Genomic DNA, 72,089 nt, shown 5'->3' with positions numbered 1-72,089 from the left:
AAGATTTGAAGAATCACCTTGTAACAATGATCAAATTTGGTCTATGTTATGTCATGATTTTAAGGAATCTTATTTCAACCAGATATTTTGGATTTTGCGCCTTCTTGGCATTCTTGACAGGCATTCACAAAATCAAAGTTTCAAACAATCTGGTCTCTAAAATTTCCAGAAAATCCTGGACTTTGGTTTTTCCAGTTTGGGCCCAACTGAAAATACCGAAGGACCTATGTCTCTCATCTTATAGAGACACCAACTAATCAGTCTCTTTGGATTATATTAGAAGGACTGTCAAGATGTGATGTGGTACCAGACTTTAAGTTTCTATAATGGAAAATGCTATTAATACAAATGTTTGAGAATTAAAAAGTCTAATGATCTTGTGTTACTAGACATGATAGTTATCTTAATGAGAAAGCCCCAGAGGCCTAAAGGGTTAAATGCTTGTAAAATCCTACAGGTGCTGTCAAAAATACTGTGAAGTAAGCAAGTGCCTCTTGTTGGTTGTTGAGTTTATAATTTTAAACATGGAGACATAAAGTCTTTTGTCATCCATAGTTATATATGATGTGCTGCTCATAAAACTAAAGCGTTGTAGGTTCTGTGTTTAGCTGTCCTCCTATAGGTTCCTATGGACGTTTTCCAGCCACTTTTATTGTATTCAGTACTTTGGGATGGCTCTGTAAACAGATGAAGCCAATAATGTATTAACAGTACCAACTGAGAAAAAGTATGGTTAACTGAAGTTACTAAAAACAAAAACCAATTCAAATCTATTGGCAACCTACAAAAAGAGTTAAAGATTTTAAAAGCTATTGCTATATTGGTCTATTATGCTATGTTATATGCGTGTACATATTGTATGTCCACATGGGGAAATTTTATTAAGAGTTTTATTTTAAATGGCTTATAGATAAGATTGTCCATAAATTTAAGCTGCTAAAATCAATCAAAGACACATTTTAATTTGTGTGACCTGAATCTGTGTATCATATGTTTTAAACGTGTTGGTAGAAAGAAACTAAAGACATTTTAGATGGTTGTGCTTAAGTTTACTGGCTAAACAAACAACACCATGTTAGATACTTAAGAGGTGTTTTCAAATACATGATTCTTAAAATTTATAGAAGGCATTGGACCCTCTGGTAAATGTTTTCTTAAGTTGTTATCTAATGGTTGAAACGGTATGCTAAGTATTCATGTAATATTGCTATTGTCAGCAAGCGATCTAGGACTTGCTCCCTCATTTCTCTATTCTAAGCCCAACTTGTTCTTTCATTTCTCTATTCTCTTCAAGGTAGGAAAATAATTCTATTATGAAGGAGTCTGTAGGATGCACAATTTAATCTTTAGACCTTATAAAAGAGATGGCTAACATTTTTCTGTAATAGCATAGCCAAAATAAGAACTTAAATAATAATCTCATAGCTAGATTCACATCGCCATCAGCGAAGTATACAGTAAGTAGAAAAAAACTCCCTTTCAGACCAAAGGGAAAGAAAGTTTTAAAGTGAGAATATAATTTTCCCCATGGGCATTGTCTACCTTAGAAAAACTACTACAGAACACGCCTGTGACTATAGACTTGTAGTTCAGGCCGCAGAAGATTAGAGATGGGACTTGGGCACTCCCTTGACTTGCATCCTCTGGTCTGCTTTAACACAAACCAGGAGGAAAAGAAAGCTAGGCATCAGAAGCAATGGGTGGCAGGCCTATTAATGGCTGATCTGTACAGTGATCTGCCCTCAAGGAGACCCAACCGGCCAGTCCACTGCAGTGGCTTTCAAGGTGGTAAGCCTGGGCTTCAGCAGAAGTCAGCTTGTGAAGAGCCCTGGTAGCTCTGCCAAGAGTTGGATCACCGGAATTGGACCTGCCCTGGAGTCGAAGGATGCCCAGGTCAGAGCCACAGATCTTATTGGCTCTAAGCTGAAAAGCCCTTCACTCAGCCCAACTTCCAAAGTGACCACTGCAGCTGAGGGGATGGTCAAGTAGGGTCAGCAACATTGCAGGCAGAACTGTAAATTTCTAGTTAGAGATACCCCCTGCCTTTACCTGGCCAGCTCTCCTCCCAGGCCAGCCAAGTAATGAAAGTCAACAGAGTGCCTTCCCCTAAGAGGTTCACACCTCCCATAGGATATATGCCATGTGAAGAGATAGATAGGTTTGGTCCTCTGAATTTACAAGGCCTAAAGCCCACCAGATTATTATCAAGCCCCTTCTATCAGGTTCTATTTGCCTCTCAATCAGAAAAATTACTTGTAGCTTAGACAGCACCTTTCTTAGCTCCTCTAATAATGACTCTGTCCTTTGTTCTAGGCCCTGTCTAGTGCACTTGGGCCTCATTCCTTTGTAATCATAACCTCTACTCTACCACCAATGGCTCTACTCCCAACCTGTGTGTACTGATGGTCCTCTTCCCCACTTAATGCTGTATAATTGTTCAAACCTGGTAAATGCCACTCTTAGGATCATTGGTTACTATCCTCACCCTGTCTTTTATGGCCTTGTCTAAATATGATCAGAGTCGGCAAACTTGGAAGGCTTCCATAGCCTAGGCAACTCATGAAGACAGTCTAGGATGGTTTCTGGCACCATAAACTAGAGTGTCAATTTGTTGGGTCAACAACAGGAGCCACTGTGCACTTGCTCCTCATGTGGGATCTCTGTCCTTAATGTACTGTACATTTTGATTTAATGCTATAACTAGTACTCAAACAGTATGTTTCACTTTGTGTTTCTATGTGGGTGCAAACTGTTGAAATCTTTATACTAAATTGATCTTCTGTATATAAAGAGAATTGAAAATGAATCTTGATGCAAATGGAAGGGGAGAGGGAGCGGGAGAGGGGAGGGTTTGGGCGGGAGGGAAGTTATGGGAGGGGGAAGCCATTGTAATCCATAAGCTGTACACTGGAAATTTATATTCATTAAATAAAAGTTAAAAAAAATTCAAAACCATAAAGTCCATTGATAATATCCATAAAACACAAACACAGAGGCTTTCACAATATCTGGGATTCAGTTAGCCAAAACACGACCGGATATTTCTGGTTTCATCCAGTCATATCCGGACAAAGTTTTGTGGAATTCGTATGCAATGGACCGAGAAAATCACAGTAAAAATGGTTTTGGAGAAAAGCAAAGTCTTTTCTTTAGGCAAGTATATAAAATGTCATGTATGCAAACTGAAATATCATGTTTGATTGCCGCAGTTCCTCTAGCTTTCTGCCTAGAAAATACGAATGTGTAGCGCTGGTTTCTCCATGGTGAATTAATTAGTGCTTCTATGGTGGAAAATTAAATGTTACCTGATAAAAATATTCAAAACAATAAAGTCCATCGATAATATCCAGAAATTACAAACACAGATGCTTTCTCAATATTTCACATTGAGTTAGCCAAAACAAAACCGGATATTTCTGGTTTCATCCAGTCATATCCGGACAAAGTGCTGTGGAATTCGTATGCAATGGACCGAGAAAATCAGAGTAAAAATGTTTCTGGAAGAAAGCAAAATCTTTTCGTTAGGCAAGTGCATAAAATGTCACCTATACAAACAGAAATATCATGTTTGTTTGTCGCAGTTCCTCTAGTTTTCTCCCCAGAAAATACGAATGTGTATAGCTGGTGTCACCATGTGGAACTAACTAGTGTTCCCCAGCATAAAATTAAATGTTCCCTGATAGAAAATATGAAAAACCATAAAGTCCGTGGATAATATCCCGAAAAAACAAACACTGAGGCTGTAGCCATATCTGGGATATAGTTCGCCAAAACAGAATTGGAAATTTCTGTTTTCATCCAGGCATACCCCGACAAAGTGGTGTGGAATTCGGATGCAATGGACTGAAAAAAATCACAGTAAAAACGGTTTTGGAGAAAAGCAAAGTCTTTTCTTTAGGCAAGTGCATAAAATGTCATGTATACAAACAGAAATATCATGTTTGTTTGCCGCACTTCCTCTAGCCTTCTCTCTAGAAAATATGAATATGTAGAACTGGTGTCTCCATGTGGAACCAATTAGTGTTTCCCAGCACAAAATTAAATGTTCCCTGAAAAAAAAAAAACATTGAAACCAATAAAGTCCATTGATAATATTCAGAAAACACAAACACAGAGGCTGTAGCAATATCTGGGATTGAGTTAGCCAAAGCACAACCGGATATTTCTGGTTTCATCCAGTCATATCCGGAAAAAGTGGGGTGGAGTTCATATGCAATGGACTGAAAAAGCACAGTGAAAATGGATTTCGAGAAAAGCAAAGTCTTTTCATTAGGCAAGTGCATAAAATGTCATGTATGCAAACAGAACTATCATGTTTGTTTGCCGCAGTTCCTCTAGCTTTCTCCCTAGAAACTACGAATCTGTAGAGCTGGTGTCTCCATGTGGAACCAATTACTGTTTTTACGGTACAAAATTAAATGTTCCCTGATAAAAACATTCAAAACAATAAAGTCCATTGATAATATCCAGAAAACAGAAACACTGAGGCTGTAGCCATATCTGGGATATAGTTAGCCAAAACACAACCGGATATTTCTGGTTACATCCAGTCATATCTGGACAAAGTGGGGTGGAATTCGTATGTAATAGACCGAGAAAATCACAGTAAATATGGTTTTGGAGAAAAGCAACGTCTTTTCCTTTGGCCAGTGCATAAAATGTCATCTCTAGAAACAGAAATACCATGTTTGTTTGCCGCAGTTCCTCTAGCTTTCTCCCTTGAAAATACGAATATGTAGAGCTTGTGCCTCCATGTGGAACCAATTAGTGTGTCCCAGCACAATATTAAATATACCCTGAAAAAAAACATTCAAAACCATAAATCAATTGCTAACATCCAGAAAACACAAACACTGAGGCTGTAGCCATATCTGGGATATAGTTAGTCAAAAGAGAACCGGAGATTTCTGTTTTCATCCAGGCATATCCGGACAAAGTGGTGTGGAATTCGGATGCAATGGACCGAGAAAATCACAGTAAAAATGGTTTTGGAGAAAAGCAAAGTCTTTTCCTTTGGCCCGGGCATAAAATGTCATGTATACAAACAGAAATATCAGGTTTGTTTTCCGCAGTTCCTCTAGCTTTCTCCCTAGAACCTACCAATGTGTAGAGCTGGTGTCTCCATGTGGAACCAATTAGTGTTTCTACGGTACAAAATTAAATGTTCCATGATAAAATTATTCAAAACAATAAAGTCCATTGATAATATCCAGAAAACACAAACACAGAGGCTTTCACAATATCTGGGATTCAGTTAGCCAAAACACAACCCAATATTTCTGGTTCTATCCAGTCATATCCGGACAAAGTTGGGTGGAATTCATATGCAATGGACCCAGAAAATCACAGTAAATATGGTTTTGGAGAAAAGCAACGTCTTTTCCTTCGGCCAGTGCATAAAATGTCATCTCTAGAAACAGAAATATCATGTATGTTTGCCAGAGTTTCTCTAGCTTTCTCCCCAGAAAATACGAATGTGTAGAGCTTGTGTCTCCATGTGGAACCAATTAGTTTGTCCCAGCAAAATATTAAATGTACCCTGATAAAAAACATTCAAAACCATAAAGTCTATTGCTAATATCCAGGAAAAACAATCACTGAGGTAGTAGCCATATCTGGGATTGATTTAGCCAAACACAACCGGATATTTCTGGTTTCCTCCAGTCATATCCAGAGAAAGTGTTGTGGAATTCGTATGCAATGGACCGAGAGAGTCACAGTAAAATTGGTTTTGGAGAAAATCAAAGTCTTTTCTTTAGGCAAGTGCATAACATGTCATGTATACAAACAGAAATATCATGTTTGTTTGCCACAGTTCTTCTAGGTTTGTCGCTAGAAAATATGAATGTGTAGACTGGTGTTTCCAAGTGCAACCAATTAGTGTTTCCAAGCACAAAATTAAATGTTCCCTGATAAAAAACATGCAAAACCATAAAATCCGTTGATAATATCCGGAAAACACAAACCCAGAGGCTTTCACAATATCTGGGATTGAGTTAGCCAAAACAAAACCAGATATTTCTGGTTTCATCCAGTCGTATGCGTACAAAGTGGGGTGGAATTCGTATGCAATGGACTGAGAAAATCACAGTAAAAATGGTTTTAGAGAAAAGCAAAGTCTTTTCCTTCGGCAAGTGCATAAAATGTCATCTATTCAAACAGAAATATCATGTTTGCTTACCGCAGTTCCTCTAGCTTTCTCATTAGAAACTATGAATGTGTAGAGCTGGTGTCTCCATGTGGAACCCATAGTGTTTGTACGGTACAAAATTAAATGTTCCGTGATACGAACATTCAAAACAATAAAGTCTGTTGATAATATCCAGAAAACACAAACACTGAGGCTGTAGCCATATCTGGGATATAGTTAGACAAAATATAACTAGATATTTCTGGTTTCATCCAGTCATATCCGGACAAAGTGGTGTGGAATTCGTTTGCAATGGACCAAAAAAATTTCAGTAAAATGGTTTTGGAGAAAAGCAAAGTCTTTTCATTAGGCAAGTGCATAAAATGTCATCTATTCAAACAGAAATATCATGTTTGTTTGCCACAGTTCCTCTAGATTTCTCCCCAGAAAATATGAATGTGTAGAGCTGGTGTCTCCATGTGGAACCAATTAGTGTTTCTACGGTACAAAATTAAATATTCCCTGATAAAAACACTCAAATCAATAAAGTCTCTTGATAATATCCAGAAAACACACACACAGAGTCTGTAGCCATATCTGGGATATAGTTTGCCAAAACAGAACCGGATATTTCTGTTTTCATCCAGGCATATCCGGACAAAGTGGTGTGAAATTCGGATGCAATGGACTGAGAAAATCACAGTAAAAATGGTTTTGGAGAAAAGCAAATTCTTTTTTTAGGCAAGTGCATAAAATGTCATCTATACAAACAGAAATATCATGTTTGTTTGCAGCAGTTCCTCTAGCTTTCTCCCCAGAAAATACGAATGTGTAGATCTGGTGTCTTCATGTGCTACCAACTAGTGTTCCCCAGCATAAAATTAAATGTTCCCTTATAAAAAATTTGTAAAACCATAAAGTCCGTTGATAATATCTGGATACACAAACAAGAAGTTGTAGCCCTATCTGGGATTGAGTTAGCCAAAACAGAACCTGATATTTCCATTTGCATCTAGTCATATCCGGACAAAGTGGTGTGGAATTCGTATGCAATGGACCGAGAAAATCGCAGTAAAATGGTTTTGGAGAAAAGCAAAGCCTTTTCGTTAGGCAAGTGTAGAAAAAGTCATCTATACAAACAGAAATATCATGTTTGTTTGCTGCAGTTCCTCTAGCTTTTCCGTAGAAAATAGGAATGTGTAGAGCTGGTGTCTCCATCTGGAAACAATTAGTGTTTCCAAGCTCAAAATATAATGTTCCCTGATAAAAAACATTCAAAGCAATAGTCCATCGATAATATCCGGAAAATACAAACACAGAAACTTTCACAATATTTCGGATTGAGTTAGCAAAAACACAACCGGATATTTCTGGTTTCATCCAGTAATATCTGGACAAACTACTGTGGAATTCGTATGTAATGGACCGAGAAAATCACAGTAAAAATGGTTTTGGAGAAAAGCAAAGTCTTTTCATTAGGCAAGTGCATAAAATGTCATCTATACAAACAGAAATATCATGTTTGTTTGCCACAGTTCCTCTAGCTTTCTCCCTAGAAAATACGAATGTGTAGAGCTGGTGTCTCCATGTGGAAGAATTAGTGACTCCAAGCGAAAAATAATAAAATGTTTCCTGATAAAAATACATTCAAAACAATAAAGCCCGTGGATAATATCCAGAAAACACAAATACAGAGGCTTTCACAATATTTCGGATTTAGTTAGCCAAACAACAACCGGATATTTCTGGTTACATCAGTCATATCCGGGCAAAGTGGTGTGGAATTCGTATGCAATGGACCGAGAAAATCACAGTAAAAAATGGTTATTGAGAAAAGCTAAGTCTTTTCGTTATGCAAGTGCATAAAATGTCATCTATACAAACAGAAATATCATGTTTGTTTGCCACAGTTCCTCTAGCTTTCTCCCCAGAAAATACGAATGTGTAGAGCTGGTGTCTCCATGTGGAATCAATTACTGTATCCAAGCTCAAAATAAAATGTTCCCCGATAAAAAACATTGAAAAATACAAAGTCCGTTGATAATATCCAGAAACACAAACACAGAGGCTTTCACAATATTTCGGATTGAGTTAGCCAAAACACAACCGGATATTTCTGTTTTCATCCAGTAATATCTGGACAAACTAGTGTGGAATTCGTATGCAATGGACCGAGAAAATCACATTAAAAATGGTTTTGGAGAAAAGCAAAGCCTTTTCGTTAGGAAAGTGCATAAAATGTCATCTATACAAACAGAAATATCATGTTTGTTTGCTGCAGTTCCTCTAGCTTTTCCGTAGAAAATAGGAATGTGTAGAGCTGGTGTCTCCATCTGGAAACAATTTGTGTTTCCAAGATCAAAATTAAATGTTCCCTGATAAAAAACATTCAAAACAATAAAGTCCGTGGATGATATCAGGAATACACAAATACAGAGGCTGTAGCAATATCTGGGATTGAGTTAGCCAAACCACAACCGGATATTCCCGGTTTCATCCAGTTATATCCGGACAACGTGGTGTGGAATTCGTATGCAATGGACCGAGAAAATCACAATAAAATGGTTTTGGAGAAAAGCAAAGTCTTTTCGTTAGGCAAGTTCATAAAATGTCATCTATACAAACAGAAATATCATGCTCTTTACCGCAGTTCCTCTAGCTTTCTCCCTAGAAAATACGAATGTGTAGAGCTGGCGTCTCCATGATGAACCATTTAGTGTTTCTATGGTACAAAATTAAATGTTCCTTGATGATAACATTCAAAACAATAAAGTCCATCGATAATATCAAAAAAACACAAACACAGAGGCTTTCACAGTATTCCGGATTGAGATAGCCAAAACACAACCGGATATTTCTGGCTTCATGCAGTCATATCCGGACAAACTGGTTTGGAATTCCTATGCAATGGACCAAGAAAATCACAGTAAAAATGGTTTTCGAGAAAAGCAAAGTCTTTTCGTTAGGCAAGTGCATTAAATGTCATCTATACATAGAGAAATATCATGTTTGTTTGCCGTAGTTCCTCTAGCTTACTCCCTAGAAAATACGAATATGTAGAGCTGGTGTCTCCATGTGGAAACAATTAGTGTTTCCAAGCACAAAATTTAATCTTCCCTGATAAAATCATTTAAAACAATAAACTCCGAGTATAATGTCAGGAATACACATACACAGAGGCGGTAGAAATATCTGGGATTGAATTAGCCAAAGCAGAAACTGATATTTCCTTTTGCATCCAGTTTTTTCCGGACAAACTCCTGTGGAATTCGTATGCAATGGACCGAGAAAATCAAAGTAAAAATGGTTTTGGAGAAAAGCAAAGTCTTTTCGTTAGGCAAGTGCATAAAATGTCATCTATACAAACAGAAATATCATGCTCTTTACCGCAGTTCCTCTAGCTTTCTCCCTAGAAAATACGAATGTGTAGAGCTGGCGTCTCCATGATGAACCATTTAGTGTTTCTATGGTACAAAATTAAATGTTCCTTGATGATAACATTCAAAACAATAAAGTCCATCGATAATATCAAAAAAACACAAATACAAAGGCTTTCACAACATTTCGGATTGAATTAGCAAAAACGCAACCGGATATTTCTGGCTTCATGCAGTCATATCCGGACAAACTGGTTTGGAATTCCTATGCAATGGACCAAGAAAATCACAGTAAAAATGGTTTTCGAGAAAAGCAAAGTCTTTTCGTTAGGCAAGTGCATAAAATGTCATCTAGACTAACAGAAATATCATGTTTGTTTGCCACAGTTCCTCTAGCTTTCTCCCTAGAAAATAAGAATGTGTAGTGCGGGTGTCTCCATGTGGAAGAATTAGTGATTCAAAGCAAAAAATAAAATATTCCCTGATAAAAAAACTTTCAGAACAATAAAGTCTGTGGATAATATCCAGAAAACACAAACACATAGGCTGTAGCAATGTTTCAGATTGAGTTAGCCCAAACACAACAGGATATTTCTGGTTTCATCCAGTCATATCCGGGCAAAGTGGTGTGGAATTCGTATTCAATGCACTGAGAAAATCACAGTAAAAACGGTTTTGGAGAAAAGCAAAGTCTTTTCGTTATGCAAGTGTGTAAAATGTCATATATAAAACCAGAAATATCATGTTTGTTTTCTGCAGTTCCTCTAGCTTTCTCCCTAGAAAATACGAATGTGTAGAGCTGGTGTCTCCTTGTGGAAACAATTAGTGTTTCGCAGCACAAAATTAAATGTTCCCTGATAAATAACATACAAAACAATAAAGCCTGTGGATAATATCAGGAATACAGAAACACAGAGACGGTAAAAATAACATGGATTGAGGTAGCCAAAACATAACTGGATATTTCCGGTTTCATCCAGTCTTATCCGGACAAACTCGTATTGAATTCGTATGCAATGGACCAAGAAAATAACTGTAAAAATGTTTGTGGAGAAATCAAAGTCTTTTCGTTAGGCAACTGCATAAAATATCATCTATACAAACAGAAATATCATGCTTGTTTGCCGCAGTTCCTCTAGCTTTCTCCCTTGAAAATACGAATATGTAGAGCTGGTGTCTCCATGTGGAACCAATTAGTGTTTCCAAGCACAAAATTAAGTGTTCCCTGAAAAAAAACATACAAAAAAATAAATTCCATGGATAATATTAGGAATACACAAACACAGAGGATGTAGCAATATCTGGGATTGACTTAGCCAAAACAAAACCGGATAATTCCAGTTTCATCCCGTTATATCCGGACAAACTTGTGTGGAATTCGTATGCAATGAACCAAGAAAATCACAGTAAAAATGGTTTTGGATAAAAACAAAGTCTTTTCATTAGGAAAGTGCATAAAATGTCATGTATACAAACAGAAATATCATGTTTGTTTGCCACAGTTCCTCTAGCTTTCTCCCAAAAAAATAGGAATGTGTAGTCTGGTGTCTCCATTTGGAAGCAATTAGTGTGTCCAAGCACAAAATTAAATCTTCCCTGTTAAAATCATTCAAAACAATAAACTCCATGTATAATATCAGGAATACACATAGCAATATCTGGGATTCAATTACCCAAAACACAACCGGATATTTCTGGTTTCATCCAGTCATATCCGGACAAAGTGGTGTGGAATTCCTATGCAATCGACCGAGAAAACCACATTAAAAATGGTTTTGGAGAAAAGCAAAATCTTTTCATGAGGAAAGAGCATAAATTCTCATCTATAAAAACAGAAATATCATGTTTGTTTGCTGCAATTCCTCTAGCTTTTCCGTAGAAAATAGGAATGTGTGGAGCTGGTGTCTACATCTGGAAACAATTAGTGTTTCCAAACTCAAAATAAAATGTTCCCTGATAAAAACATTCAAAGCAATATAGTGCATCGATAATATCCAGAAAACACAAACACAGAGGCTTTCACAATATTTCGGATTGAGTTAGCAAAAACACAACCGGATAATTCTGGTTTCATCCAGTAATATCTGGACAAACTACTGTGGAATTCGTATGTAATGGACCGAGAAAATCACAGTAAAAATGGTTTTGGAGAAAAGTAAAGAGTTTTCATCAGGCAAGTGCATAAAATGTCATCTATACAAACAGAAATATCATGTTTGTTTGCCGAAGTTACTCTAGCTTTCTCCCTGGAAAATACAAATATGTAGAGCTGGTGTCTCCATGTGGAACCAATTAGTGTATCCAAGCTCAAAATTAAATGTTCCCCGATAAAAAAAACCATTGAAAACAATAAAATCCGTTGATAATATCCCGAAAACACAAACACAGAGGCTGTAGCAATATCTGGGATTGAGTTAGCCATAAGAAAACCGGATATTTTTGCTTTCATCCAGTCATATCCTGTCAAACTAGTGTGGATTTCATATGCAGTGGATGGAGAAAATCACAGTAAAAATGGTTTTGGAGAAAAGCAAAGTCTTTTCGTTAGGCAAGTGCATACAATGTCATCGATACAAACGGAAATATGATGTTTCTTTGTTGTAATTCCTCTAGATTTCTCCCTAGAAAATACGAATGTGTAGAGCTGGTGTCTCCATGTGAAAACAGTTAGTGTTTCAATGGTACAAAATTAAATGTTCCCTGATAAAAAAAAATTAAAAGCAATAAAGTCCGTGGATAATATCAGAAATAAACAAACACAGTGGCTGTAGCAAACCGGGGATTGAGTTAGCAAAAACAAAAACAGATATTTCCGGTTTCATCCAGTCATATCCGGACAAAGTGGTTTAGAATTCGTATGCAATGGACCGAGAAAATCAGAGTAAAAATGGTTTTGGAGAAAAGCAAAGTCTTTTCGTTAGGCAAGTGCATAAAATGTCATCGATACAAACAGAAATATCATGTTTGTTAGCCTTAGTTTTTCTAGCTTTCTTCCTGGAAAATAGGAATGTGTAGAGCTGGTTTCTCCACGTGGACCCATTAGTGTCTCCAAGCTCAAAATAACATTTTCCCTGATATAAAACATTCAAAACAATAAAGTACATTGATAGTATCCAGAAAAGAAAAAAAAACACAGAGGCTGCAGCAATATCTGGGATTGAGTTACCCAAAACAAAACTGGATATTTCTGGTTTCATCCAATCAGATACGGTAAACTGGTGTGGAATTCGTATGCAATGAAGCGAGAAAATTACAGTAAAAATGGCTTTGGAGAAAAGCAAAGTCTTTTCGTTAGGCAAGTGCATAAAATATCATCTATATAAACAGAAATATCATGGTTGTTTGCTACAGTTCCTCTAGCTTTCTCCCTAGAAAATACGAATATGTAAAGCTGATGTCTCCATGTGGAAACAATTGCAGTATCCAAACTCAAAATAAAGTGTTCCCTGACAAAAAACATTCAAAACAATAAAGTCTGTGGGTAATATCAGGAATACACAAACACAGAGGCTGTAGCAATATGTTGGATTGAGTTAGGCATAAGAAAACCGGATATTTCTGGTTTCATCCAGGCATATCTGGTCAAGCTGGTGTGGAATTCGTATGTAAGGGACCGAGAAAATCACAGTACAAATGGTTTTGTAGAATAGCAAAGTCTTTTCGTTAGGCAAGTGCATAAAATGTCATTTATACAAACAGAAATATCGTGTTTTTTTGCCGCAGTTCTTCTATCTTTCAGCCTAGAAAATACGAATGTGTAGAGCTGGTGTCCCCATGATGAACTAATTAGTGTTTCAGCGGTAAAATATTAAATGTTCGCTCATAAAAACATTCAACACAATAAACTCTATCGATAATATCTAGAAAACACAAACATAGAGGCTTTCACAACATGTCGGATTGAGTTAGCCAAAACAACCGGATATTTCTGGTTTCATCCAGTCATATCCGGACAAACTGGTGTGGAATTCGTATGCAATGGACCCATAAAATCAAAATAAAAATGCTTTTGGAGAAAAGGAAAGACTTTTCGATAGACACGTGCAAAAAATGTCATCGATACAAACAGAAATATCATGTTTGTTTGCCGAAGTTACTCTAGCTTTCTCCCTGGAAAATACAAATATGTAGAGCTGGTGTCTCCATGTGGAACCAATTAGTGTATCCAAGCTCAAAATTAAATGTTCCCCGTTAAAAAAACATTGAAAACAATAAAATCCGTTGATAATATCGCGAAAACACAAACACAGAGGCTGTAGCAATAACTGGGATTGAGTTAGCCACAACAAAATCTGATATTTTTGCTTTCATCCAGTCATATCCGGTCAAACTAGTGTGGAATTCGTATGCAGTGGATGGAGAAAATCACAGTAAAAATGGTTTTGGAGAAAAGCAAAGTCTTTTCATTAGGCATGTGCATACAATGTCATCAATGCAAACAGAAATATCATGTTTGTTTGCCGTAATTCCTCTAGCTTTCTTCCTAGAGAATACGAATGTGTAGAGATGGTGTCTCTATGTGAAAACAGTTAGTGTTTCAACGGTACAAAATTAAATTTTCCCTGATTAAAAAATTAAAAGCAATAATGTCCGTGGATAATATCAGAAATAAACAAACACAGTGTCTGTAGCTAACCTGGGATTGAGTTAGCAAAAACAAAAACAGATATTTCCGGTTTCATCCAGTCATATCCGGACAAAATGGTGTGGAATTCGTAGGCAATGGACTGTGAAAATCACAGTACAAATGGTTTTGGGGAAAAGCACAGTCTCTTCGTTAGGCAAGTGCATAAAATGTCATCGATACAAACAGAAATATCATGTTTGTTTGCCGAAGTTACTCTAGCTTTCTCCCTGGAAAATAAAAATATGTAGAGCCGGTGTCTCCACGTGGAACCAATTAGTGTATCTAAGCTCAAAATTAAATGTTTCCTGATAAAAAATTTTCAAAACAATAAAGTCAGTTGATAATACCCAAAAACACAAACACAGAGGCTGTAGCAATATCTGGGATTGAGTTAGCCAAAACAAAACCGGACATTTCCGGTTTGATCCAGTCATATCCAGACAAAGTGGTGTGGAATTCCTATGCAATGGACCGAGAAAATCCCAGTAAAAATGGTTTTGGAGAAAAGCAAAGTCTTCTCGTTAGAAAAGTGCATAAAATGTCATCTATACAAACAGAAATGTCATGTTTGTTTGTCACAGGTCCTCTAGCTTTCTGCCTAGAAAATTCAAATATGTAGATAGTGTATCCATGTGGAACAAATTAGTGTTCCAAGAACAAAAGCAAATGTTACCTGATAAAAAACATTCAACAAGGCAAAGTCCGTTGTTAATATCATGAATACACAAACACAGAGGCTGTAGCCATATCTGTGATTGAGTTAGCCAAAAGAAAACCGGACATTTCCGGTTTGATCCAGTCATATCCAGACAAAGTGGTATGGAATTCCTATGCAATGAACCGAGAAAATCCCAGTAAAAGTGGTTTTGGAGAAAAGCAAAGTCTTCTCGTTAGGCAAGTGCATAAAATGTCATCTATACAAACAGAAATGTCATGTTTGTTTGTCACAGTTCCTCTAGCTTTCTGCCTAGAAAATTCAAATATGTAGAGCTAGTGTATCCATGTGGAACAAATTAGTGTTCCAAGAACAAAATCAAATGTTACCTGATAAAAAACATTCAACACGGCAAAGTCCGTGGTTAATATCATGAATACACAAACACAGAGGCTGTAGCCATATCTGGGATTGAGTTAGCCAAAACACAACCGGATATTTCTGGTTTCATCCAGTCATATCCGGACCAACTAGTGTGGAATTCGGATACAATGCACCGAGAAAATCAGAGCAAAAATGGTTTTGGAGAAAAGGAAAGTCTTTTCGTTAGGCAAGTCTATAAAATGTCATGTATACAAACAGAAATATCATGTTTGTTTCCTGCAGTTCCTCTAGCTTTCTCCCTAGAAAATACGAATGTGTAGAGCTGGTGTCCCATGTGGAACCAATTAGTGTTTCTACGGTACAAAATTAAATGTTCCCTGATAAAAACATTCAAAACAATAAAGTCCATCGATAATATCTTGAAAACAAAAACACAGAGGCTGTCGCAATATCTGGGATTCAGTTAGCCAAAACACAACCGGATATTTCTGGGTTCATCCAGTCATATCCGGACAACATGGTCTCGAAATCGTATGCAATACACCGACAAAACCAGAGTAAAAATGGTTTTGGAGAAAAGCAAAGTCTTTTCGTTAGGCACGTGCATAAAATGTCATGTATACAAAGAGAAATATCATGTATGTTTGCCGCAGTTCCTCTAGCTTTTGCCTAGAAAATACAAATATGTGGAGCTGGTGTCTGCATGTGGAACCAATTGTTGTTCCAAGAACAAAATTAAATGTTCCCTGATAAAAAATATTCAAAACAATAAAGTCCGTTGATAAGGTCCAGAAAACACAAACACAGAGGCTGTAGCAATATCTGGGATTGAGTTAGCCACAACAAAACGGGATATTTCTGGTTTCATCCAGTCATATCCCGACAAACTGGAGTGGAATTTGTATGCAATGGACCGAGAAAATAACAGTAAAATTGGTTTTGGAGAAAAGCAAAGTCTTCTCGTTAGGCAAGTGCATAAAATGTCATCTTTACAAACAGAAATGTCACGTTTGTTTGCCGCAGTTCCTCTAGCTTTCTCCCTAGAAAATACGAATGTGTAGAGCTGGTGTCCCCATGTGGAACCAATTAGTGTTTCCAAGCACAAAATTAAATGTTCCCTGATAAAAACATTCAAAACAATAAAGTCCATCGATAATATCCAGAAAACACAGCACAAAGCCTTTCACAATATTTCGGATTGAGTTTGCCAAAACACAACCGGATACTTATGGTTTCATCCAGTCATATCCTGACAAAGTCGTGTGGAATTCGTATGCAATGGTCCAAGAAAATCACAGTACAAATGGTTTTGGAGAAAAGCAAAGTATTTTCGTTAGGCAAGTGCATAAAATGTCATCTATACAAACAGAAATATCATGTTTGTTTGCCGCAGTTCCTCTAGTTTTCTCCCTAGAAAATACGAATATGTAGAGCTGGTGTCCCATGTGGAACCAATTAGTGATTGCAAGCACAAAGTTAAATGTTCCCTGAAAAAAAAACTTTCAAAACAATAACGTCTGTGGATAATATCAGGAATACACAAACCAGAGGCTGTAGCAATATTTCGGATTGAGTTAGCCAAAACGCAAACAGATATTTCTGGTTTCATCCAGTCATATCCGGAGAAACTGGTGTGGAATTCGTATGCAATGGACCGAAAAATCACAGTACAAATGATTTTGGAGAAAAGGAAAGTCTTTTCGTTAGTCAAGTGCATAAAATGTCATCTATACAAACAGAAATTGCATGTTTGTTTGCCGCAGTTCCTCTATCTTTCTCCCTAGAAAATATGAATATGTAGAGCTGGTGTCTCCATGTGGAACCAAATACTGTTTCCAAACTCAAAATAAAATGTTCCTCGATAAAAAGCATTCAAAACAATAATGTCCATTCATAGTATACAGAAAAATAAACACCGAGTCTGTAGCAATATCTGGGATTGAGATAGCCAAAAGAAAACCAGATATATCCGGTTTCATCCAGTCATATCCGGACAAACTGGTGTGGAATTCGTATGCAATGGACCGAGAAAATCACAGTAAAAATGGTTCTGGAGAAAAGCAAAGTCTTTATGTTAGGTAAGTGCATAAAATGTCATCTATACAAACAGAAATATCATGTTTGTTTGCCGCAGTTCCTCTAACTTTCTCCCTAGAAAATACAAATATGTTCAGCTGGTGTCTCCATGTGGAACCAATTACTGTATCCAAGCTCAAAATAAAGTGTTCCCCGATAAAAAACATTCTAAAGAATAAAGTCCGGATAGGAAATTAGGAGAGCGGCAAGATGGCGCAATAGGCAGGGAGCACACTATTAGTCCGGGGGAGAGACAGTTTAATATAAGTGGAGATACTGCAGGGTCAAGGAAGAGTAGGGGATGAAGCAGCAGAGGAAACAGTTCCGGAACTAGTGATTCACAGTGTACCTGCGTGGAGAGCATGGGAGCCCAAGTTCGGGACTCCAGCGGCAGACTCAACACAGCAGAGCTGCGACGTGAGGTGAGCAGAACCTCAATAGCCCGAGACACCAGCTGGCAAGTGGAAAGAGGAGGATAGAGGGAACGAGGCTTGAAACTCTGTGGGGAAAAATTCACCAGGCTAACTAGAAGAGAGAGAGGAAAAAAATTTTAAAAAGTGACTGATACTAAAACAAGTTTCTCTCTCTCCGCTCACCTCTCAAAGGTAAGCAAGACAGAGCAGGCGCCATTTTGGACATACGTCATAAGCAGGGCGACCTCAGGTCTGCACCGGCCCTGAGCCTAGCAGAAACACCTGACTCTGTGGGGTGGGGTGAAATAACAGGAGATTAGGATCTAACTTGGCAACCCAGTGGGAGACTGCAGGAGAATTGGAGCCCACACTGAGGGCAGCACAGATTTCCTGTGTGGTCCTTGGGAAAGAGCTTCCGATCTCTGGCTCCTGTGGGTTTATCATTTGCCTGCTAACTACCTCCAATTACGTTCAGCTGTGCAGAATTACTTCCCTTTTGAATCAAAAAAAAAGAAAGAGACATTTACCACATCTAACCTGGGAGTGTCATCTTTGACACACCCTCAAGCCTGAGGAGCCAAACACAGCTCTCAATCCACACTCATCTCAAGCCTCTAAGACTCCACTGAAAGCAGACAGTCCACTTAATATAGAGCCATAGTGTAACAAGAAAAAACACCACAGTGAAGAAACCAAATATCTCCAACATGCCAAACAACAAACACAAAAACCAAGCTAACAAGAACAAGGAAGACACTATGATGCCCCCAAATGAAAAAGACACCCCAATTCAAGATTATGAAGATCTTGAGATCGAAGAAATGCAAGAAGCGGATCTCAAAAAATTGATAAGAACATTAAGAAGTTCTCAAAAACAAATTCTTGAACTACAGAAATCCTTAATGGACAAGATAGAAAATCTCTCTCGTGAAAATGAAATATTAAGGAGGAATCAAAATGAAATGAAACAACTAGTGGAACAAGAAACTGTGATAGTGACGAGAAATCATAATGAAATGAAGAATTCAATAGATCAAATGACAAACACATTAGAGAGCCTTAAAAACAGAATGGGCGAAGCAGAAGAAAGAATATCAGACTTAGAAGACGGAGAACAGGAAAGGAAACAGGCAAACCAAAGAAAAGAAGAAGAAATCAGAAATCTAAATAATATGGTCAGGAATCTACAGGATACTATTAAAAAACCCAACATTCGGGTTCTAGGAGTTCCTGAAGGCATGGAGAGGGAGAAAGGATTAGAAGGCATTTTCAGTGAGATACTAGCAGAAAATTTCCCAGGTTTGGAGAAGGACAGAGGCATCTTAGTACAGGAAGCTTATAGAACCCCTAATAAACATGACCAAAAGAGATCCTCACCACGACATGTTGTAATCAAACTCACCACAGTGAAACATAAAGAAAAGATCCTAAAATGTGCAAGAGAGAAACGTCAGATTATTCTTAGAGGATCTCCAATTAGACTCACAGCAGACTTCTCATCAGAAACCCTACAAGCTAGAAGGGAATGGCGAGACATAGCCCAGGTATTAAGAGAGAAAAACTGCCAGCCCAGAATACTATATCCTGCAAAGCTAGCAAACAGAAACTGAAAGAATTTGTTGCCACTCATCCTGCCCTGCAAAAGATGCTTAAAGATGTGTTACACACAGAAACACAGAAACACGGTCACCAATATGAAAGAAGGTAAAGGAAGGTAACCTACAGCAAAAGATCACAGGAAGCTCAATTTCTCTTTGACATAGAATTAAACTCTGATGCTCTGTTAAAGCAATGTGTTAAAGTAATCTATTATGTGCTCTTGATGTCTGTTCACTTCTAACTGTTCAAAAACAGCTGAATTTTTATTAAGAGCTATGGGTTATTTAAATATGTGCTTATTTTCAAAGATTTGAATAGTCACCTTGTAACAATGATCAAATTTGGTCTATGTTATGTCATGATTTTAAGGAATCTTATTTCAACCAGATATTTTGGATTTTGCGCCTTCTTGGCATTCTTGACAGGCATTCAAAAAATCAAAGTTTCAAACAATCTGGTCTCTAAAATTTCCAGTAAATCCTGGATTTTGGTTTTTCAAGTTTGGGCCCAACTGAAAAAATCGAAGGACCTATGTCTCTCATCTTATAGAGACACCAACTAATCAGTCTATTTGGATTATATTAGAAGGACTGTCAGGATGTGATGTGGTACCAGACTTTAAGTTTCTATAATGGAAAATGCTATTAATATAAATGTTTGAGAATTAAAAAGTCTAATGATCTTGTGTTACTAGACATGATAGTTATCTTAATGAGAAAGCCCCAGAGGCCTAAAGGGTTAAATGCTTGTAAAATCCTACAGGTGCTGTCAAAAATACTGTGAAGTAAGCAAGTGCCTCTTGTTGGTTGTTGAGTTTATAATTTTAAACATGGAGATATAAAGTCTTTTGTCATCCATAGTTATATATGATGTGCTGCTCATAAAACTAAAGCGTTGTAGGTTCTGTGTTTAGCTGTCCTCCTATAGGTTCCTATGGACGTTTTCCAGCCACTTTTATTGTATTCAGTACTTTGGGATGGCTCTGTAAACAGATGAAGCCAATAATGTATTAACAGTACCAACTGAGAGAAAGTATGATTAACTGAGGTTACTAAAAACAATAAGCAATTCAAATCCATTGGCAATCTAGAAAAAGAGTTAAAGATTTTAAAAGTTATTATTAAAATTGCTATACTGGTCTATTATGCTATGTTATATGTGCATACATATTGTATGTCCACATGGGGAAATTTATTAGAGTTTTATTTTAAATGGCTTATAGATAAGATTGTCCATAAATTTAAGCTGCTAAAATCAATCAAGGATACATTTTAATTGGTGTGAGCTGAATCTCTGTATCATATGTTTTATACTTGTTGGTAGAAAGAAACTAAAAACATTTTAGATGGTTGTGCTTAAGTTTACTGGCTAAACAAACTACACCATGTTAGATATTTAAGAGGTGTTTTCAAATAAATGAATCTTAAAATTTATAGAATGCATTGGACCCTCTGGTAAATGTTTTCTTAAGTTGTTATCTAATGGTTGAAACGGTTTCCTAAGTATTCATGTAATATTACTATTGTCAGCAAGCGATCTAGGACTTGCTCCCTCATTTCTCTGTTCTAAGCCCAACTTTTTTTTTAAACTTTTATTTAATGAATATAAATTTCCAGTATACAGCTTATGGATTACAATGGCTTCCCCTTCCCATAATTTCCCTCCCACCCGCAACCCTCCCCTCTCCAGCTCCCTCTCCCTTTCCATTCACATCAAGATTCATTTTCAATTCTATTTATATACAGAAGATCAATTTAGTATAAATACTTCAACAGTTTGCACCCACATAGAAACACAAAGTGAAACATACTGTTTGAGTACTAGTTATAGCATTAAATCAAAATGTACAGTACATTAAGGACAGAGATCCCACATCAGGAGCAAGCGCACAGTGGCTCCTGTTGTTGACCCAACAAATTGACACTCTAGTTTATGGCGCCAGTAACCACCCTAGGCTGTCATCATGAGTTGCCAAGGCTATGGAAGCCTTCCAAGTTCCCCGATTCTGATCATATTTAGACAAGGTCATAAAAGACAGGTTGAGGATAGTAACCAATGATCCTAAGAGTGGCCTTAACCAGGTCTGAACAATTATACAGCATTAAGTGGGGAAGAGGACCATCAGTACACACAGGTTGGGAGTAGAGCCATTGGTGGTAGAGTAGAGGTTATGATTACAAAGGAATGAGGCCCAAGTGCACTAGACAGGGCCTAGAACAAAGGACAGAGTCATTATTAGAGGAGCTAAGAAAGGTGCTGTCTAAGCTACAAGTAATTTTTTCTGATTGATAGGCAAATAGATCCTGATAAAAGGGGCTTGATAATAATCTGTTGGGCTTTAGGCCTTGTAAGTTAAGAGGCCCAGACCTATCTATCTCTTCACATGGGGTATTTCCTAAGGGAGGTGTGAACCTCCTAGGGGAAGGCACTCTGTTGACTTTCATTACTTGGCTGGCCTGGGAGGAGAGCTGGCCAGGTAAAGGCAGGGGGCATCTCTAACAAGAAATTTACAGTTCTGCCTGCAATGTTGCTGACCCTACTTGACCATCCCCTCAGCTGCAGTGGTCACTTTGGAAGTTGGGCTGAGTGAAGGGCTTTTCAGCTTGGAGCCAATAAGATCTGTGGCTCTGACCTGGGCATCCTTCGATTCCAGGGCAGGTCCATTTCCGGTGATCCAACTCTTGGCAGAGCTGCCAGGGCTCTTCACAAGCTGACTTCTGCTGAAGCCCAGGCTTACCACCTTGAAAGCCACTGCAGTGGACTGGCCGGTTGGGTCTCCTTGAGGGCAGATCACTGTACAGATCAGCCATTAATAGGCCTGCCACCCATTGCTTCTGATGCCTAGCTTTCTTTTCCTCCTGGTTTGTGTTAAAGCAGACCAGACGATGCAAGTCAAGGGAGTGCCCGTGTCCCATCTCTAATCTTTGGTGGCCTGAACTACAAGTCTATAGTCACAGGCATGTTCTGTAGTAGTTTTTCTAAGGTAGACAATGCCCATGAGGAAAATTATATTCTCACTTTAAAACTTTCTTTCCCTTTGGTCTGAAAGGGAGTTTTTTTTTTTTTACTTACTGTATACTTCGCTGATGGTGATGTGAATCTAGCTATGAGATTATTAGTTAAGTTCTTATTTTGGCTATGCTATTACAGAAAAATGTTAGCCATCTCTTTTATAAGGTCTAAAGATTAAATTGTGGGTCCTACAGATTCCTTCATAATAGAATTAGTTCCCTACCTTGAAGAGAATAGAGAAGTGAAAGAACAAGTTGGGCTTAGAATAGAGAAATGAGGGAGCAAGTCCTAGATCACTTGCTGACAATAGCAATATTACATGAATACTTAGCAAATCGTTTCAACCATTAGATAACAACTTAATAAAACATGTACCGGAAGGTCCAATGCCTTCTATAAATTTTAAGAATCATGTATTTGAAAACACCTCTTAAATATCTAACATGGTGTAGTTTGTTTAACCAGTAAACTTAAGCACAACCATATAAAATGTTTTTAGTTTCTTTCTACCAACAAGTTTAAAACATATGATACACAGATTCAGGTCATACAAATTAAAATGTATCTTTGATTGATTTTAGCAGCTTAAATTTATGGACAATCTTATCTATAAGCCATTTAAAATAAAACTCTTAATAAAATTTCCCCATGTGGACATACAATATGTACGCACATATAACATAGCATAATAGACCAATATCAAAATCCAAAATATCTGGTTGAAATAAGATTCCTTAAAATCATGACATAACATAGACTAAATCTGATCATTGTTACAAGGTGATTATTCAAGTCTTTGAAAATAAGCACATAGTTAAATAACCCATAGCTCTTCATCTCCTCCCTCTCTTTTTCCACTCTTAGATTTAACAGGGATCACTTTTCAGTTAAAATTTAAACACCTAAGAATAATTGTGTGTTAATTACTGAGTTCAACCAATAGTACTAGAACCACAACAACAACAACAAATACTAAAAAGGATAAAGTATTACATTGTACATCTAAAGTCAGGACAGGAGCTGATCAGTTCATTGTTGCTTATAGTGTCCATTTCACTTAACAGGTTTCCCCTTTGGCACTCAGTTGTCACCGATCAGGGAAAACAAATGATATTTTTCTCTTTGGGACTGGCTTAATTCACTCAGCATGATGTTTTCCAGATTGCTCCATCTTGTTGCAAATGACTGGGTTTCGTTGTTTCTTACTGCTGTATAGTATTCTATGGAGTACATGTCCCATAATTTCTTTATCCAGTCTACTGTTGATGGGCATTTGGGTTGGTTCCAGGTCTTAGCTATTGTGAATTGAGCTGCAATAAACATTAATGTGCAGATGGCTTTTTTATTTGCCAAATTAATTTCCTTTGGGTAAATTCCAAGGAGTGGGATGGCTGGGTTGTATGGTAGGGTTATGTTCAGGTTTCTGAGGAATCTCCAGACAGACTTCCATAGTGGCTTAACCAGTTTGCATTCCCACCAACAGTGGGTTAGTGTCCCTTTTTCCCCACATCCTCTCCAGCATCTGTTGTTGGTAGATTTCTGAATGTGAGCCATTCTAACCGGGGTGAGATGGAACCTCATTGTGGTTTTGATTTGCATTTCTCTGATTGCTAGTGATCTTGAACATTTTTTCATGTGTCTGTTGGCCATTTGGATTTCCTCTTTCGAAAAATGTCTATTGAGGTCCTTGGCCCATTTCTTAAGTGCTTGTTTGTTTTGTTGTTGTGGATTTTCTTGATTTCTTTGTAGATTCTGGTTATCAATCCTTTATCTGTAGTATAGTTTGCGAATATTTTTTCCCATTCTGTTGGTTGCCTCTTCACTTTCCTGACTGTTTCTTTTGAAGTACAGAAACTTCTCAATTTGATGCAGTCCCAAATGTTAATTTTGGTTTTGACTGCCTGTGCTGTTGGAGTATTTTCCAGGAAGTCTTTGCCTGTGCCTATATCTTGCAGGGTTTCTCCAATGCTCTCTAATAATTTGATGGTTTCGGGTCATAGATTTAAGTCTTTAATCCATGTTGAGTGAATTTTTGTGTAAGGTGATAGGTATGGGTCTTGCTTCAAGCTTCTGCATGTGGAAATCCAATTTTCCCAGCACCATTTATTGAATAGACTGTCCTTATTCCAGGGATTAGATTTGGATCTTTGGTCAAATATAAGTTGGCTGTAGATGTTTGGATTGATTTCTGGTGTTTCTATTCTGTTCCATTGGTCTATCCATCTGTTTCTGTACCAGTACCATGCTGTTTTGATAACAACTGCCCTGTAGTATGTCCTAAAATCAGGTATTGTGATGCCTCCGGCTTTGTTTTTGTTGTACAGGATTGCTTTGGCTATTCGAGGTCTTCTGTGTCTCCATATGAATTTCAGCATTATTTTTTCCAAATCTGAGAAGAAGGTCTTCGGGATCTTGATGGGTATTGCATTGAATGTATAAATTGCTTTTGGGAGAATAGACATTTTGATGATATTGATTCTTCCAATCCATGAGCATGGAAGATTTCTCCATTTTTTGGTATCCTCTTCTATTTCTTTCTGTAAGGTTTTGTAGTTTTCATCGTAGAGATCTTCAACGTCTTTGGTTAAGTTTATTCCAAGGTATTTGAATGTTTTTGTAGCTATTGTGAATGGCATTGATTTTAGAAGTTCTTCCTCAGCCGTGGCATTGCTTGTGTATACAAAGGCTGTTGATTTTTGTGGATTGATTTTATATCCTGCTACTTTGCCAAACTCTTCGATGAGCCAACTTGTTCTTTCATTTCTCTATTCTCTTCAAGGTAGGAAACTAATTCTATTATAAAGGAATCTGTAGGATGCACAATTTAATCTTTAGACCTTATAAAAGAGATGGCTAACATTTTTCTGTAATAGCATAGCCAAAATCAGAACTTAAATAATAATCTCATAGTAGATTCACTTTACCATCAGCGAAGTATACAGTAAGTAGAAAAAACCTCCCTTTCAGACCAAAGGAAAAGAAAGTTTTAAAGTGAGAATATAATTTTCCTCATGGGCATTGTCTACCTTAGAAAAACTACTACAGAACATGCCTGTGACTATAGACTTGTAGTTCAGGCCACCGAAGATTAGAGATGGGACTTGGGCACTCCCATGACTTGTATCCTCTGGTCTGCTTTAACACAAACCAGGAGGAAAAGAAAGCTAGGCATCAGAAGCAATGGGTGGCAGGCCTATTAATGGCTGATCTGTACAGTGATCTGCCCTCAAGGAGACCCAACCGGCCAGTCCACTGCAGTGGCTTTCAAGGTGGTAAGCCTGGGCTTCAGCAGAAGTCAGCTTGTGAAGAGCCCTGGCAGCTCTGCCAAGAGTTGGATCACCGGAAATGGACCTGCCCTGGAGTCGAAGGATGCCCAGGTCAGAGCCACAGATCTTATTGGCTCTAAGCTGAAAAGCCCTTCACTCAGCCCAACTTCCAAAGTGACCACTGCAGCTGAGGGGATGGTCAAGTAGGGTCAGCAACATTGCAGGCAGAACTGTAAATTTCTAGTTAGAGATGCCCCCTGCCTTTACCTGGCCAGCTCTCCTCCCAGGCCAGCCAAGTAATGAAAGTCAACAGAGTGCCTTCCCCTAGGAGGTTCACACCTCCCTTAGGATGTACCCCATGTGAAGAGATAGATAGGTCTGGGCCTCTGAATTTACAAGGCCCAAAGCCCACCAGATTATTATCAAGCCCCTTCTATCAGGTTCTATTTGCCTCTCAATCAGAAAAATTACTTGTAGCTTAGACAGCACCTTTCTTAGCTCCTCTAATAATGACTCTGTCCTTTGTTCTAGGCCCTGTCTAGTGCACTTGGGCCTCATTCCTTTGTAATCATAACCTCTACTCTACCACCAATGGCTCTACTCCCAACCTGTGTGTACTGATGGTCCTCTTCCCCACTTAATGCTGTATAATTGTTCAGACCTGGTTAAGGCCACTCTTAGGATCATTGGTTACTATCCTCACTCTGTCTTTTATGACCTTGTCTAAATATGATCACAGTCGGTAAACTTGGAAGGCTTCCATAGCCTTGGCAACTCATGATGACAGCCTAGGATGGTTACTGGCACCATAAACTAGAGTGTCAATTTGTTAGGTCAACAACAGGAGCCACTGTGCACTTGCTCCTCATGTGGGATCTCTGTCCTTAATGTGCTGTCCATTGTGATTTAATGCTATAACTAGTACTCAAACAGTATGTTTCACTTTGTGTTTCTATGTGGGTGCAAGGTGTTGAAATCTTTATTTCATATATACTAAATTGATCTTCTGTATATAAAGAGAATTGAAAATGAATCTTGATGCAAATGAAAGGGGAGAGGGAGTGGGAGAGGGGAGGGTTGCGGGTGGGAGGGAAGTTATGGGAGGGGGAAGCCATTGTAATCCATAAACTGTACACTGGAAATTTATATTCATTAAATAAAAGCAAAAAAAAAGAAAAAAAATAATGTCCGTTGATAGTATCCAGAAAACATAAACACAGAGGCTTTCACAATATTTTGGATTGAGTTAGCCAAAACACAACCATATATTAATGGTTTCCTCCAGTCATATCCGGACAAAGTGGTGTGGAATTCGTATGCAATGAACCAAAAATCACAGTAAATATGGTTTTGGAGAAAAGCAAGTTCTTTTCGTTAGGGAAGTGCATAAAATGTCATCTATACAAACAGAAATATCATGTTTGTTTGTTGCAGTTCCTCTAGCTTTCCATCTAGAAAATACGAATGTGTAGAGTCGTGTCTCCATGTGGAACCAATTAGTGATTCCAAGCATAAAATTAAATGTTCCCTGATAAAAAACATTCAAACCAATAAAGTCTGTGGATAATATAAGGAATACACAAACACAGAGGCTGTAGCAATATCTGGGATTGAGTTAGGCAAAACAAAACCGGACATTTCCGGGTTCATCCAGTCATATCCGGACAAACTGGTGTGGAATTCATATGAAGTGTCCGGAGAAAATCACAGAAAAATGGTTTTGGAAAAAACAAAGTCTTTAGGTTAGGCAAGTGCATAAAATGTCATCTATACAAACAGAAATATCATGTTTGTTTGCCGCAGTTCCTCTAGCTTTCTCCCTAGAAAATACAAATGTGTAGAGCTGGTGTCTCCGTGTGGAACCAATTAGTGTTTCTATGGTACAAAATTAAATGTTCCCTGATAAAACACATTCAAAAGAATAAAGTCCGTGGATAATATCAGGAATACAGAAACACAGAGCTGTAGCAATATCTGGGATTGAGTTAGCCAATATAAAACCGGATATTACCGGGTTCATCCAGTCATGTCTGGTAAACTGGTGTGGAATTCATAAGCCATGGACCAAGATATTCACAGTAAAAATGGTTTTGGAGAAAAGCAAAGACTTTTCGTTAGGCAAGTTTATAAAAAGTCATCAATACAAACAGAAATATCATGTTTGTTTGCCACAGTTCCTCAAGGTTTCTCTCTAGAAAATACAAATGTGTAGAGCTGGTGTTCCCATGCTGAACCAATTAGTGTTTCTATGGTACAAAATTAAATGTTCCATTATAAAAACATTCAAAACAATAAAGTCCATCGATAATATCCAGAAAACACAAACACAGAGGCTTTTACAATATTTTGGATTGAGTTAGCCAAAACAGAACCGGATATTTCTGGTTTCATCCAGTCATATCCTGACAAACTGGTGTGGAATTCGTATGCAATGGACCAAGAAAATCACAGTAAAAACGGTTTTGGAGAAAAGCAAAGTCTTTTCATTAGGCAAGTGCATAAAATGTCATCTATACAAACTGAAATATCATGTTTGTCGCAGTTTCTCTAGCATTCTCCCTAGAAAATACGAATATGTAGAGCTGGTGTTTCCATGTGCAACCAATTACTGTATCCAAGCTGAAAATAAAATGTTCCCTGATGAAAACATTCAAAACAATAAAGTCTGTTGATAATCTCCAGAAAACACAAACACACAGGCTCTAGCAATATTTTGGATTGTGTTAGCCAAAACCCAACCAGATATTTCTGGGTTCATCCAGTCATATCCGGACAAACTGGTGTGGAATTTGTATGCAATGCACTGAGAAAATCACAGTACAATTGGTTTTGGAGAAAAGCAAAGTCTTTTCATTAGGGAAGTGCATAAAATGTCATCTATACAAACTGAAATATCATGTTTGTCGCAGTTTCTCTAGCATTCTCCCTAGAAAATAAGAATGTGTAAAGCTGGTGTCTCCATGTGGAAACAATTAGTGTTTCCAAGCACAAAATTAAATGTTCTCTTAAGAAAATATTCACAAAAATAAAGTCCGTGGATAATATCAGGAATAGACAAACATAGATGCTGTAGCAATATTTCGGATTGAGTAAGCCAAAACACAACCGGATAATTCTGGTTACATCCAGTGATATCCGGACAAACTGGTGTGGAATTCATATGCAATGGACCAAGAAAATCACAGTATAAATGGTTTTGTAGAAAAGCAAAGTCTTTTCATTAGGCAAGTTGATAAAATATCATCGATACTAACAGAAATATCATGTTTGTTTCCCGCAGTTCCTCTAGCGTTCTCCCAGGAAAATAGGAATAGGTAGACCTGGTGTCTCCATGTGGAACTAATTACTGTATCCAAGCTCAAACTACAATGTTCGCCGATGAAAAACATTCAAAACAATAAAGTCCGTTGATAATATCCAGAAAACACAAACACAGAGGCTGTAGCAATATCTGGGATTCAGTTATCCAAAACTCAACCGAATATTTCCGGTTTCATCTAGTCATATCCTGATAAACTGGTGTGGAATTCGTATGCAGTGGACCGAGAAAATCACAGTAAAAATGGTTTTGGAGAAAAGCAAAGCCTTTACTTTAGGTAAGTACATAAAATGTCATCTACACAAACAGAAATATCATGTTTGTTTGCCGCAGTTCCTCTAGCTTTTTCCCTAGAAAATACGAATATGTTAAGCTGGTGTCTCCATGTGGAACCAATTACTGTATCCAAGCTCAAAATTAAATGTTAACCGATAAAAAACATTAAAAACAATAAAGTCCGTTGATAATATCCAGAAAGCACAAACACAGGGGCTGTGGCAATATCTGGGATTGAGTTATCCTAAACAAAACCGGATATTGCCGGTTTCATCCAGTCATATCCGGAAAAACTTGTGTGGAATTCGTATGCAGTGCACCGAGAAAATCAGAGTAAAATTGGTTTTGGAGAAAAGCAAAGACTTTTCGTTAGGCAAGTGCATAAAATGTCATCCATACAAACAGAAATATGAAGTTTGTTTCCCGCAGTTCCTCTAGCTTTCTCCCTAGAAAGTATGAATGTGTAGAGCTGGTGTCTGCATGTGGAACCCATTAGTGTTTCCAAGCACAAAATTAAATGTTCCCTGAAAAAAAAAACATTCAAAACAATAAAGTCCATCGATAATATCCAGAAAACACAAACACAGAAACTTTTACAATATTTTGGATTGAGTTAGCCAAAACACAACCGGATATTTCCGGTTTCATCCAGTCATATCTGGACAAAGTGGTGTGGAATTCGTATGCAATGCACCGAGAAAATCACATTAAAATGGTTTTGGAGAAAAGCAAAGTCTTTTCGTTAGGCAAGTGCATAATATGTCATCTATACAAACTGAAATATCATGTTTCTTTGTCGCACTTCCTCTAGCTTCCTCCCTAGAAAATGTAAATGTGCAGAGCTGCTGTCTCCATGTGGAACCAATTACTGTATCCAATCTCAAAATAAAATGTTCCCCGATATAAAACATTCAAAACAATAACGTCCGTTGATAATATCCAGAAAACACAAACACAGGGGCTGTAGCAATATCTGGGATTGTGTTAGCCAAAACAAAACCGGATATTTCCAGTTTCATTGAGTCATATCCGGACAAACTGCTATGGAATTCGTATGCAATGGACCGAGAAAGTCTGAGTAAAAATGGTTTTGGAGAAAAGCAAAGTCTTTATGTTAGGCAAGTGTATAAAATGTCATCTACACAAACAGAAATATCATGTTTGTTTGCCGCAGTTCCTCTAGCTTTCTCCCTAGAAAATACAAATGTGTAGAGCTGGTGTCTCCGTGTGGAACCAATTAGTGTTTCTACGGTACAAAATTAAATATTCCCTGAAAAAAAACATTAAAAAAAATAGAGTCCATTGATAATATCCAGAAAACACAAACACCGAGGCTGTAGCAATATTTCGGATTGAGTTAGCCAAAAAAAAAAAAAAAAAAAAACGGTTATTTCTGGTTTCATCCAGTCATATCCAGTGAAACTGGTGTGGAATTCGTTTGCAATGGACCGAGAAAATCACAGTAAAAATGGTGTTTGAGAAAAGTAAAGTATTTTCGTTAGGCAACTGTATGAAAAGTCATCTATAGAAACAGAAATATCATGTTTGTTTGCCGCAATTCCTCCAGCTTTCTCTCTAGAAAATACAAATGTGTAGAGCTGGTGTTCCCATTATGAAACAATTAGTGTTTCAAGAGTACAAATAAATGTTCCCTGAAAAAAACATTCAAAACAATGAGTCCATCGATAATTTCCAGAAAACAAAAACACAGATGCTGTAGCAATATTTCAGATTGAATTAGCCAAAACACAACCGGATATTTCTGGTTTCATCTAGTCATATCCGGACACAGTGGTGTGCAATTCGTATGCAACGGAACAAGAATATCACAGTAAAAATGGTTTTGGAGAAAACCAAAGTATTTTCATTAGGCAAGTGCATAAAATGTCATCTATACAAACAGAAATATCATGTTTGTTTCCCGCAGTTCCTCTGGTTTTTCCCTAGAAAATATGATTATGTAGAGCTGGTGTCTCCATGTGGAAGCAATTACCGTTTCAACGGTACAAAATTAAATGTTCCCTGATAAAAAACATTCAAAACAATAAAGTCTGTGGATAATAAAAGGAATGCACAATCACAGAGGACTTAGCAATATCTGGGATTGAGTTAGCCAAAACACAACCAGATATTTTTTTACTTCATCCAGTCATATCCGGACAAACTGGTGTGGAATTCGTATGCAATGGACCGAAAAAATCAGAGTAAAAATGGTTTTGGAGAAAAGCAAAGTCTTTTCGTTATGCAAATGCATAAAATGTCATCTATACAAACATAAATATCATGTTTGTTTCCCGCAGTTCCTCTGGTTTTTCCCTAGAAAATATGAATATGTAGAGCTGGTGTCTCCATGTGGAAGCAATTAGCGTTTCAACGGTACAAAATTAAATGTTCCCTGATAAAAAACATTCAAAACAATAAAGTCTGTGGATAATAAAAGGAATGCACAATCACAGAGGACTTAGCAATATCTGGGATTGAGTTAGCCAAAACACAACAAGATATTTTTTTGCTTCATCCAGTCATATCCGGACAAACTGGTGTGGGATTCGTATGCAATGGACCGAGTAAATCAGAGTAAAAATGGTTTTGGAGAAAAGCAAAGTCTTTTCGTTATGCAAGTGCATAAAATGTCATCTATACAAACAGAAATAACATGCATTTTTGTGCAGGTCTTCTAGCTTTCTCCCTAGAAAATACAAATGTGTAGAGCTGGTGTCCCCATGATGAACTAATTAGTGTTTCTACGGTACAAAAATAAATGTTCCCTGAAAAAAAACGTTCAAATTAATAAAGTACGTGGATAATATCAGGAATACACAAACACAGAGGCTGTAGCAATATTTGGGATTGAGTTAGCAAAACACAACCGGATATTTCCGGTTTCATCCAGTCATATCCGGACAAACTGGTGTGGAATTCGTATGCAATGGACTGAGAAAATAACAGTAAAAATGGTTTTGGAGAAAAGCAAAGTATTTTCGTTAGGCAAGTGCATAAAATGTCATCGATACAAACAGAAATATCATGTTTGTTTGCCGCAGTTCCTCTAGCTTTCTCCCTAGAAAATAAGAATGTGTAGAGCTGGAGTCCCCATGATGAACCAATTAGTGTTTCAATGGTACAAAATTAAATGTTCCCTGAAAAAAAAAGATTTAAAAAAATAAGTCCGTGGATAATATCAGGAATACACATACACTGAGGATGTAGCAATATCTGGGATTGAGTTAGCCAAAATCCACCCAGATATTTCTGGTTTCATGCAGTCATATCCCGACAAAGTGGTGAGGAAATCACATGCAATGGACCGAGAAAATCACAGTACAAATGGTTTTGGAGAAAAGCAAAGTCTTTTCTTCAGGTAAGTGCATAAAATGTCATCTATACAAACAGAAATATCATGTTTGTTTGTCGCAGTTCCTCTAGCTTTCTCCCTAGAAAATACGAATGTGTAGATCTGGTGTCTCCATGTGGAACCAATTAGTGTTTCTAGGGTACAAAATTAAATGTTCCCTGATAATAACATTCAAAAAAATAAAGTCCTTCAATAATATCCAGAAAACACAAACACAGATGCTGTAGCAATATCTGGGATTGAGTTATAGAAAAACACATATGGATATTTCTTGTTTCATCCAGTCATATCCGGCCAAAGTGGTGTGGAATTCATATGCAATGGACCGAGAAAGTCAAAGGAAAAATGGTTTTAGAGAAAAGCAAAATCTTTACGTTAGGCAAGTGCATAAAATGTCAGGTATACAAACAGAAATATCATGTTTGTTTGTTGCTGTTCCTCTAGGTTTCTCCCTGGAAAATACGACTGTATAGAGATTGTGTCTCCATGTGGAACCAATTAGTGTTTCTGCAGCACAAAAAATAAATGTTTCCTAATAAAACATTCAAAACAATAAAATCCATGGAAAATATCCAGAAAACACAAACACAGAGGCTGTAGCCATATCTGGGATTGAGTTAGCCAAAACACAACCAAATATTTCTGGTTTCATCCAGTCATATCCGGAAAGTGGGGTGGAATTAGTATGCAATGGACCGAGAAAATCATAATAAAAATGGTTTTGGAGAAAAGCAAAGTCTTTTCGTTAGGAAGGTGCATAAAATGTCATCTATACAAACAGAAATATCATGTTTGTTTGCCGCAGTTCCTCTAGCTTTCTCCCCAGAAAATACAAATGTGCAGAGCTGTTGTATCCATGTGGAACCAACTAGTGTTCCCCAGGAAAAAATTAAATGTTCCCTGAAAAAAAAAGGAAAAACCATAAACTCCGTTGATAATATCCACAAAACACAAATACTGAGGCTGTAGGAATATCTGGGATTGAGTTAGCCAAAACACAACCGGATATTTCTGGTTTCATCCAGATATTCGCACAAAATGGGGTGGAATTCATATGCCATGGATTGAGAAAATCGGAGCAAAAATGGTTTTGGAGAAAAGCAAATTCTTTTCATTACGCAATTGCATAAAATGTCATTTATACAAACAGAAATATCATGTTTGTTTGCCGCAGTTTCTCTAGCTTTCTCCCTAGAACATAAGAATGTGTAGACTGTTGTCTCCATGTGGAACCAATTAGTGATTATCAGCACAAAATTAAGTGTTCCCTGATAAAAACATTCAAAACAGTAAAATCCATCGATAATATCTAGAAAACAGAAACACTGAGGCTTTAGCAATATTTGGGTTATAGTAAGCCAAAACACAACCGGATATTTCTGGTTTCATCCAGTCATATCCGGACAAAGTGGGGTGGAATTCATATGTAATGGAACGAGAAAAACACAGTAAAATGGTTTTGGAGAAAAGCAAAGTCTTTTCTTTAGGAAATTGCATAAAATGTCATGTATACAAACAGAAATATCATGTTTGTTTGCCGCAGTTCCTCTAGCTTTCTCCCTAGAAAATACGAATGTGTAGACTTTTGTCTCCATGTGGAACCAATTAGTGTTTCTAGGGTACAAAATTAAATGTTCCCTGATAAAAATATTCAAAAAAGATAAAGTCCTTCGATAATAATCAGAAAACACAAACACAGAGGCTGTAGCAATATCTGGGATTGAGTTATAGAAAAACACAAACGGATATTTCTTGTTTCATCCAGTCATATCCAGCCAAATTGGTGTGGAATTCATGTGCAATAGACAGAGAAAGTCACAGGAAAAGTGGTTTTAGAGAAAAGCAAAATCTTTAAGTTAGGCAAGTGCATAAAATATCATGTATTCAAACAGAAATATCATGTTTGTTTGCCGCAGTTCCTCTAGCTTTTTACTAAGAAATACGAATGTGTAGAGCCTCTGTCTCCTTGTAGAAGCAATTAGTGTTTCCCAGCACAAAATTAAATGTTCCTTGATAAAAAACATTGAAAACAATAAAATCCGTTGATAATATTCCGAAAACACAAACACAGAGCCTGAGGCAATATCTGGGATTGAGTTAGCCAAAACACAACCAGATATTTCTAGTTTCATCCAGTCATATCCGGACAAAATGGTGTGGTTTTCATATGCAATGGACGAAGAAAATCACAGTGAAAATAGTTTTGAAGAAAAGCATAGTCTTTTTAGACAAGTGCATAAAATGTCATCTGTAGAAACAGAAATATCATGTTTGTTTGCCACAGTTCCTCTAGGTTTCGCCCTAGAAAATACGAATGTGTAGACTGGTGTCTCCATGGTGAACCTATTAGTGTTTCTATGGTACAAAATTAAATGTTCCCTGATAAAAACATTGAAAACCATAAAGTCCATCGATAATATCCAGAAAACACAAACACAGAGGCTGTAGCAATGTCTGGGATTGAGTTAGCCAAAACACAACCGAATATTTCTGGTTTCATGCAGTCATATCCGGACAAAGTGGTGAGGAATTCGTATGCAATGGACCGAGAAAATCAGAGTAATAATGGTTTTAGAGAAAAGGAAAGTCTTTTCTTTAGGCAAGTGCTTAAAATGTCTTCTATTATAACAGAAATATCATGCTTGTTTGCCGCAGTTCCTCTAGCTTTCTCCCTAAAAAAATACGAATGTGTAGAGCTGGTGTCTCCATGTGGAAACAATTAGTGTTTCCCAAAACAAAATTAAATATTCTCTGATAAAAAACATTGAAAACCATAAAACCCGTTGATAATATCCGGAAAAGACAAACACAGAGGCTGTAGCAATATCTAGGATTGAGTTTGCAAAAACATGACCGGATATTTCTGGTTTCATCCAGTCATATCCAGACAAAGTTGTGTGGAATTCATATGCAATGGACTGAGAAAATCACAGTAAAAAAGGTTTTGGAGAAAAGCAAAGTCTTTTTGTTAGGCAAGTGCATAAAATGTCATCTACACAAACAGAAATATCATATTTGTTTGCCGCAGTTCCTCTAGGTTTCTCCCTAGAAATAAGAATGTGTAGAGCTGGTTTCTGCATGGTGAATTAATTAGTGTTTTTATGGTACAAAATTAAATGTTACCTGATAAAAACATTCAAAACAATAAAGACCATCGATAATATCCAGAAATCACAAACACAGAGGCTTTCTCAATATTTCGGATTGGATTAGCAAAAACACAACCGGATATTTCTGTTTTCATCCAGGCATATCCGGACAAAGTGGTGTGGAATTGTATGCAATGGACGAAGAAAATCACAGTGAAAATAGTTTTGGAGAAAAGCAAAGTCTTTCTTAGGCAACTGCATAAAATGTCATGTATACAAACAGAAATATCATGTTTGTTTGCCGCAGTTCCTCTAGCTTCCTCCCTAGAAAATATGAATGTGTAGAGCTGGTGTCTCCCTGTGGAATCAATTAGTGTTTCCTAGCAAAAAATTAAATATTGTCTGATAAAAAACATAAAAACCATAAAGCCCATTGATAATATCTGGAAAACACAAACACAGTGGCTGTATCAATATCTGGCATTGAGTTAGCCAAAAAAACCGAATATTTCTGGTTTCATCCAGTCATAACTGGACAAAGTGTTCTGGAATTAGTATGCAATGGACTGAGAAAATCACAGTAAAAATGGTTTTGGAGAAAAGCAAAGTCTTTTCGTTAGGCAAGTGCATAAAATGTCATCTATACAAACAGAAATATCATGTTTGTTTGCCACAATTCCTCTAGCTTTCTGCCTAGAACATTCAAATGTGTAGAGCTGGTTTCCTCATGCTGAATTAATTAGTGTTTCTATGGTACAAAATTAATTGTTACCTGATAAAAACATTCAAAACAATGAAGTCCATTGATAATATCTAGAAATCCCAAACACAGAGGGTTTCTCAATATTTCGGATAGAGTTAGCCAAAACACAACCGGATGTTTCTGTTTTCATCCAGGCATATCCGGACAAAGTGGGTTGGAATTCGTATGCAATGGACCAACAAAATCACAGTAAAAATGGTTTTAGAGAAAAGCATAGTCATTTTGTTAGGCAAGTGCATAAAATGTCTTCTATAGAAACAGAAATATCATGTTTGTTTCCCACAGTTCCTCTAGCTTTCTCCCTAGAAAACAAGAATGTGTAGAGCTGGTGTCTCCATGTGGAACCAATTAGAGTTTCTATGGCACAAAATTAAACGTTCCCTGATAAAAACACTCAAAACAATAAAGTCTGTTGATAATATCCAGAAAACACAAACACAGATTCTGCAGCAATATCAGGGATTGATTTAGCCAATACACAACCGGATATTTCTGGTTGCATGCAGTCATATCCGGACAAAGCGGGATGGAATTTTATGTAATGGATCGAGAAAATCACAGTAAAAATGGTTTTGGAGAAAAGCAAATTCTTTTTTTAGGCAAGTGCATAAAATGTCATGTATAGAAACAGAAATAGCATGTTTGTTTGCCGCAGTTCCTCTAGCTTTCTCCCTAGAAAATACGAATGTATAGATTGGTGTCTGAATGTGGAACCAATTAGTGTTTCCCAGCACAAAATTAAATGTTCCCTGATAAAAACATTCAGAACGATAAAGTCCATCGATAATATCCAGAAAACACAAATACAGAGGCTGTAGCAATATCGGGGATTGAGTTAGCCAAAACACAACCAGATATTTCTGGTTTCAACCAGTCATATCCGGACAAAGTGGTGTGGAATTCGTATGCAATGGACCGAGAAAGTCACAGTAAAACTGGTTATGGAGAAAAGCAAAGTCTTTTTGTTAGCCAGGTGTATGAAATGTCATCTATACAAACAGAAATATCATGTTTCTTCGCGCAGTTCCTCTAGCTTTCTCACTAGAAAATACGAATGTGTTGAGCTGGTGTCTCCATGAGAAACCAGTTAGTGTTTCTATGGTACAAAATTAAATGTTCCCTGATAAAAACATTGAAAACCATAAAATCCATCGAAAATATCCAGAAAACACAAACACAGAGGCTGTAGCAATATCTGGGATGTAGTAAGCCAAAACACAACCGGATATTTCTAGTTACATCCATTCACATCCGGACAAAGTGGGGTGGAATTCGTATGCAATGGACAGAGATAATCACAGTAAAAATTGTTTTGGAGAAAAGCAAATTCTTTTCGTTAGGCAAGTGCATAAAATATCATCTACACAAACAGAAATATCATGTTTGCTTGCCTCAGTTCCTCTAGATGTCTCCCTAGAACATACGAATGTGTAGAGTTGGTGTCTCCATGTGGAACAATTAGTGTTTCCAAAAAAAATTAAATGTTTCCTGATACAAACACTCAGAACAATAAAATAAATCGATAATCTCCAGAAAACACAAACACAAAGTCTGTAGCAATATCTGGGATTTAGTTAGCCAAAACACACCCGGATATTTCTGGTTTCATCCCGTCATATCCAGAGAAACTGGTGTGGAATTCGTATGTAATGGAACGAGAATATCACAGGTAAAATGGTTTTGGAGAAAAGCAAAGTCTTATCGTTAGCTAAATACATTAAATGTCATCTATACAAACAGAAATATCAAGTTTGTTTGCCGCAGTTCCTCTAGATTTCTCCCTAGAAAATACGAATGCGTAGAGCTGGTGTCTCCATGTGGAACCAATTAGTGTTTATACGGTACAAAATTAAATGTTCCCTGATAAAAACATTCAAAACAATATAGTCCGTTGATAATATCCGGAAAACAGAAACACAGAGGCTGTAGCAATATCTGGGTTATAGTAAGCCAAAACACAACCGGATATTTCCGGTTTCATCTAGTCATATCCGAAATGTGGTGTGGAATTCGTATGCAATGGACTGAGAAAATTACAATAAAAATGGTTTTAGAGAAAAGCAAAGTCTTTTCGTTAGGCAAGTGCATAAAATGTCATCTATACAAACAGAAATATCACGTTTGTTTGCCGCAGTTCCACTAGCTTTAGCCTAGAAAATACGGATGAGTAGAGCTAGTGTCTCCATATTGAACCAATTAGTGTTTCCCAGCACAAAGTTAAATGTTCCCTGATAAAAACATTCAAACAATAAAGTCTATTGATAATATCCAGAAAACAGAAACACTGAGGCTTTAGCAATATTTGGGATATAGTAAGCCAAAACACAACCAGATATTTCTGATTGCATGCAGTTATATCCGGACAAAGTGGTGTGGAATTCGTATGAAATGGACCGAGAAAATTACAGTGAAAATTGTTTTGGAGAAAAGCAAAGTCTTTTCTTTAGGCAAGCGCATAAAATGTCATCTATACAAACAGAAATATCATGTTTGTTTGCCGCAGTTCCTCTAGCTTTCTCCCTAGAAAATACGAATGTGTAGAGCTGGTGTCTCCATGTGGAACTAATTAGTGATTCCCAGCAAAAAATTAAATATTCCCTGATAAAAACATTCAAAACAATAAAGTCCGTTGATAATCTCCAGAAAACACAAATACAGAGGCTGTAGCAATACCGGGGATTGAGTTAGCCAAAACACAACCAGATATTTCTGGTTTCATCCAGTCATATCCGGACAAAGTGGTGTGGAATTCATATGCAATGGGCTGAGAAAGTCACAGTAAAACTGAATATGGAGAAAAGCAAAGTCTTTTCATTAGGCAGGTGTATAAAATGTCATCTATACAAACAGAAATATCATGTTTGTTGGCACAGTTCCTCTAGCGTTCTCCCTAGAAAATACGAATGTGTAGAGCTGGTGTCTCCATGCGAAACCAGTTAGTGTTTCTACAGTACAAAATTAAATGTTCCCTGATAAACACATTGAAAATCATAAAATCCATTGAAAATATCCAGAAAACACAAACACAGAGGCTGTAGCTATATCTGGGATGTAGTATGCCAAAACACAACTGGATATTTCTGGTTACATCCATTCATGTCTGGACAAAGTGGGGTGGAATTTGTATGCAATGGACCGAGATAATCACAGTAAAAATGGTTTTGGAGAAAAGCAAAGTCTTTTCGTTAGGCAAGTGCATAAAATATCATCTACACAAATAGAAATATCATGTTTTTTTGCCTCCATTCCATTAGATGTCTCCCTAGAACATACGAATGTGTAGAGCTGCTGTCTCCATGTGGAACCAATTAGTGTTTCCAACAAAAATTAAATGTTTCATGATATAAACACTCAGAACAATAAAATAAATCGATAATCTCCAGAAAACACAAACATAAAGTCTGTAGCAATATCTGGGATATAGTAAGTCAAAACACATCAGATATTTCTGGTTTCATTCAGTCATATCCGGAGAAAGTGGTGTGGAATTCGTATGTAATGGACCGAGAATATCACAGGCAAAATGGTTTTGGAGAAAAGCAAAGTCTTTTCGTTAGCCAAGTGCATTAAATGTCATCTATACAAACAGAAATATGTTTGTTTGCCGCAATTCCTCTAGCATTCACCCTAGAAAATACGAATGTGTAGAGCTGGTGACTCCATGTGAAACCAATTATTGTTTCCACTGTAGAAAATTAAATGTTCTCTGATAAAATCATTGAAAACCATAAAATCCATTGAAAATATCCAGAAAACACAAACACAGAGGCTGTAGCAATATCTGGGATGTAGTAAGCCACAACACAACCAGATATTTCTGGTTACATACAGTCATATCCGGAGAAAGTGGGGTGGAATTCGTATGCAATGGACCAAGAAAATCACAGTAAAAATGGTTTTAGAGAAAAGCAAAGTCTTTTCCTTAGCCAAGTGTATAAAATGTCATGTATGCAAACAGAAAAATCACGTTTGTTTGCCACAGTTCCTCTAGCTTTCTCCCTAGAAAATACGAATGTGTAGACTGGTGTCTCCATGTGGAACCAATTCGTCTTTCTACGGTACAAAATTAAATGTCCCCTGACAAAAACATTCAAAACAATAAAGTCCATCGATAATATCCAGAAAACAAAAACACAGAGGCTGTAGCAATATTTGGGATTGAGTTAGCCAAAACACAACTGGATATTTCTGGTTTCATCCAGTCACATCCGGACAAATTGGGGTGGAATTCATATGCCATGGACAGAGAAAATCACAGTAAAAATTGTTTTGGAGAAAAGAAAAGTTTTTTCGTTAGGCAAGTGCATAAAATGTCATCTATACAAACAGAAATATCACGTTTGTTTGCCACAGTTCCTCTAGCTTTCTCCCTAGAAAATACTAATGTATAGCGCTGGTGTCTCCATGTGGAACCAATTAGTGTTTCTATGGCACAAAACTAAATGTTCCCTGATAAAAACACTCAACAATAAAGTCTGTCGATAATATCCTGAAAACACAAACACAGAGTCTGCAGCAATATCAGGGATTGTGTTAGCCAAAACACAACCATATATTTCTGGTTGCATGCAGTCATATCCGGACAAAGTGGTGAGGAATTCGTATGCAATGGACCGAGAAAATCACAGTAAAAATGGTTTTGGAGAAAAGCAAAGTTTTTTTGTTAGGCAAGTGCATAAAATGTCATGTATACAAACAGAAGTATCATGTTTGTTTGCCGCAGTTCCTCTAGCTTTCACCCTAGAAAATACGAATGTGTAGAGCTGTTGTGTCCATGTGAAACCAATTTGTGTTTCCACTGTAGAAAATTAAATGTTCCCTGATAAAAACATTCAAAACAACAAAATCGTTCGACAATATCCAGAAAACACAAACACAGAGGCTGTAGCAATATCTGGGTTATAGTAAGCCAAAACACAACCGGATATTTCTGGTTTCAATCAGTCATATCCGGATAAAGTGGGGTGGAATTCATATGCAATGGACGCAGAATATTACAGTAAAAATTTTATTGGAGAAAGCAAACTTTTTTCGTTAGGCCAGTGTATAAAATGTCATCTATACAAACAGAAATATCATGTTTGTTTGCCACAGTTCCTCTAGCTTCCTCCCTAGATAATATGAAAGTATGGAACTCGGGTATCCATATGGAATCAATTAGTCTTTCCAAAAAAAATTAAATGTTTCCTGATACAACCATTCAGAACTATAAAATAAATTGATAATCTACAGAAAACACAAACACAAAGGATTAGCAACACCTGGGATATAGTAAGCCAAAACACAACCAGATATTTCTGGTTTCATCCAGTCATATCCGGACAAAGTGGGGTGGAATTCGTATGCAATGGACTGAGAAAATCAGAGTAAAAATGGTTTTTGAGAAAAGCAAGGTCTTTTCATTAGGCAAGTGCATAAAATGTCATCTATACAAACAGAAATATAATGTTTGTTTGCCGCAGTTTCTCTAGCTTTCTCCCTAGAACATAAGAATGTGTAGACTGGGGTCTCCATGTGGAACCAAGTGATTATCAGCACAAAATTAAATGTTCCCTGATAAAATCATTCAAAACAGTAAAATCCATCGATAATATCTAGAAAACAGAAACACTGAGGCTTTAACAATATTTGGGTTATAGTAAGCCAAAACACAACCGGATATTTCTGGTTTCATCCAGTCATATCCGGACAAAGTGGTGTGGAATTCGTATGCAATGGACCGAGAAAATCACAGTAAAAATGGTTCTGGAGAAAAGCAAAGACTTTTCGTTAGGCAAGTGCATAAAATATCATGTATAGAAACACAAATATCATGTTTGTTTGACGTAGTTCCTTTAGATTTCTCCCTAGAAAATAAGAATGTGTAGAATGGTGTCTCCATGTGGAACCAATTAGTTTTAAATACGGTACAAAATTAAATGTTCCCTGATAAAAATATTCAAAACAATAAAGTCCATCGATAATATCCAGAAAACACAAACACAGAGGCTGTAGCAATATCCGGGTTATAGTAAACCAAAACAGAACCGGATATTTCTGGTTTCATCCAGGCATATCCGGAAAAAGTGGTGAGGAATTCGTATGCAATGAACCGAGAAAATCACAGTAAAAATGGTTTTGGAGAAAAGCAAAGTCTTTTCCATCGGCCAGTGCATAAAATGTCATCTATACAAACAGAAAAATCACGTTTGTTTGCCGCAGTTCCTCTAGCTTTCTCCCTAGAAAATACGAATGTGTAGAGCTGGTGTCTCCATGTTGAACCAATTAGTGTTTCCCAGCACACAATTAAATGTTCCCTAATAAAAACATCCAAAACAATAAAATCCATAGGTAATATCCAGAAAACACAAACACATAGGCTTTCACAATATTTCGGATTGAGTTAGCCAAAACACAAACGGATATTTGTGTTTTCAAACAGGCCTCTACGGACAAAATGGTTTGGAATTTGTATATACTGGACCGAGAAAATCACAGCAAAAATGGTTTTTGAGAAAAGCAAAGTCTTTTCCTTCAGCAAGTGCATAAAATGTCATCTATACAAACAGAAATATCATGTTTGTTTGCCGAAGTTCCTCTAGCTTTCTCCCTAGAAAATAGGAATGTGTAGAGCTGGTGTCTCCATGTGGAACAAACTAGTGTTGCCCAGGACAAAATTAAATGTTCCCTGATCAAAAAACATTCAAAACCATAAAGTCTGTCTATAATATCCAGAAAACAGAAACACAGATCCTGTGGCAATATCTGGGATTGAATTAGCCAAAACACAACCAGATATTTCTGGTTTCATCCAGTCATATACGGAGAAAGTTGTGTCGAATTCGTATGCAAATGACTGAGAAAATCACAATTAAAATGCTTTTTGAGAAAAGCAAAGTCTTTTCGTTAGGCAAGTGTATAAAATGTCATATATACAAACAGAAATATTATGTTTGTTTGCTGCAGTTCCTCTAGCTTTCTCCCTTGAATACACAAATGTGTAGAGCTGGTGTTTCCATGTGGAACCAATTAGTGTTTCCCAGCACAAATTTAAATGTTCAAAGCTAAAGAATATTCAAAACAATAAAGTCCATCAATAATATCCAGAAAACAAAAACACAGAAGCAGTAGCAATATCTGGGATTGAGTTAGCGAAAACACAACCGGATATTTCTGGTTTCATCCATCATATCCAGATAAAGTGGTATTGAATTTGTATGCAATGGACCGAGAAAATCACAGTAAAAATGCTTTTGGAGAAAAGCAAAGTCTTTTCCTTCGGCAATTGCATAAAATATCATCTATACGTACAGACACATCATCTTTGTTTGCTGCAGTTCCTCTAGCTTTCTCCCTAGAAAATATGAATGTGTAGAGCTGGTGTGTGCATGTGGAACTAATTAGTGTTTCTAAGGTACAAAATTAAATGTTCCTTGGTAAAAAATTTCAAAACAATATAGTCCATCGATAATATCCAAAAAACACAAACAAAGAGGTTTTTCACAATGTTTGGATTGAGTTGGCAAAAACACAACAGATATTTCTGTTTTCATCCATGCATATCCAGTCAAAGTGGTGTGGAATTCCTATGCAATAGACTGAGAAAATCATAGTAAAAATAGTTTTGGAGAAAAGCAAAGTCTTTTCCTTCAGCAAGTGCATAAAATATCATCTTTAGAAACAGCAATAGCATGTTTGTTTGCCACAGTTCCTCCAGGTTTCTCCTTGAAAATACGAGTGTGTAGAGATGGTGTCTCCATGTGGAACCTATTAGTGTTTCCCAGCACAAAATTAAATATTCTCTCATAAAAAACATTCAAAACCATAAAGCCCGTTGATAATATCCTGAAAACACAAACACAGAAGCTGTAGCAATATCGGATTGAGTTAGCCAAAAATGACCGGATATTTCTGCTTTCATCCAGTCATATCCGGACAAAGTGGGTGGAATTAATATGCAATGGATCCAGAAAATTACAGTAAAAATGGTTTTGGAGAAAAGCAAAGTCTTTTCATTTGTCAAGTGCATAAAATGTCATGTATACAAACAGAAATATCATGTATGTTTGCCGAACTTCCTCTAGCTTTCTCCCTAGAACATAGGAATGTATAGACTGGTGTCTCCATGTGGAACCAATTAGTGTTTCTACGGTACAAAATTAAATGTTCCCTGATAAAAACATTCAAAACAATAACGTCCATCGATAATATCCAGAAATTACAAACACAGAGGCTTTCTCAATATTTCGGATTGAGTTAGCCAAAACACAACCGGATATTTCTGGTTTCATCCAGTCATATCCGGATAAAGTGGTGTGGAATTCGTATGCAACAAACTGAGAAAATCAGAGTAAAAACGGTTTTGGAGAAAAGGAAAATATTTTCTTTAGGAAAGTGCATATAATGTCATGTATACAAACACACATATCATGTTTGTTTGCTGCAGTTCCTCTAGCTTTCTCCCAAGGAAATAAGAATGTGTAGTGCGGGTTTCTACATGGTGAATTAATTAGTGTTACTTCGGTACAAAATTAAATATTACCTAATAAAAACATTCAAAACAATAAAGTCCATCGATAATATCCAGAAATCACAAACACAGAGGCTTTCTCAATATTTTGTATTGAGTTAGCCAAAACACAACTGGATATTTCTGCTTTCATCCAGGCATATCCGGACAAAGTGGTGTGGAATTCGTATGCAATGGCCCCAGAAAATCAGATTAAAAATGGTTTTTGGAGAAAATAAAAGTTTTTCCTTCGGCCAGTGCATAAAATGTAATGTATACAAACAGAAATATCATGGTTTTTTGCCTCAAATCCTCTAGCTTTCTGCCTAGAAAATACGAATGTGTAGAGCTGGTTTCTCCATAGTGAATTTATTAGTGTTTCTACAGTACAAAATTAAATGTTAGTTGATAAAAATATTTAAAACCATAAAGTCCATATATAATATCCAGAAATCACAAACACAGAGGCTTTCTCAATATTTCGGAGTGAGTTAGCCAAAACACAACCGGATATTTCTGCTTTCATCCAGTCATATCCGGACAAAGCGGTGTGGAGTACGTATGCAATAGATGGGGAAAATCACAGTAAAAATAGTTTTGGAGAAAAGCAAAGTCTTTTTGTTAGGCAAGTGCATAAAATGTCATGTATACAAACAGAAATATCATGATGTTTGCCACAGTTCTTCTAGCTTTCTCCCTAGAAAATAAGAATGTGTAGAGCTGGTGTCTCCATGTGGAATCAACTAGTGTTTCCCAGCACATAATTAAATGTTCCCTGTTGAAAAAAAAAAACATTCAAAACTGTAAAGTCCATTGATAATATTCGGAAAACACAAACACTGATGCTCTAGCAACATCTGGGATTGAGTTAGCCAAAACACAACCGGATATTTCTGGTTTCATCCAGTCATATCGAGACAAAGTGGTGTGCAATTCGTATGCAATGGGCCGAAAAAATCAGAGTAAAAATGGTTTTGGAGAAAAGCAAAGTCTTTTTGTTAGGCAAGTGCATAAAATGTCATGTATACAAACAGATATACCATGTTGTTTGCCACAGTTCTTCTAGCTTTCTCCCTAGAAAATAAGCTGTGTAGAGCTGGTGTCACCATGTGGAACCAACTAGTGTTCCCCAGCACAAAATTAAATGTTCCCAGATAGAAAACATGAAAAACCATAAAGTCCGTTGATAATATCCGGAAAACACAAACACAGAGGCTGTAGCAATATCTGGGATTGAGTTAGCCAAAACACAACCGGATATTTCTGGTTTCATCCAGTCATATCCGGACAGAATTTGGTACAATTCGTATGCAATGGACCGAAAAAATCAGAGTAAAAATGGTTTTGGAGAAAAGCAAAGTCTTTTCATTAGGCAAGTGCATAAAATATCATCTATTCAAACAGAAATATCATGTTTGTTTGCCGCAGTTCCTCTAGCTTTCTCCCTAGAAACTACGAATGTGTAGATCTGGTGTCTCCATGTGGAACCAATCAGTGTTTCTACCGGACAAAATTAAATGTTCCCTGATAAAAACACTCAAACCAATAAAGTCTGTTGATAATATAAAAAAAAAACACAAACACTGAGGCTGTAGCCATATCTGGGATATAGTTAGCCAAAACAGAACTGGATATTTCTGTTTTCATCCAGGCATATCCGGAAAGTGGTGTGGAATTCGGATGCAATGGACCGCGAAAATCACAGTAAAAATGGTTTTGGAGAAAAGCAAAGTCTTTTCATTTGGCCAGTGCATAAAATGTCATCTATATAAACAGAAATATGTTTGTTTGCTGCAGTTCCTCTAGCTTTCTCCCTAGAAAATACGAATGTGTAGAGCTGGTGTCTCCATGTGGAACCTATTAGTGTTCCCCAGTATAAAATTAAATGTACCCGGATAAAAGACATGAAAAACTATAAAGTCCGTTGATAATATCTGGAAAAAAAAACACAGAGGCTGTAGTAATATCTGGCATTGAGGTAGCCAAATGAAAACCGGATATTTCTGGTTTCATCCAGTCATATCCAGACAAAGTTTCTTGGAATTTGTATGCAATGGATCGAAAAAATCACAGTAAAAATGGTTTTGGAGAAAAGCAAAGTATTTTCATTAGGCAAGTGCATAAAATGTCATCTATTCAAACAGAAATATCATGTTTGTTTGCCACAGTTACTCTAGCTTTCTCCCTAGAAAATACGAATGTGTAGAGCTGGTGTCTCCATGTGAAACCAATTAGTGTTATTATGGTACAAAATTAAATGTTCCCTGATAAAAACATTCAAAACAATAAAGTTCATTGATAATATCCGGAAAACACAAACACTGAGGCTGTAGCCATATCTGGGACTGAGTTAGCCAAAAGAGAACTGGATATTTCTGTTTTCATACAGGCATATCCGGACAAAGTGGTGTGGAATTCCTATGCAACAAACTGAGAGAATCAGAGTTAAAATGGTTTTGGAGAAAAGCAAAGTCTTTTCCTTTGGCCAGTTCATAAAATGTCATGTATACAAACAGAAATATCATGTTTGTTTGCCGCAGTTCCTCTAGCTTTCTCCCCAGAAAATACAAATGTGTAGAGCTGGTGTCACCATGTGGAACCAACTAGTGTTCCCCAGCATAAAATTAAATGTTCCCTGATAGAAAACATGAAAAACCATAAAGTTCGTTGATAATATCCGGAAAACACAAACACTGAGGTTGTAGCCATATCTGTGATATAGTTAGCCAAAACAGAACTGGATATTTCTGGTTTCATCCAGGCATATCCGGACAAAGTTGTGTGGAATTTGCATGCAACAGATCGATAAAATCGCAGTAAAAATGGTTTTGGAGAAAAGCAAAGTCTTTTCGTTTGTCAAGTGCATAAAATGTCATGTATACAAACAGAAATATCATGTTTGTTAGCCGCAGTTCTCTAGCTTTCTCCCTAGAACATAGGAATGTATAGACTGGTGTCTCCATGTGGAACCAATTAGTGTTTCTACTTTACAAAATTAAATGTTCCCTGATAAAAACATTCAAAACAATTAAGTCCATTGATAATATCCAGAAAGCACAAACACAGAGGCTGTAGGCATATCTGGGATACAGTTAGCCAAAACACAACCGGATATTTCTGGTTTCATCCAGTCATATCCGGAAAAAGTGGTGTGGAATTCGTATGCAACAAACTGAGAAAATCAGAGTAAAAACGGTTTTGGAGAAAAGGAAAATATTTTCTTTAGGAAAGTGCATATAATGTCATGTATACAAACACACATATCATGTTTGTTTGCTGCAGTTCCTCTAGCTTTCTCCCAAGAAAATAAGAATATGTAGAGCGGGTTTCTACATGGTGAATTAATTAGTGTTACTTCGGTACAAAATTAAATGTTACCTGATAAAAACATTCAAAACAATAAAGTCCATCGATAATATCCAGAAATCACAAACACAGAGGCTTTCTCAATATTTTGTATTGAGTTAGCCAAAACACAACTGGATATTTCTGCTTTCATCCAGGCATATCCGGACAAAGTGGTGTGGAATTCGTATGCAATGGCCCCAGAAAATCAGATTAAAAATGGTTTTTGGAGAAAATAAAAGTTTTTCCTTCGGCCAGTGCATAAAATGTAATGTATACAAACAGAAATATCATGGTTTTTTGCCTCAAATCCTCTAGCTTTCTGCCTAGAAAATACGAATGTGTAGAGCTGGTTTCTCCATAGTGAATTTATTAGTGTTTCTACAGTACAAAATTAAATGTTAGTTGATAAAAATATTTAAAACCATAAAGTCCATATATAATATCCAGAAATCACAAACACAGAGGCTTTCTCAATATTTCGGAGTGAGTTAGCCAAAACACAACCGGATATTTCTGCTTTCATCCAGTCATATCCGGACAAAGCGGTGTGGAGTACGTATGCAATAGATGGGGAAAATCACAGTAAAAATAGTTTTGGAGAAAAGCAAAGTCTTTTTGTTAGGCAAGTGCATAAAATGTCATGTATACAAACAGAAATATCATGATGTTTGCCACAGTTCTTCTAGCTTTCTCCCTAGAAAATAAGAATGTGTAGAGCTGGTGTCTCCATGTGGAATCAACTAGTGTTTCCCAGCACATAATTAAATGTTCCCTGTTGAAAAAAAAAACATTCAAAACTGTAAAGTCCATTGATAATATTCGGAAAACACAAACACTGATGCTCTAGCAACATCTGGGATTGAGTTAGCCAAAACACAACCGGATATTTCTGGTTTCATCCAGTCATATCGAGACAAAGTGGTGTGCAATTCGTATGCAATGGGCCGAAAAAATCAGAGTAAAAATGGTTTTGGAGAAAAGCAAAGTCTTTTTGTTAGGCAAGTGCATAAAATGTCATGTATACAAACAGATATACCATGTTGTTTGCCACAGTTCTTCTAGCTTTCTCCCTAGAAAATAAGCTGTGTAGAGCTGGTGTCACCATGTGGAACCAACTAGTGTTCCCCAGCACAAAATTAAATGTTCCCAGATAGAAAACATGAAAAACCATAAAGTCCGTTGATAATATCCGGAAAACACAAACACAGAGGCTGTAGCAATATCTGGGATTGAGTTAGCCAAAACACAACCGGATATTTCTGGTTTCATCCAGTCATATCCGGACAGAATTTGGTACAATTCGTATGCAATGGACCGAAAAAATCAGAGTAAAAATGGTTTTGGAGAAAAGCAAAGTCTTTTCATTAGGCAAGTGCATAAAATATCATCTATTCAAACAGAAATATCATGTTTGTTTGCCGCAGTTCCTCTAGCTTTCTCCCTAGAAACTACGAATGTGTAGATCTGGTGTCTCCATGTGGAACCAATCAGTGTTTCTACCGGACAAAATTAAATGTTCCCTGATAAAAACACTCAAACCAATAAAGTCTGTTGATAATATAAAAAAAAACACAAACACTGAGGCTGTAGCCATATCTGGGATATAGTTAGCCAAAACAGAACTGGATATTTCTGTTTTCATCCAGGCATATCCGGAAAGTGGTGTGGAATTCGGATGCAATGGACCGCGAAAATCACAGTAAAAATGGTTTTGGAGAAAAGCAAAGTCTTTTCATTTGGCCAGTGCATAAAATGTCATCTATATAAACAGAAATATGTTTGTTTGCTGCAGTTCCTCTAGCTTTCTCCCTAGAAAATACGAATGTGTAGAGCTGGTGTCTCCATGTGGAACCTATTAGTGTTCCCCAGTATAAAATTAAATGTACCCGGATAAAAGACATGAAAAACTATAAAGTCCGTTGATAATATCTGGAAAAAAAAACACAGAGGCTGTAGTAATATCTGGCATTGAGGTAGCCAAATGAAAACCGGATATTTCTGGTTTCATCCAGTCATATCCAGACAAAGTTTCTTGGAATTTGTATGCAATGGATCGAAAAAATCACAGTAAAAATGGTTTTGGAGAAAAGCAAAGTATTTTCATTAGGCAAGTGCATAAAATGTCATCTATTCAAACAGAAATATCATGTTTGTTTGCCACAGTTACTCTAGCTTTCTCCCTAGAAAATACGAATGTGTAGAGCTGGTGTCTCCATGTGAAACCAATTAGTGTTATTATGGTACAAAATTAAATGTTCCCTGATAAAAACATTCAAAACAATAAAGTTCATTGATAATATCCGGAAAACACAAACACTGAGGCTGTAGCCATATCTGGGACTGAGTTAGCCAAAAGAGAACTGGATATTTCTGTTTTCATACAGGCATATCCGGACAAAGTGGTGTGGAATTCCTATGCAACAAACTGAGAGAATCAGAGTTAAAATGGTTTTGGAGAAAAGCAAAGTCTTTTCCTTTGGCCAGTTCATAAAATGTCATGTATACAAACAGAAATATCATGTTTGTTTGCCGCAGTTCCTCTAGCTTTCTCCCCAGAAAATACAAATGTGTAGAGCTGGTGTCACCATGTGGAACCAACTAGTGTTCCCCAGCATAAAATTAAATGTTCCCTGATAGAAAACATGAAAAACCATAAAGTTCGTTGATAATATCCGGAAAACACAAACACTGAGGTTGTAGCCATATCTGTGATATAGTTAGCCAAAACAGAACTGGATATTTCTGGTTTCATCCAGGCATATCCGGACAAAGTTGTGTGGAATTTGCATGCAACAGATCGATAAAATCGCAGTAAAAATGGTTTTGGAGAAAAGCAAAGTCTTTTCGTTTGTCAAGTGCATAAAATGTCATGTATACAAACAGAAATATCATGTTTGTTAGCCGCAGTTCTCTAGCTTTCTCCCTAGAACATAGGAATGTATAGACTGGTGTCTCCATGTGGAACCAATTAGTGTTTCTACTTTACAAAATTAAATGTTCCCTGATAAAAACATTCAAAACAATTAAGTCCATTGATAATATCCAGAAAGCACAAACACAGAGGCTGTAGGCATATCTGGGATACAGTTAGCCAAAACACAACCGGATATTTCTGGTTTCATCCAGTCATATCCGGAAAAAGTGGTGTGGAATTCGTATGCAACAAACTGAGAAAATCAGAGTAAAAACGGTTTTGGAGAAAAGGAAAATATTTTCTTTAGGAAAGTGCATATAATGTCATGTATACAAACACACATATCATGTTTGTTTGCTGCAGTTCCTCTAGCTTTCTCCCAAGAAAATAAGAATATGTAGAGCGGGTTTCTACATGGTGAATTAATTAGTGTTACTTCGGTACAAAATTAAATGTTACCTGATAAAAACATTCAAAACAATAAAGTCCATCGATAATATCCAGAAATCACAAACACAGAGGCTTTCTCAATATTTTGTATTGAGTTAGCCAAAACACAACTGGATATTTCTGCTTTCATCCAGGCATATCCGGACAAAGTGGTGTGGAATTCGTATGCAATGGCCCCAGAAAATCAGATTAAAAATGGTTTTTGGAGAAAATAAAAGTTTTTCCTTCGGCCAGTGCATAAAATGTAATGTATACAAACAGAAATATCATGGTTTTTTGCCTCAAATCCTCTAGCTTTCTGCCTAGAAAATACGAATGTGTAGAGCTGGTTTCTCCATAGTGAATTTATTAGTGTTTCTACAGTACAAAATTAAATGTTAGTTGATAAAAATATTTAAAACCATAAAGTCCATATATAATATCCAGAAATCACAAACACAGAGGCTTTCTCAATATTTCGGAGTGAGTTAGCCAAAACACAACCGGATATTTCTGCTTTCATCCAGTCATATCCGGACAAAGCGGTGTGGAGTACGTATGCAATAGATGGGGAAAATCACAGTAAAAATAGTTTTGGAGAAAAGCAAAGTCTTTTTGTTAGGCAAGTGCATAAAATGTCATGTATACAAACAGAAATATCATGATGTTTGCCACAGTTCTTCTAGCTTTCTCCCTAGAAAATAAGAATGTGTAGAGCTGGTGTCTCCATGTGGAATCAACTAGTGTTTCCCAGCACATAATTAAATGTTCCCTGTTGAAAAAAAAAACATTCAAAACTGTAAAGTCCATTGATAATATTCGGAAAACACAAACACTGATGCTCTAGCAACATCTGGGATTGAGTTAGCCAAAACACAACCGGATATTTCTGGTTTCATCCAGTCATATCGAGACAAAGTGGTGTGCAATTCGTATGCAATGGGCCGAAAAAATCAGAGTAAAAATGGTTTTGGAGAAAAGCAAAGTCTTTTTGTTAGGCAAGTGCATAAAATGTCATGTATACAAACAGATATACCATGTTGTTTGCCACAGTTCTTCTAGCTTTCTCCCTAGAAAATAAGCTGTGTAGAGCTGGTGTCACCATGTGGAACCAACTAGTGTTCCCCAGCACAAAATTAAATGTTCCCAGATAGAAAACATGAAAAACCATAAAGTCCGTTGATAATATCCGGAAAACACAAACACAGAGGCTGTAGCAATATCTGGGATTGAGTTAGCCAAAACACAACCGGATATTTCTGGTTTCATCCAGTCATATCCGGACAGAATTTGGTACAATTCGTATGCAATGGACCGAAAAAATCAGAGTAAAAATGGTTTTGGAGAAAAGCAAAGTCTTTTCATTAGGCAAGTGCATAAAATATCATCTATTCAAACAGAAATATCATGTTTGTTTGCCGCAGTTCCTCTAGCTTTCTCCCTAGAAACTACGAATGTGTAGATCTGGTGTCTCCATGTGGAACCAATCAGTGTTTCTACCGGACAAAATTAAATGTTCCCTGATAAAAACACTCAAACCAATAAAGTCTGTTGATAATATAAAAAAAAACACAAACACTGAGGCTGTAGCCATATCTGGGATATAGTTAGCCAAAACAGAACTGGATATTTCTGTTTTCATCCAGGCATATCCGGAAAGTGGTGTGGAATTCGGATGCAATGGACCGCGAAAATCACAGTAAAAATGGTTTTGGAGAAAAGCAAAGTCTTTTCATTTGGCCAGTGCATAAAATGTCATCTATATAAACAGAAATATGTTTGTTTGCTGCAGTTCCTCTAGCTTTCTCCCTAGAAAATACGAATGTGTAGAGCTGGTGTCTCCATGTGGAACCTATTAGTGTTCCCCAGTATAAAATTAAATGTACCCGGATAAAAGACATGAAAAACTATAAAGTCCGTTGATAATATCTGGAAAAAAAAACACAGAGGCTGTAGTAATATCTGGCATTGAGGTAGCCAAATGAAAACCGGATATTTCTGGTTTCATCCAGTCATATCCAGACAAAGTTTCTTGGAATTTGTATGCAATGGATCGAAAAAATCACAGTAAAAATGGTTTTGGAGAAAAGCAAAGTATTTTCATTAGGCAAGTGCATAAAATGTCATCTATTCAAACAGAAATATCATGTTTGTTTGCCACAGTTACTCTAGCTTTCTCCCTAGAAAATACGAATGTGTAGAGCTGGTGTCTCCATGTGAAACCAATTAGTGTTATTATGGTACAAAATTAAATGTTCCCTGATAAAAACATTCAAAACAATAAAGTTCATTGATAATATCCGGAAAACACAAACACTGAGGCTGTAGCCATATCTGGGACTGAGTTAGCCAAAAGAGAACTGGATATTTCTGTTTTCATACAGGCATATCCGGACAAAGTGGTGTGGAATTCCTATGCAACAAACTGAGAGAATCAGAGTTAAAATGGTTTTGGAGAAAAGCAAAGTCTTTTCCTTTGGCCAGTTCATAAAATGTCATGTATACAAACAGAAATATCATGTTTGTTTGCCGCAGTTCCTCTAGCTTTCTCCCCAGAAAATACAAATGTGTAGAGCTGGTGTCACCATGTGGAACCAACTAGTGTTCCCCAGCATAAAATTAAATGTTCCCTGATAGAAAACATGAAAAACCATAAAGTTCGTTGATAATATCCGGAAAACACAAACACTGAGGTTGTAGCCATATCTGTGATATAGTTAGCCAAAACAGAACTGGATATTTCTGGTTTCATCCAGGCATATCCGGACAAAGTTGTGTGGAATTTGCATGCAACAGATCGATAAAATCGCAGTAAAAATGGTTTTGGAGAAAAGCAAAGTCTTTTCGTTTGTCAAGTGCATAAAATGTCATGTATACAAACAGAAATATCATGTTTGTTAGCCGCAGTTCTCTAGCTTTCTCCCTAGAACATAGGAATGTATAGACTGGTGTCTCCATGTGGAACCAATTAGTGTTTCTACTTTACAAAATTAAATGTTCCCTGATAAAAACATTCAAAACAATTAAGTCCATTGATAATATCCAGAAAGCACAAACACAGAGGCTGTAGGCATATCTGGGATACAGTTAGCCAAAACACAACCGGATATTTCTGGTTTCATCCAGTCATATCCGGAAAAAGTGGTGTGGAATTCGTATGCAACAAACTGAGAAAATCAGAGTAAAAACGGTTTTGGAGAAAAGGAAAATATTTTCTTTAGGAAAGTGCATATAATGTCATGTATACAAACACACATATCATGTTTGTTTGCTGCAGTTCCTCTAGCTTTCTCCCAAGAAAATAAGAATATGTAGAGCGGGTTTCTACATGGTGAATTAATTAGTGTTACTTCGGTACAAAATTAAATGTTACCTGATAAAAACATTCAAAACAATAAAGTCCATCGATAATATCCAGAAATCACAAACACAGAGGCTTTCTCAATATTTTGTATTGAGTTAGCCAAAACACAACTGGATATTTCTGCTTTCATCCAGGCATATCCGGACAAAGTGGTGTGGAATTCGTATGCAATGGCCCCAGAAAATCAGATTAAAAATGGTTTTTGGAGAAAATAAAAGTTTTTCCTTCGGCCAGTGCATAAAATGTAATGTATACAAACAGAAATATCATGGTTTTTTGCCTCAAATCCTCTAGCTTTCTGCCTAGAAAATACGAATGTGTAGAGCTGGTTTCTCCATAGTGAATTTATTAGTGTTTCTACAGTACAAAATTAAATGTTAGTTGATAAAAATATTTAAAACCATAAAGTCCATATATAATATCCAGAAATCACAAACACAGAGGCTTTCTCAATATTTCGGAGTGAGTTAGCCAAAACACAACCGGATATTTCTGCTTTCATCCAGTCATATCCGGACAAAGCGGTGTGGAGTACGTATGCAATAGATGGGGAAAATCACAGTAAAAATAGTTTTGGAGAAAAGCAAAGTCTTTTTGTTAGGCAAGTGCATAAAATGTCATGTATACAAACAGAAATATCATGATGTTTGCCACAGTTCTTCTAGCTTTCTCCCTAGAAAATAAGAATGTGTAGAGCTGGTGTCTCCATGTGGAATCAACTAGTGTTTCCCAGCACATAATTAAATGTTCCCTGTTGAAAAAAAAAAAACATTCAAAACTGTAAAGTCCATTGATAATATTCGGAAAACACAAACACTGATGCTCTAGCAACATCTGGGATTGAGTTAGCCAAAACACAACCGGATATTTCTGGTTTCATCCAGTCATATCGAGACAAAGTGGTGTGCAATTCGTATGCAATGGGCCGAAAAAATCAGAGTAAAAATGGTTTTGGAGAAAAGCAAAGTCTTTTTGTTAGGCAAGTGCATAAAATGTCATGTATACAAACAGATATACCATGTTGTTTGCCACAGTTCTTCTAGCTTTCTCCCTAGAAAATAAGCTGTGTAGAGCTGGTGTCACCATGTGGAACCAACTAGTGTTCCCCAGCACAAAATTAAATGTTCCCAGATAGAAAACATGAAAAACCATAAAGTCCGTTGATAATATCCGGAAAACACAAACACAGAGGCTGTAGCAATATCTGGGATTGAGTTAGCCAAAACACAACCGGATATTTCTGGTTTCATCCAGTCATATCCGGACAGAATTTGGTACAATTCGTATGCAATGGACCGAAAAAATCAGAGTAAAAATGGTTTTGGAGAAAAGCAAAGTCTTTTCATTAGGCAAGTGCATAAAATATCATCTATTCAAACAGAAATATCATGTTTGTTTGCCGCAGTTCCTCTAGCTTTCTCCCTAGAAACTACGAATGTGTAGATCTGGTGTCTCCATGTGGAACCAATCAGTGTTTCTACCGGACAAAATTAAATGTTCCCTGATAAAAACACTCAAACCAATAAAGTCTGTTGATAATATAAAAAAAAACACAAACACTGAGGCTGTAGCCATATCTGGGATATAGTTAGCCAAAACAGAACTGGATATTTCTGTTTTCATCCAGGCATATCCGGAAAGTGGTGTGGAATTCGGATGCAATGGACCGCGAAAATCACAGTAAAAATGGTTTTGGAGAAAAGCAAAGTCTTTTCATTTGGCCAGTGCATAAAATGTCATCTATATAAACAGAAATATGTTTGTTTGCTGCAGTTCCTCTAGCTTTCTCCCTAGAAAATACGAATGTGTAGAGCTGGTGTCTCCATGTGGAACCTATTAGTGTTCCCCAGTATAAAATTAAATGTACCCGGATAAAAGACATGAAAAACTATAAAGTCCGTTGATAATATCTGGAAAAAAAAACACAGAGGCTGTAGTAATATCTGGCATTGAGGTAGCCAAATGAAAACCGGATATTTCTGGTTTCATCCAGTCATATCCAGACAAAGTTTCTTGGAATTTGTATGCAATGGATCGAAAAAATCACAGTAAAAATGGTTTTGGAGAAAAGCAAAGTATTTTCATTAGGCAAGTGCATAAAATGTCATCTATTCAAACAGAAATATCATGTTTGTTTGCCACAGTTACTCTAGCTTTCTCCCTAGAAAATACGAATGTGTAGAGCTGGTGTCTCCATGTGAAACCAATTAGTGTTATTATGGTACAAAATTAAATGTTCCCTGATAAAAACATTCAAAACAATAAAGTTCATTGATAATATCCGGAAAACACAAACACTGAGGCTGTAGCCATATCTGGGACTGAGTTAGCCAAAAGAGAACTGGATATTTCTGTTTTCATACAGGCATATCCGGACAAAGTGGTGTGGAATTCCTATGCAACAAACTGAGAGAATCAGAGTTAAAATGGTTTTGGAGAAAAGCAAAGTCTTTTCCTTTGGCCAGTTCATAAAATGTCATGTATACAAACAGAAATATCATGTTTGTTTGCCGCAGTTCCTCTAGCTTTCTCCCCAGAAAATACAAATGTGTAGAGCTGGTGTCACCATGTGGAACCAACTAGTGTTCCCCAGCATAAAATTAAATGTTCCCTGATAGAAAACATGAAAAACCATAAAGTTCGTTGATAATATCCGGAAAACACAAACACTGAGGTTGTAGCCATATCTGTGATATAGTTAGCCAAAACAGAACTGGATATTTCTGGTTTCATCCAGGCATATCCGGACAAAGTTGTGTGGAATTTGCATGCAACAGATCGATAAAATCGCAGTAAAAATGGTTTTGGAGAAAAGCAAAGTCTTTTCGTTTGTCAAGTGCATAAAATGTCATGTATACAAACAGAAATATCATGTTTGTTAGCCGCAGTTCTCTAGCTTTCTCCCTAGAACATAGGAATGTATAGACTGGTGTCTCCATGTGGAACCAATTAGTGTTTCTACTTTACAAAATTAAATGTTCCCTGATAAAAACATTCAAAACAATTAAGTCCATTGATAATATCCAGAAAGCACAAACACAGAGGCTGTAGGCATATCTGGGATACAGTTAGCCAAAACACAACCGGATATTTCTGGTTTCATCCAGTCATATCCGGAAAAAGTGGTGTGGAATTCGTATGCAACAAACTGAGAAAATCAGAGTAAAAACGGTTTTGGAGAAAAGGAAAATATTTTCTTTAGGAAAGTGCATATAATGTCATGTATACAAACACACATATCATGTTTGTTTGCTGCAGTTCCTCTAGCTTTCTCCCAAGAAAATAAGAATATGTAGAGCGGGTTTCTACATGGTGAATTAATTAGTGTTACTTCGGTACAAAATTAAATGTTACCTGATAAAAACATTCAAAACAATAAAGTCCATCGATAATATCCAGAAATCACAAACACAGAGGCTTTCTCAATATTTTGTATTGAGTTAGCCAAAACACAACTGGATATTTCTGCTTTCATCCAGGCATATCCGGACAAAGTGGTGTGGAATTCGTATGCAATGGCCCCAGAAAATCAGATTAAAAATGGTTTTTGGAGAAAATAAAAGTTTTTCCTTCGGCCAGTGCATAAAATGTAATGTATACAAACAGAAATATCATGGTTTTTTGCCTCAAATCCTCTAGCTTTCTGCCTAGAAAATACGAATGTGTAGAGCTGGTTTCTCCATGGTGAATTTCTTACTGTTTCTACGGTACAAAATTAATGTTACCTGATAAAAATATTTAAAACCATAAAGTCCATATAAAATATCCAGAAATCACAAACACAGATGCTTTCTCAATATTTAGGATTGAGTTCGCCAAAACACAACCGGATATTTCTGCTTTCATCCAGTCATATCCGGACAAAGCGGTGTGGAGTACGTATGCAATAGATGAAGAAAATCACAGTAAAAATAGTTTTGGAGAAAAGCAAAGTCTTTTTGTTAGGCAAGTGCATAAAATGTCATGTATACAAACAGAAATATCATGATGTTTGCGACAGTTCTTCTAGCTTTCTCCCTGGAAAATAAGAATGTGTAGAGCTGGTGTCTACATGTGGAATCAACTAGTGTTTCCCAGCACATAACTAAATGTTCCCTGTTGAAAAAAAAACATTCAAAACTATAAAGTCCACTGATAATATTCGGAAAACACAAACACTGATGCTCTAGCAACATCTGGGATTGAGTCAGCCAAAACACAACCGGATATTTCTGGTTTCATCCAGTCATATCCAGACAAAGTGGTGTGGAATTCGTATGCAATGGACAGAAAAAATCAAAGTAAAAATGGTTTTGGAAGGAAGCAAAGTCTTTTCATTAGGCAAGTGCCTAAAATGTCATCTTTTCAAACAAAAATATCATGTTTTTTTGCCGCAGTTCCTCTAGCTTTCTCCCTAGAAAATAAGAATGTGTAGAGTCGTGTCTCCATGTGAAACCAATTAGTATTTCTACGGTACAAAATTAAATGTTCCCTGATAAAAACATTCAAAACAATAAAGTCCGTTGATAATATCCAGAAAGCACAAACACAGAGGCTGTATCCATATCTGGGATATAGTTAGCCAAAACAGAACTGGATATTTCTGGTTTCATCCAGGCATAGCCGGACAAAGTGGTGTGGAATTCGGATGTAATGGACCGAAAAAATCACAGTAAAAATGGTTTTGGAGAAAAGCAAATTCTTTTTTTAAACAAGTGCATAAAAAGTCATCTATACAAACAGAAATGTCATGTTTGTTTGCCGCAGTTCCTCTAGCTGTCTCCCCAGAAAATACTAATGTGTAGAGCTGGTGTCTCCATGTGGAACCAACTAGTGTTTCCCAGCATAAAATTAAATGTTCCCTGATAGAAAACATGAAAAACCATAAAGTCCGTTGATAATATCCGGAAAACACAAACACAGAGGCTGTAGCAATATCTGGCATTGAGTTAGCCAAAACACAACCGGATATTTCTGGTTTCATCCAGTCATATCCAGACATAGTGGGGTGGAATTCGCATGCAACAGACTGAGAAAATCACAGTAAAAATGGTTTTGGAGAAAAGCAAAGTCTATTTTTAGGAAAGTGCATAAAATGTCATCTATATAAACAGAAATATCATGTTTGTTTGCCACAGTTCCTCTAGCTTTCTCCCCAGAAAATACTAATGTGTAAAGCTGGTGTCACTATGTGGAACCAACTAGTGTTTCCCAGCATAAAATTAAATGTTCCCTGATAGAAAACATGAAAAACCATAAAGTCCGTTGATAATATCCGGAAAACACAAACACAGAGGCTGTAGCAATATCTGGGATTGAGTTAGCCAAAACAGAACCGGATATTTCTGGTTTCATCCAGTCATATCCAGACAAAGTGGGGTGGAATTCGTATGCAATGGACCGAAAAAGCACAGTAAAATTGGTTTTGGAGAAAAGCAAAGTCTTTTCATTAGGCAAGTGCATAAAAGATCATCTATTCATACAGAAATATCAAGTTTGTGTGCCGCAGTTCCTCTAGCTTTCTCCCTAGAATCTACGAATGTGTAGAGCTGGTGTCTCCATGTGGAACCAATCAGTGTTTCTACCGGACAAAATTAAATGTTCCCTGATAAAAACATTCAAAACAATAAAGTCCGTTGATAATATCCAGAAAGCACAAACACAGAGGCTGTAGGCATATCTGGGATACAGTTAGCCAAAACACAACCGGATATTTCTGGTTTCATCCAGTCATATCCGGAAAAAGTGGTGTGGAATTCGTATGCAACAAACTGAGAAAATCAGAGTAAAAATGGTTTTGGAGAAAAGGAAAATATGTTCTTTAGGAAAGTGCATATAATATCATGTATACAAACACACATATCATGTTTGTTTGCTGCAGTTCCTCTAGCTTTCTCCCTAGAAGATACGAATGTGTAGAGCTGGTGACTCCATGTGAAACCAATTAGTGTTTCTACGGTACAAAATTAAATGTTACCTGATAAAAACATGCAAAACAATAAAGTCTGTTGACAATATCCAGAAAATACAAACACTGAGGTTGTGGCCATATCTCGGATATAGTTAGCCAAAACAGAACTGGATATTTCTGGTTTCATCCAGGCATATCTGGAAAAAGTGGTGTGGAATTCGTATGCAACAAACTGAGAGAATCACAGTTAAAATGGTTTTGGAGAAAAGCAAAGTCTTTTCCTTCGTCAAGTGCATAAAATGTCATGTATACAAACAGAAATATCATGTTTCCTTGCCGCAGATCCTCTAGCTTTCTCCTCAGAAAATACGATTTAGTAGAGCTGGTGTCTCAATGTGGAACCAACAAGTGTTCCCCAGAATAAAATTAAATGTTCCCTGATAAAAAACATGGAAAACCATAAAGTCCGTTTATAATATCCGGAAAACACAAACACAGAGGCTGTAGCAATATCTGGGATTGAGTTAGCCAAAACACAACTGGATATTTCTGGTTTCATCCAGTCATATCCGGACAGAATTTGGTACAATTCGTATGCAATGGACCGAAAAAATCAGAGTAAAAATGGTTTTGGAGAAAAGCAAAGTCTTTTCATTAGGCAAGTGCATAAAATGTCATCTATTTAAACAGAAATATCATGTATGTTTGCCGCAGTTCCTCTAGCTTTGTCCATAGAAAATACGAATGTGTAGAGCTGGTGTCTCCATGTGGAACCAATCAGTGTTTCTATGGTACAAAATTACATGTTCCCTGATAAAAACACTCAAAACAATAAATTCTGTGAATAATATCCAGAAAACACAAACACTGAGGCTGTAGCCATATCTTGGATATAGTTAGCCAAAATACAACCTGATACTTTTGTTTTCATCCAGGCATATGCGGACAAATTGGTGTGGAATTCAGATGCAATAGACTGAGAAAATCACAGTAGAAATGGTTTTGGAGAAAAGCAAAGTCTTTTTTTAGGCAAGTGCCTAAAATGTCATCTATACAAACAGAAATATCATGTTTGTTTGCTGCAGTTCCTCTGGCTTTCTCCATAGAAAATACGAATGTGTAGAGCTGGTGTCACCATGTGGAACCAACTATTGTTCCCCAGCATAAAATTAAATGTTCCCTGATAGAAAACATGAAAAACCATAAAGTAAGTTGATAATATCCAGAAAACACAAACACAGAGTCTGTAGCAATATCTGCATTGAGTTAGCCAAAACAGAACCGGATATTTCTGGTTTCATCCAGGCATATTCAGACAAAATAGAGTGGAATTCGTATACAATGGTCCAAAAAAGCACAGTAAAAATGGTTTTGGAGAAAAGCAAAGTTTTTTCATTAGGAAATTGCACAAAATATCATCTATCAAACAGATATGTCATGTTTGTTTGCTGCAGTTCCCCTAGCTTTCTGCCTAGAAAATACGAAGGTGTAGACTGGTGTCTCCATGTGGAACCAATTAGTGTTTCTATGGTACAAAAATAAATGTTCCCTGATAAAAACACTCAAACCAATAAAGTCCGTCGATGCTATCCAGAAAACACAAACGCAGAGGCTGTAGCAATATCTGGGATTGAGTTAGCCAAAACACAACTGGATATTTCTGGTTTCATCCAGTCATATCCAGACAAAGTGGGGTGGAATTCGTATGCAATGGACCGAAAAAGCACAGTAAAAATGGTTTTGGAGAAAAGCAAAGTCTTTTCATTAGGCAAGTGCATAAAAGATCATCTATTCATACAGAAATATCAAGTTTGTTTGCCGCAGTTCCTCTAGCTTTCTCCCTATAAACTACGAATGTGTAGAGCTGGTGTCTCCATGTGGAACCAATCAGTGTTTCTACCGGACAAAATTAAATGTTCCCTGATAAAAACACTCAAACCAATAAAGCCCGTTGATAATATCTGGAAAACACAAACACAGAAGCTGTAGCAATATCGGATTGAGTTAGCCAAAACACGACTGGATATTTCTTCTTTCATCCAGTCATATCCGGACAAAGTGGGTGGAATTCGTATGCAATGGATCCAGGAAATTACAGTAAAAATGGTTTTGGAGAAAAGCAAAGTCTTTTCATTTGTCAAGTGCATAAAATGTCATGTATACAAACAGACATATCATGTTTGTTTGCCGCAGTTCTCTAGCTTTCTCCCTAGAACATAGGAATGTATAGACTGGTGTCTCCATGTGGAACCAATTAGTGTTTCTACTTTACAAAATTAAATGTTCCCTGATAAAAACATTCAAAACAATAAAGTCCCTTGATAATATCCAGAAAGCACAAACACAGAGGCTGTAGCCATATCTGGCATCTAGTTAGCCAAAACACAACCGGATATTTCTGGTTTCATCCAGTCATATCCGGAAAAAGTGGTGTGGAATTCGTATGCAACAACCTGAGAAAATCAGAGTAAAAATGGTTTTGGAGAAAAGGAAAATATTTTCTTTAGGAAAGTGCATATAATGTCATGTATACAAACACACATATGATGTTTGTTTGCTGCAGTTCCTCTAGCTTTCTACCAAGAAAATAAGAATATGTAGAGTGGGTTTCTACATGGTGAATTAATTAGTGTTACTTCGGTACAAAATTAAATGTTACCTGATAAAAACATTCAAAACAATAAAGTCCATCGATAATATCCAGAAATCACAAACACAGAGGCTTTCTCAATATTTTGTATTGAGTTAGCCAAAACACAACTGGATATTTCTGCTTTCATCCAGGCATATCCGGACAAAGTGGTGTGGAATTCGTATGCAATGGCCCCAGAAAATCAGATCAAAAATGGTTTTTGGAGAAAATCAAAGGTTTTCCTTCGGCCAGTGCATAAAATGTAATGTATACAAACAGAAATATCATGGTTTTTTGCCTCAAATCCTCTAGCTTTCTGCCTAGAAAATACGAATGTGTAGAGCTGGTTTCTCCATGGTGAATTTATTACTGTTTCTACGGTACAAAATTAAATGTTACCTGATAAAAATATTTAAAACCATAAAGTCCATATATAATATCCAGAAATCACAAACACAGAGGCTTTCTCAATATTTCGGATTGAGTTAGCCAAAACACAACTGGATATTTCTGGTTTCAACCAGTCATATCCGGACAAAGCGGTGTGGAGTACGTATGCAATAGATGAAGAAAATCACAGTAAAAATAGTTTTGGAGAAAAGCAAAGTCTTTTTGTTAGGCAAGTGCATAAAATGTCATGTATACAAACAGAAATATCATGTTGTTTGCCACAGTTCTTCTAGCTTTCTCCCTAGAAAATACGAATGTGTAGAGCTGGTGTCTCCATGTGGAACCAATCATTGTTCTATGGTACAAAATTACATGTTCCCTGATAAAAACACTCAAAACAATAAATTCTGTGAATAATATCCAGAAAACACAAACACTGAGGCTGTAGCCATATCTGGGATGTAGTTAGCCAAAACACAACCGGATATTTCTGTTTTCATCCAGGCATATCCGGAAAGTGGTGTGGAATTCGTATGTATTGGACCGAGAAAATCACAGTAAGAATGGTTTTTGAGAAAAGCAAAGTCTTTTCCTTCGGCCAGTTCATAAAATGTCATGTATGCAAACAGAAATATCATGTTTGTTTGCCACAGTTCCTCTAGCTTTCTCCCCAGAAAATACGAATGTGTAGAGCTGGTGTCTCCATGTAGACCCAACTAGTGTTCCCCAGCAAAAAATTAAATGTTCCCTGATAAAAGACATGAAAAACCATAAAGTCCATTGATAATATCCGGAAAAAACAAACACAGAGGCTGTAGCAATATCTGGGATATAGTAAGCCAAAACACAACCGGATATTTCTGGTTTCATCCAGTCATACCCGGACAAAGTCTTGTGGAATTCGTATGTAATGGACCCAGAAACTCACAGTAAAAATGGTTTTGGAGACAAGCAAAGTCTTCTGCTTCGGCCAGTGCATAAAATGTCATCTGTACAAACATAAATATCATGTTTGTTTGCCGCAGTTCCTCTAGCTTTCTCCATAGAAAATACGAATGTGTAGAATGGTGTCTACATGTGGAACCAATTAGTGTTTCCCAGCAGAAAATTAAATGTTCCCTGATAAAAACACTCAAAACAATAAATTCTGTGAATAATATCCAGAAAACACAAACACAGAGGCTTTCACAATATCTGGGATTGAGTTAGCCAAAACACAACCGGAGATTTCTGGTTTCATCCAGTCATATCCAGACAAAGTGGGGTCGAATTCCTACGGAATTGACCCAGAAAATCACATTAAAAATGGTTTTTGTGAAAAGCAAAGTATTTTCGTTAGGCAAGTGCATAAAATGTCAACTACACAAACAGAAATATCATGATTGTTTTAAGCAGTTCCTCTAGCCTTCTCCCTAGAAAATACGAATGTGTACAGCTGGTGTCTCCATGTGGAACCAATCAGTGTTTCTACGGTACAAAATTAAATGTTCCCTGATAAAAACACTCAAAACAATAAAGTCTGTGAATAATATCCAGAAAACACAAACACTGAGGCTGTAGCCATATCTGGGATATAGTTAGCCAAAACAGAACCGGATATTTCTGTTTTCATCCAGGCATATCCAGACAGTCGTTTGGAATTCGTATGTATTGGACTGAGAAAATCACAGTAAGAATGGTTTTGTAGAAAAGCAAAGTCTTTTCCTTCGGCCAGTGCATAAAATGTCATGTATGCAAACAGAAATATCATGTTTGTTTGCCCCAGTTCCTCTAGCTTTCTCCCTAGAAAATACGAATTTGTAGACCTGGTGTCTCCATGTGGAACCAATTAGTGTTTCCCAGCACAAAATTAAATGTTCCCTGGTAAAAAACATTCAAAACCTTAAAGTCCATGGATAATATCCAGAAAACACAAACACTGAGGCTGTAGCCATATCTGGGATATAGTTAGCCAAAACAGTACCGGATATTTCTGTTTCATCCAGCCATATTCGAACAAAGTGGTGTGGAATTTGTATGTATGGACCAAGAAAATCACAGGAAAAATTGTTTTGCAGAAAAAAAAAGTCTTTTCGTTAGGCAAGTGTATAAAATGTCATCTATACAAACAGAAATATCATGTTTGTTTGCCGCAGTTCCTGTAGCTTCCTCACTAGAAAATACGAATGTGTAGAGCTGGTGTCTCCATGTGGAACCAATTAGTGTTTCCAACAAAAATTAAATGTATCCTGATACAAATATTCAGAACAATAAAATAAATCGATAATCTCCAGAAAACACAAACACAAAGGCTGTAGCAATATCTGGGATATAGTAAGCCAAAACACAACCGGATATTTCTGGTTTCATCCAGTCATACCCGGACAAAGTTTGGTGGAATTCGTATGTAATGGAACGAGAAAATCACAGGAAAAGTGGTTTTGGAGAAAAGTAAAGTCTTTTCTTTAGGAAAGTGCAAAAATGTCATCTATACAAACAGAAATATCATGTTTGTTTGCCGCAGTTCCTCTAGCTTTCTCCCCAGAAAATACGAATGTGCAGAGCTATTGTCCCCATGTGGAACCAACTAGTGTTCCTAGAAAAAAAATTAAATGTTCCCTAATAAAAAACATGCAAAACCATAAAGTCCGTTGATAATATCTGAAAAAAAAGAAAAAACAGAGTCTGTAGCAACATCTGGGATTGAGTAAGCCAAAACATAACCGGATATTTCTGGTTACATCCAGTCATATCCGGACAAAGTTTGGTGGAATTCGTATGCAATGGACCGAGAAAGTCACAGTAAAAATGGTTTTGGAAAAAAGAAAAGTTTTTTCATTAGGCAAGTGTATAAAATGTCATCTATACAAACAGAAATATCATGTTTGTTTGCCGCATTTCCTCTAGCTTGATCCTTAGAACATACGATTGTGTAGACTGGTGTCTCCAGGTTGAACCTATTAGTGTTTCTATTGTACAAAATTAAAGGTTCCCTGATAAAAATATTCAAAACAATAAAGTCCGTTGATAATATCCGGAAAAGAGAATCACATAGGTTGTAGCAATATCTGGGATTGAGTTAGCGAAAACACAACCGGATATTTCTGGTTGCACACAGTCATATCCGGACAAAGTGGGTTGGAATTCATATGAAATGGACCGAGAAAATCACAGTAAAAATGTTTTCGAGAAAAGCAAAGACTTTTCCTTCTGCCAGTGCATAAAATGTCATCTATACAAACAGAAAAATCATGTTTGTTTGCCGCAGTTCCTCTAGCATTCTCCCTAGAAAATATGAATGTGTAGAGCTGGTGTCTCCATGTGGAACCAATTAGTGTTTCCCAGCACAAAATTAAATGTTCTCTGATAAAAACATTCAAAACAATAAAGTCCATAAATAATATGCAGAAAACAAAACACAGAGTCTTTCACAATATCTGGGATATAATAAGACAAAACACATCCGGATATTTCTGTTTTCATCCAGTCATATCCGGACAACGTGGTGTGGAGTTCGTATGTAATGGACCGAGAATCACAGTATAAATGGTTTGGAGAAAAGCAAAGTCTTTCCTTTAGGCAAGTGCATAAAATATCATCTATACAAACAGAAATATCATGTTTGTTTGCCACAGTTCCTCTAGCTTTCTTCCTAGAACATACGAATGTGTAGACTGGTGTCTCCATGTGGAACCAATTAGTGTTTCTACAGTACAATCTAAATGTTCCCTGATAAAAAACATTCAAAACCATAAAGTCCGTTGATAATATCCAGAAAACACGAACACAGAGGCTTTACACTATCTTGGATTGAGTTAGCGAAAACACAACCGGATATTTCTGGTTTGATCCAGTCATATCTGGACAAAGTGGGTTGGAATTCGTATGCAATGGACCAAGAAAATCATAGTAAAAAAGATTTTAGAGAAAAGCAAAGTCTTTTCGTTAGGCAAGTGCAAAAAATGTCATCTATACAAACAGAAATATCATGTTTGTTTGCCGCAGTTCCTCTAGCTTTCTCCTTGAAAATACGAATGTGTAGAGCTGGTGTCTCCATGTGGAACCAATTAGTGTTTCCCAGCACAAAATTAAATGTTCCCTGATAAAAAACATTCAAAACCATAAAGTCCGTTGATGATATCCGGACAACAGAAATACTGAGGCTGTAGCAATACCTGGGATTGAGTTAGCCAAAACACAACCGGATTTTTCTGGTTTTATCCAGTCATATCCGGACAAAGTGGTGTGGAATTCATATGCAATGGACCAAGAAAGTCACAGTAAAAATGGTTTTGGAGAAAAGCAAAGTCTTTTCCTTCAGCCAGTACATAAAATGTCATCTATACAAATAGAAATATCATGTTTGTTTGCTGCAGTTCCGCTATGTTTCTGCCTGGACCATAAGAATGTGTAGACTGGTGTCTCCATGTGGAACCAATTAGTGTTTCTATGGTACAAAATTAAATGTTCCCTGATAAAAAACATGCAAAACCATAAAGTCCATTGATAATATCCAGAAAACACTAACATAGAAGCATTCACAATATCTGGGATTGAGTTAGCCAAAACACAACCGGATATTTCTGGTTTTATCCAGTCATATCCGGACAAAGTGGTGTGGAATTCGTATGCAATGGACCGAGAAAATCACAGTAAAAATGGTTTTAGAGAAAAGCAAAGTCTTTTCATTAGGCAAGTGCATAAAATGCTATCTATACAAACAGAAATCTCATATTGGTTTGCCGCAGTTCCTCTAGCTTTCTCCCTAGAACATACAAATGTGTAGACTAGTGTCTCCATGTGAACCAATTAGTGTTTCTACGGTACAAAAGTAAATGCTCCCTGATAAAAATATTCAAAACAATAAAGTCCGTCCATAATATCCAGGAAACACAAACACAGAGGTGTAGCAACAGCTGGGATTGTGTTAGCCAAAACACAACTGGATATTTCTGGTGTCATCCAGTCCTATCCGGACAAAGTGGTGTGGAATTCGTAAGCAACGGACCGAGAAAATCACAGTAAAAATGGTTTTGTAGAAAAACAAAGTCTTTTCTTTAGGCAAGTGCATAAAATGTCATCTATTCAAACAGAAATATCATGTTTGTTTTCCGCAGTTCCTCTAGCTTTCTTCCTAGAAAATATGAATGTGTAGCGCTGGTGTCTCCATGTGGAACCAATTAGTGTTTCCCAGTACAAAATTAAATGTTCCCTCATAAAAACATTCAAAACCATAAATTCCGTTGATAATATCCAGAATACACAAACACAGAGGCTTCAGCATATCTGGGATTGAGTTAGCCAAAACACAACGGGATATTTCTGGTTTCATCCAGTCATATCCGGACAAATTTGGTTGGAAGTTGTATGCAATGGACCAAGAAAATCACAGTAATAATGATTTTATAGAAAAGCAAAGTCTTTTCGTTAGGCAAGTGCATAAAATGTCATCTATTCAAACAGAAATATCATGTTTGTTTGCAGCAGTTCCTCTAGCTTTCTCCCGAGAACATCTGCATGTGAAGAGTGGTGACTTCATGTGGAACCAATTAGTGTTTCTATGTTACAAAATTAAAGGTTTCCTGATAAAAACATTCAAAACAATAAAGTCTGTCCATAATTTCCAGGAAACAGAAACACAGAGGCTGTAGCAATAGCTGGGATTGAGTTAGCCAAAACACAACGGGATATTTCTGGTTGCATTCTGTCATATCAGGACAAATTGGGGTGGAATTTGTATGCAATGGACGGAGAATATCACAGTAAATATGGCTCTGGAGAAAAGCAATGTCTTTTCGTTAGGCAAGTGCATAAAATATCATCTATATAAACAGAAATATCATATTTGTTTGCTGCAGTTCCTCTAGCTTTCTCCCTAAAAAATACGAATGTGTAGAGCTGTTGTCTCCATGTTGAACCAATTAGTGTTTCTACGGTACAAAATTAAATGTTCCCTGATAAAAACATTCAAAACAATAAGGTCCATAGGAAATTTCCAGAAATCACAGACACAGAGGTTTTCACAATGTTTCGGATTTTGGTAGCGAAAACACAACCGATATTTCTGTTTTCATCCAGGCATATCCGGACAAAGTGGCGTGGAATTCGTATGCAATGGCCCGAGAAAATCACAGCAAAAATGGTTTTGGAGAAAAGCAAAGTCATTTCCTTCGGCAAGTGCATAAAATGTCATCTATACAAAGAGATATATCATGTTTGTTTGCCACAGTTCCTCTAGCTTTCTGCCTTGAAAATACGAATGTGTACAGCTGGTGTCTCCATGCGGAACCAATTATTGATTCCCAGAACAAAATGAAATGTTCCCTCATAAAAAACATTCAAAACAATAAAGTCCATTGATAATATCCAAAAAAGACAAACAGATATGATGTAGCAATATCTGGGATTGAGTTAACCAAAACACAACTAGATATTTCTGGTTTCATCCAGTCATATACGGACAAAGTTGTCTGGAATTTGTATGCAATGGACCGAGAAAATCACAGTAAAATGGTTTTGGAGAAAAGCAAAGTCTTTTCTTTTGGCAAGTGCATAAAATTGTCTTCTATACAAACAGAAATATCATGATTGTTTGCCGCAGTTCCTCTAGCATTCTCCCTAGAAAATAAAAATGTGTAGAGCTGGTGTCTCTATGTTGAACCAATTAGTGTTTCTATGGTACAAAATTAAATATTCCCTGATAAAAACATTGAAAACAATAAAGTCCATTGATAATATCCATCAAACACAAACACAGAGTCTTTCACAATATTTCCCATTGAGTTAGCCAAAACACAACAGGATATTTCTGGTTTCATCGAGTCATATCCGGACAAAGTGGTGTGGAATTCATATGCAATTTACTGAGAAAATCATAGTAAAAATGGTTTTGGAGAGAAGCAAAATCTTTTCTTTAGGGAAGTGCATAAAATGTCATGTATACAATCTGAAATATCATGTTTCTTTATCGCAGTTCCACTATCTTTCTCCGTAGAAAATACGAATGTTTAGAGCTGTTGTCTCCATGTTGAACCAATTAGTTTTTCTACGGTACAAAATTAAATGTTCCCTGATAAAAACATTCAAAACAATGAAGTCCATATATAATATCCAGAAAAAACAAACACAGAGGCTTTCACAATATTTCGGATTGAGTTAGCCAAATTACAACAGGATAATTGTGTTTTCATGCAGGCATATCCGGTCAAAGTGGTGTCGAATTCGTATGCAATGGACCGAGAAAATCACAGTAAAAATGCTTTTGTAGAAAAGCAAAGAATTTTCGTTAGGCAAGTGCATAAAATGTCATCTATACAAACAGAAATATCATGTTTGTTTGCCGAAGTCCTCCAGCTTTCTCCCTAGAATATACGAATGTGTAGAGCTGGTGTCTTCATGTGGAACCAATTAGTGATTCCCAGAACAAAATTAAATGTTCCCTGATAAAAAAACGTTCAAAACAATAAAGTCCATTGATAATATCCACAAAACACAAACAGACATACTGTTGCAATATCTGGTATTGAGTTAGCCAAACACAACCGGATATTTCTGGTTTCATCCAGTCATATACAGACAAAGTGGTGTGGAATTTGTATGCAATGGACTGAGAAAATCACAGTAAAAATGGTTTTGCAGAAAAGCAGTCTTTTCATTAGTAAAGTGCATAAAATGGCATGTATACAAACAGAAATATCAAGTTTTTTTGCCGCAGTTCCTCTAGCTCTCTCCCTAGAAAATACGAATGTGTAGAGCTGGTGTCTCCATGTGGAACCAATTAATTTTTCTATGGTATTAAATTAAATATTCCCTGATAAAAACATTCAAAACAATAAAGTCCATTGGTAGTATCCAGAAAACTCAAACTTAGAGGCTTTCACAATATTTCGGATTGAGTTACCAAAAACACAATGGGATATTTCTGGTTTCATCCAGGCATATCCGGTCAAAGTGGTGTGGAATTCGTATGCAATGGACCAAGAAAATCACAGTAAAAATGGTTTTGAGAAAAGCAAAGTCCTTTCCTTCAGCAAGGGAATAAAATGTCATCTATACAAACAGAAATATCATGTTTGTTTGCCGTAGTTCCTCTAGCATTCTCCCTAAAAAATACAAATGTGTAGAGCTTGTGTCTCCATTTTGAACCAATTAGTGTTTGTACGGTACAAAATTAAATGTTCCCTGATAAAAACATTCAGAACAATAAAGTCCATCGATAATATCTGGAAAACACAACACAGAGGCTGTAGCAATATCTTGGATTGAGTTAGCCAAAACACAACCGGATATTTCTAGTTTCATCCCGTCATATCCG

This window comes from Lepus europaeus, chromosome 19 (genome assembly GCF_033115175.1).
Source record: "Lepus europaeus isolate LE1 chromosome 19, mLepTim1.pri, whole genome shotgun sequence".
NCBI classification, from domain to species: domain Eukaryota; kingdom Metazoa; phylum Chordata; class Mammalia; order Lagomorpha; family Leporidae; genus Lepus; species Lepus europaeus.
The sequence above is the reverse complement of the archived record's forward strand: the minus strand, read 5'-3'. Positions refer to the sequence as shown.